The sequence below is a fragment of the Pollicipes pollicipes genome, unplaced genomic scaffold (assembly GCF_011947565.3).
Source record: "Pollicipes pollicipes isolate AB1234 unplaced genomic scaffold, Ppol_2.1 Scaffold_4002;HRSCAF=4701_pilon_pilon_pilon, whole genome shotgun sequence".
NCBI lineage: Eukaryota > Metazoa > Arthropoda > Thecostraca > Pollicipedomorpha > Pollicipedidae > Pollicipes > Pollicipes pollicipes.
In genome coordinates this window covers 18,570,467-18,642,555 of record NW_023596420.1, presented here as the reverse complement: position 1 = coordinate 18,642,555, position 72,089 = coordinate 18,570,467, and the positions used below count along the sequence as shown (strand labels likewise).

General features: G+C 51.7%; 1 protein-coding gene across 1 annotated transcript; it reads right to left on the bottom strand.

Annotated features, from left to right (window-relative positions):
• Positions 1-43,368: 43,368 nt before the first annotated feature.
• Positions 43,369-68,123, bottom strand: LOC119093722 (uncharacterized). The gene is made up of 6 exons (XM_037216726.1): positions 67,832-68,123; positions 55,693-55,922; positions 51,219-51,354; positions 50,782-50,915; positions 44,915-45,155; positions 43,369-44,046 (listed from the first exon to the last, which is right to left on the bottom strand). The coding sequence occupies exons 1-6, from the start codon at positions 67,875-67,877 to the stop codon at positions 43,973-43,975; spliced, it is 861 nt and encodes a 286-aa protein (XP_037072621.1). The 5' UTR covers positions 67,878-68,123; the 3' UTR covers positions 43,369-43,972.
• Between the last annotated feature and the right edge of the window lie 3,966 nt (positions 68,124-72,089).

The following is a 72,089-nucleotide window of genomic DNA, read 5'->3' as shown; positions in this document are numbered from 1 at the left end:
TGGGTGGCATTGGGTAAGCCAGTCGACAGTAAGTGTCTTGATCGTACACTCCAGTCACTCGTATCTTCGTGATGCCCTCCATCGTACACACTCGGCCGCTGGTCCGGCAATCGCGGTATCTTAAATCATATCTGTATTCGCAAGCCATACAATCTCTGCCAATACCGGACAACGTTTGGAGGTCATACAGCAGAACACGGGTGAACGCTTACCGCAGTGGAGCAGATGGCTACATTGCGTATGTGAAGCGGCAAATATCGCACAAATATAGTTTGACGCTTGGCTCCCAGCAGACCAAATTGCGTCTGCCGCGCCGTACTCACGTTCTCTCCACCCTAGTGACCGCCGTCAGCACGCACAGCTGTCGGCCACACTCTCGTCATCCGGTGGCTCCGTCAGCACGCACCGCTGTCGGCCATACCCTCGTCATCCGGTGGCTCCGTCAGCATGCACCACTGTCGGCCACACGTCCGTCATCCGGTGGCTCCGTCAACATGCGCCACTGTCGGTCACATGTCCGCCATCCACGGATGTCGAGAAGACGGCCGCCTATCTCGGCCTGTCGTCCATCCCATGAAGCCGCGCGCTGAGGCAACCGACGCACATCCTACGTCCCACTAACCGGCGGCGCACTCAAGTCTGATTGCCCGAGTTGAGAAAGGAAAGAACTCGGAGGCTTGTAAGCAGGCAACAGTTTGTTTTGGGGGTTTGACTTCGTAGTCAATCACTGGTTTTTAAAGGACTTGTTAAATCGTCAAATTCCATGGTTGCGTGCAAACGCCGAGAGAATTAAACTTGTAAACTATTTTAGATGGATTACTGCCAGTATGACTGAAATATGATGAGAAACGTGAGACTTAATTGAACTAAACGAAAAACGTAGACGACGATACGAGGCTTGGGGGAAATGGAGGCAGCGGCCCGGATGTGGGGCGTACTACCCCCACCGATTTCCCTGAAGTACTGGCGCGGCGTGCTCTTGGACAGGGCAGGCCGCCGTTAAGGCACATCTCGACGCCAGCGGAGAGAACAAGGCCGGCAAGATGCCGAGCGCCAGCGGGCGGGACAGAAACAGATAGTAAAGCAGACCTTCAACACCAGTTAGGAGGCACTTAATACGGCAAGGAGTCGATCTTAAACGACAGACGAAACGGTGCGTACATAAGGTCTACGTGAGTTGTTGAAAGATAAAATGCACGATATTTCGATCGCAACATAGCCGGCCCAGATTTTGACGACGCACGGGAAGCTAAATCTAAAAACAAACGAAAACGGACGAAATCGCAAAATTTGCGAAACTGCTTGCGCAATCACGCACTAGTCAGTAGCTTGGAGAACGCACGACCAAATATCTGCAATATGATGCGCTGCGCGCCCCATCGTGCACGTTCCGCGGGGCACGTGGTCGTCCACTATCAAGACGAGGCCCCGGGCTTCAGATCAGAGTCCTCACCTCTCCACTTCGATTGTGCGCTGACTGGGCAGATGGTCGGTCTCCAACGCTGTCAGAAGTCATCTTCGAGCCGCTGACCGTGGTGTCGTCGGGGTTTCCTCGGTGACAAGTCTGTCTCGGCGAACACGCCCGGCGGCAGGTCAGGACTGGCTCGTCTCAGGAGTACGTGGTTCGGTTCCAGATCGTCTGATTCACTGCTGGCGTGAGTCAGCGGTCTCTCTCTCTCTCTCTCTCTCTCTCTCTCTCTCTCTCTCTCTCTCTCTCTCTCTCTCTCTCCTCTCTTCTCTCTCTCTCTCTCTCTCTCCCTCCTCTCTCTCTCTTCTCTCTCTATCTTCCTCTCTCTCTCTCTCTCTCTCTCTCTCTCTCTCTCTCTCTCTCTCTCTCTCTCTCTCTCTCTCTCTCTCTCTCTCTCTCTCTCTCTCTCTCTCTCTCTCTCTCTCTCTCCTCTCTCTCTCTCTCTCTCTCTCTCTCTCTTCTCTCTCTCTCTCTCTCTCTCTCTCTCTCTCTCTCTCTCTCTCTCTCTCTCTCTCTCTCTCTCTCTCTCTCTCTCTCTCTCTCTCCTCTCTCTCTCTCTCTCTCTCTCTCTCTCTCCTCTCTCTCTCTCTTCCTCTCTCTCTCTCTCTCTCTCTCTCTCTCTCTCTCTCTCTCTCTCTCTCTCTCTCTCTCTCTCTCTCTCTCTCTCTCTCTCTCTCCTCTCCTCTCTTCTCTCTCTCTCTCTCTCTCTCTCTCTCTCTCTCTCTCTCTCTCTCTCTCTCTCTCTCTCTCTCTCTCTCTCTCTCTCTCTCTCTCTCTCTCTCTCTCTCTCTCTCTCTCTCTCTCTCTCTCTCTCTCTCTCTCTCTCTCTCCTCTCTCTCTCTCTCTCTCTCTCTCTCTCTCTCTCTCTCTCTCTCCTCTCTCTCTCTCTCTCTCTCTCTCTCTCTCTCTCTCTCTCTCTCTCTCTCTCTCTCTCTCTCTCCTCTCTCTCTCTCTCTCTCTCTCTCTCTCTCTCTCTCTCTCTCTCTCTCTCTCTCTCTCTCTCTCTCAGTTCTAAGTGCACTGCTTCTAAGTGCACTGCACGGCAGGTGAGGTACGTTGAAACGCAGCCGCAGCGCTTTCGCGTCGCCTCAGCCCTGTCACAGTCAGTTGGTCGGAACAGTCCGCTCCCACGTGAGTGAACGGCAAGCTAAGCGCCTCCACTTGGGCCTCGGGCAGAGCGGTCATGACAGGAGACCGCGGCACGGCACGGCGTTGTTTGCAGGGCATGTTCCGTGCCCGCGTGCGTCAGTCGGCGATGGCGGTCCATGACGAGGACTCGCGTGACGTGACGGGAGGGCAGGGTCTGGGCCTGCTGTCCGGCTACGTATGTCAGGGAGGGAGAATGGTTCGGTCGTCCTCCAGCTCTCATGACGCCGTTGTCATCGAGGAACTGTCGGAGCGAGATGAGCCGACTGCAGCGTGGCAGCTGTCGGTGCGCTTTCACTCTCGTCTACTCCGCAGAGAAGCCCTCGGTTTGGGCATGCCGGACGCATACTGTCTCTGCAGCGTGGAGGTCAGCAGCCGTGAGTGGCTCCATCTGGCGCTCCCTACTGGGGGCTTCGGCAGCTCTTGCGGAATCGCATGAGCCAGGCTTTGGTTCACAGGAGGATTAGCTATCTCCGTCTCGGACATTTTGGCGCAGTCCCGGGTCGGAGCGGTTTGGTAGTTGGTTGTTAGCTCCTGTCCAGATGTCGGCCGCTGACCACTCCACTCGCTGTCCGGTCGGCTCAGGAACTCCGGCCCACTGCGCCAGCTGGGGTCGTCCAGGAGTTCTGGGTTGCAGCAGCCACGTAAGCAAACGTTCGCAGGGCTCAGATCTCGCAGACACAGTGTTGCCAGTCTGTCAGTCTGTTGCCAGTCTGTGACGTCTGTTGCCAGTCTGTGACGTCTGTTGCCAGTCTGTCAGTCTGTTGCCAGTCTGTGACGTCTGTTGCCAGTCTGTCAGTCTGTTGCCAGTCTGTGACGTCTGACGTCTCTTGGGTCTCTGCGATGTGGTGGGCGACAAACGTTTGGTTTTGTCGGTTCTTGCCATGAATCCACTGGATGGCTGTCCTTGAGTTGGACCAGAGGTGGCGGGATTCGATACGGTATTGTGTTCGCGCCGGATGAGCTGCGCGACACGGACGGCCACCAGAGCGGCTTGCAGCTCAAGGTAAGGGATGCTGGGCTGCCGAAGCAGAGCGACCCAGTTTTGGCCATGATGAACGACGTATCGGTCTGGCTGCCTCCATACTCCAGTCGACGACGCCGAACGCCGGCTCAGATGCCTTGCCGAACACGTGCAGCTGGCAGCTCAGTGGTACTCTGCCATCGCTTCGATGGCATAGGCCGACCTTGAAGTCGTCCAATCTAGGCAGATCGCTGACCCACTGCCGCCAGGCGGTTGTCAGCTTGCGCTCAATGGATAGGAGTCCGAACAACGCGTTACTGAACTTTCCGGGGAGGAGCACCGTCGGCGACCTCCACAGCAGACCTGTCTCGTAGCGCCCGCGACTCGGTGCTTGCCCACCGCGCGGCCCGCTCGCGCTGCTTCGAACCAACGGTCTGGCAGATGCCCGCTGCTGTGCGGCTGGAAGTGACCGGGGAGTTTGATGAAGGGACCCTCATCGCCGAACCGAGGCGGGTTTTACTGCCCAGGGTGCGCCAGGCCCCAGTCGTATGCCAGAAGGCACAATTAGATGAACTGCACCGGCCCCGACCAGCAGGCCAGCTGCCCTGGAAGCAACCTCTGCCAGATCGAGGTCAACCAAGTGAGGCCACCTCCGCTCTTCTGTCGGCTTCTTCATTGCTAGCCCAGACACGTTGATGACTGGCGTTGTGCGGGCGCCACTGACCGGGAACATCCTATCCCGGTTCAGCGGCTGCACATGCAGCTCAACGCACTTGGAGGCGTCCGTTGGCCTGCCGTCAGTGGTGCCCAGGTGCTGCGGCTCGGTGGGGCCCTGTAAGCCCAGGCCCGACTTCAGTTCCTCGGTGGCCAAGGATACCTGGCTACCGAGGGCCAGCATGGCGTTAGTAGCACGCTGTCCTTTTGGACGGCACTATTTGCAGCAGGACGCTGGAACTGGTGGCTGCACACACGGCGCCGACGTGTACATAGTTACCCTCTGTTGTGGGGTCTGGCGCTCTGGCTGACCGAGGCGGGAACAGTCTGAAGGCTCCGTGGAGCATGGGATGATGTCACTCTTGGTACTGCGGGGTCGTCCTTGCACGGCCTTTTAAGCGGGCAGCGACGCGCCGCGTGTCCCTTGCTCAGGTAAACTCAGCATAGTTTGTGGTGCCTCGCCACATCGGCCCGCTCGCCGACACCGGCCTTCGCGAATGACAGATAACCAGGCACTGTGTAAGGCTGGGCGCACTCCGTATACTCCCGCACTGGCTGTTAGCACGGCTCGGCCTTTGCTATGGCTGTCACCGTAAACGCCCCGTGAGTGCGGTGGTCATGTAACCGTGGCCTTGGCTGGTCCTTGCCATTGTGGCTGTCGTCAGATCCAAAGAAGCCGACGGCATGTGTTGGGTTGGCGTATAAACGCAGTCAGGCGTCCAGGTCGGGGAGCGTCAGCCGCCCAAGGCAGCTGCTCACCACCTGTCCCCAGTGCCAAGCCACGGCGTGGGGAGGTTTGGCAAAGACGTGCTGAAGGCTGGCGGTCGCAGCCAGGTCGGTGTCATACCCCATCCAGCTCAGCATCTTCACGGCTTTGTGCAGAGCCGTGAACAGGGAACGCAGAGAGCTGACGTAGTCGTTCCTGACCGAAGGGGTGGCCAGCAGCCGGGCCAAATTGGTGCGCGCCACATGGCCGGGGTCGTGGAACTGACACTCGAGCGCTGTAAAGCTCTTTATCGCAGAGCAGACCCCAGACCGCGGCATGGATCTCTCCAGGCAGCAAGACTGCAGATGGGCAAGCTTTTCTCCGCCACTCATACCCCGATGCTCGTGTGGCAGGGCTCAGAACAGCCAGCTCCATCGAGGCCACCTCAGCGGCGACTCGTCGAAGTTCTCCAGCCTGAGCTTTGGCAGCGCTGTGCTGAGCCCACGAGCTGTGTGGATGGCTCGCGAAGCCACAGAAGCTGGAGAGCCGCTCGATTCAGCTCCGTGCTAGCTCTTGCACTTCTGCGACTGGCAGAGCCGATGCAGCCAGACGTAGCTGCGATGGCAGATGCCGTGGCGCGTCAGCAGGACGTGGCAGAGCGTCACAGATGTCCACCTGAAGAGGGGCTTCTCCTTTAAGTTGCTGGAGACCGTCCTCTTCCATCAGCCCCAGCTCGAGCTGGTTCCTCTCATGCTCGTCCGCGGCGAGCTGGACCAGCTCAGCTGTTCTCGCTCCGCTTGCTTCCGGGGGCGCTGGGTTTCTCGCTCTGTTTGCTCAAGGGTGAGCTGGGCTTCTCGCTCTGCTTGTTCCAGGGCGTGGGTCTCTGCTCTCTGGGCCTGCTCGATCTCGAGCTTCGAGAATTTGGCCTTCAAGCGCACCTTGCTTGTTCGGGAGGACGCTGAGCTGGCGATACTCCGTGTCCCGTGTTCACTTTCACTAGGCGCCTCACCGGCTCCCTCTATCACTGTGCCGGAGCTAGCCACTGTCCACTGTTCAGTTCACTGCTTAAGTTCACTGCTCATTGGATCATGCAGGTATTCACAGGTCCACTGCACGACCCGGCCAGGAGGACCATTTTGTTGCGTACCAAGAAAGATGATAAGAAACCTGAAACCAAAACGAACTAGACGAAAAGTATAGACGACGATACGAGGCGTGGAGGGAATGGGGACAGTGACCTGGATGTGTGGCAAACTGCTCCCGGCCGATTTCCCTGAAATATTGGCGCGGCGTGCCCTTCGCCAGGGATAGGCCGCCACCAGGCCGACGTATCTGGACGTCAGCCCGGTGCCGGGCCAGCGTCCACGAGGGAGACGCCGCTGATGGAACAACAGCGGCAAAGATACAGAGTTCCGGTGGGCGTAGCAAAAACAGGCGGTAAGTTAGGGGTCACTAAGTAAGGCGAGGTTCAGTCTTAAATGATAGGCGAAGCGATACATGCATTTGTTTGACGTGAGCTGTTGAAAAATAAAATGTACGACATCTGTCTCCAACAGCCATCAGGTAGCCAGGCTGCTAATGAACCGGGCATCTCTATCAACATCAATCCAACACCTTTTCCAGTTCAGTGTGTCTGGTCTCACTTCCAAATGATCCGATTGCTTTCGTTGAACATCTTGAATCAGTGAAGGCTTTGGTACAAATCAAACCTTTTCAAGGCATCCTTATGATGCAATTCTAATTTGATGTTACATCTGAAATGTGCGAAATCTAGGACAAACAGACGGAAAACCCACAGGATGTTTTACCGTCCATCAAAATGGCTCGTAATAGTTGCCCCGGGAGCGTTCGTGTTCCGTCATGTTTTTATTCGTCACATCACGTTGGTGGTACGTTATGATCTGGTTTAACGGGACCAAGTTCCCAACAGCAAAATTACAAATGGGTACGCATTCGATTATTTAGAAACACTTCAGTAGCAAAACTTGCTTATTGCTATAAAAGGCCTAATAACAAAGGGTGGGTTTTGCTCTTGTTTATCTGTATATTCGTGTGTTTCTTATTATCCGTTCTCACGCAAGCATCGCTACATGGGAACCTGATTTGGTACCAAATCTGAAATATCTGAAACAAAGTCGACTAGCCATGAGCAGGACCATGATTTGTTGCCAGCGTTATCGAAATAGGGTAGATTTTTACCTCGGTGGCAGTGTTGCTTTACTATCGTATACCTATTGGTCATTTGACCTCGGCGGTACTTCATGGTCGGGTCCTATGAGACTAGACACACAAATGTGAAGTGGCGAATTGGCATATGATGGTAAACAAACATGCCTCATAATGAGGCTTGCCCACTTCGTTGATATCCCTGGCCAAAAACTATGAGTATCACAGCCTTTGGTCCTATTTTTCGTGCATTTCAGTGTTAGGAACTTGTTGAATGCGGCGGGACCACATAACGTACCCGTCGAATAAACGCCAGTATGAAGCAGGCCATTTGGTTCCAAATGAGGTCTCTGTCAACTGCAATGAAAAGGAATAGAGAAATAAAAAGAAATAACGGCAATGCGACATCGTCGAAACCAGACATCAGCATAGCAACTGCTCCGCCTTACGCCGCAACAATGTTTAAAATAAGCCAACCTGGCAGCCCAAAAATTCATTTATGAAGCAGGCCACATAGCGGCGCGGCGCAATCGGGCAGCGCCGGCGAGAAGCTCCGTCGCCGCGGGCGTAAATCTGGACCGGGGTCGTGACCTGACGCTTGAGCGGTCGTCCGACACCGCGCTGGGCGTCTGAGTGACGCGCCGACGGCTGAGGGAACGGCCAACGTCGCCGCCGATGACCCGCCGCCGGATTTAGCGACCACGTACTCTTTATATCGCCGGCCGGAGGGCCGCTGGTGATGTGTTCGCTCCTGCTGGTGGCCGTGGGCGATGTGTTCGGTGCGGTGCAGGCAGCGCCGGCGGCATGCATCGCCGCGGACGGGACGCGGAGCCTTCATCCTCCATATGGCATTTGCATCATAGTAAACTTTTCAGAATTGAGACGGCTCGACGGCGTGTGACAACAAAAAAGTACTCTCGTAAGGTGTGACGATTGGCGATGGTCAAAAAAGTGACGTCATGTGATGGGAAACCAGCGTGACGTCATGTGCTAGGAAAGAAATTAGTGCATACGGCACAGCGCACCTTCACTTAAAGGGAACGTTCCACATATGTATGACGTTTTGAACTGAAATAGGCATCTTGAGGACATTTTGGTGCATTTCGCGGATATGCCATTTTTAAGACCCAAAACGCTCTGGTTCTTGAGTTACAAGCCCGCAAAGTAAGAAAAGGCTTATTTACAGCCAACTTCAAAATCACCTTCTGATTAATGACGCCATAGGAACTTCATTAGATCCCCGTGACATAACAGGCTGTTTTTTTTTGTTTGTGGTCAAAACAGCATGGCCGCTGATACATTCACAAAGACGATGACGCTTCACATGTGGTACAGTCCGCGGAAGATGACTGGCTGTCATTAAGATTTTACTGCTGAATGCGTGCCGGGAACACATGCGTGATCAATTTCAGGTTGTGCGACAATCGTCGTGAACGGGTCATTTTTCCTTATTTCTAGGCCATAGGTCAATGTTAAAAAAAGGACGCCGCTGTCTGCAAAAAAGTGCGGCGACCCAAAAATGGGCACTCCCCGAAGTTATAAAAAAGAAGACGCAACGGCAAATCTGTCTTTTTTCTCCTGCTGGCGTTTTATTTCTGCTTCTACTAACGTAGCTCTTACAGACAGCTCGGTTGGCGCCTTGTGTACCGGAACACAGAACCTTGCAGGGGTTTATGGTTTAGCAAGGCACTATGAAAATAGGAAACATTACAGCAATTTTAGATATATATTTATCTAAGTATTTCACACATATGGTACGACAAATTTACATCTTGAACAAAAAATTGTGTTTTACGGGGAGAAGCCCTTGAGCCGCATTACCACGAGCCCCCGTTGGGACTTTGTTTCAAAGGGAGGTCACGGTGGAGTCCGGTGTTGTGACCGAAGATCCGTGCGGAAATTGCGAGAAAACCTGCAATTTAATAGTCCCGCGAACTGTGCAAATGTGAGATCACACTTATTTGACAAAAGAGTGGGAATCGGGGGCTCGAAATGCGTGTGATCACTGGTGGTGTGTGTCAGTGGCTTGTATTGTATTGATGTGATGGGGAGTGTGTGTGCGAGGTTTGTTCTTCTGGGAGAGAGCATTGTTTTGGTATTCTTCAGTCTACTGACTTCCAGTAAAATGTGATATATTGATGCCTGATATACTGATGCCTATTGATATTGATGCCTACCTCTACCTATATGTTTGTGTTTGAACATGACAAAGGAATGCTGCCAAACTGAGAGAAACACTAGCACTTTTATGGCAGGGGTATACAAAGGCAAGTACTGGTACTGGTACTTCATTATGGTCTTGCCAACATTGTGAACCTATTGAGGTATTACAAGCATGCAATTAATCCATTGCATGTCATGTCAGCAATTCATTTTGGCAGTAGGGGCTGGTGTGTGCAGTTCATTAATGGACATGCTCAGCATAGGCTCACATTATATGACTGAAAAATTGTCTTTCCCCAAAGAATTTCGAAAATATAGCTTAATTGTTTCTGATGCACATTAAAATGTCTTCACAAATCTTGTATGCAGGCAAGCATTGCTCCTGAGTAATCAATGGCATAGTCACTGCAACTTGTGTGGGATGCTGGGTGCTGAGAAAGGTGGAAAAGTATTGCTGTTGGCGTTTTGGACAGCACTTAATAATATGTTTATCATGAGCCTGGTGTGCACTGGCAGCTTCATCACTTCCTTGTATTTTGTCCATTCAACCATAACTACACGCACTTGTCATACCTCCAGCCTTGTGCAAGATCAGCATGTTTGCAGTGTCATTTCACCGCATGTAAAATGTTCCTGTTATTGTTTAGGAAAGCAGCCTGATGGCTGCAGCGTGCTGCATGACCATGGAAGTGAAATGTGTGTTTGCATCTTTCTCACCTGCGTTTTCTGGATTCCCGAAGCAGGCTGAGCAAGTGATGCCACTTAATGGTTGGCTGCTTTGCTGAAAGTGATTTGTATATTGTATCATGCGTTTTTGATCAGTCATATGTCAGATGGGAAGTCAATACAAGAGTGCGTGCTTGACCCATCTTTTCATGCTGGAACTTATAATGAAAGCGGCATGGATTGCAGTCGAAAAACCATATTGCCGTTCATTATGTCGTGTCACAGAACAGCACCGAGATAGTGCCAAAATGAAGCTATTAGCCAGTGCCATTATACAATGTACCACATAGGTTGAGTATTCTGTCAAGCCTATGAGATAGCAGTTTATAATTTATGAATGACTGGTGAACATACATTTAACAATGCCAAAGGGCTGTCTTCGGCAAGAATGTTGTTGCACCACAATGGTTATATCAGGGTTAACTATTAATTGCATGTACAATCCTAAGCAAAAAAATTGATAGCCCAACCTTACCATCTTTACCATAACAAGAGCAGTGTTGTGACAATCATTGCATGGCAACGTTACAAATTTATTAATTGTCGGATGACACCACATTTTCAGCTACAAACAATAAAGACAATGTTACAAATTTATTAACTTTGGCACGAAACCCCATTTCCAGTTACAAAACATAAGGACAGTGACTGCTGTACACATCACATGATATCAGTGTCAGGACTACAGCACTGCGCGCAACGATGGGTCGACGATAAAGTATTGACAAAATCATCAACAGCAAAGCAGCAACAGCAGCAGCACAGCATATCGTGCTTTGACATTAATAATCTGTCATAAAAGCTGGCGAACACTACGTTGCGCATGTCAAACAGTGCCCGAAAACTTTTCTTACGGCCAGCACCAAGACAAAAAATCCCCAAATAATCCACCCACCAATCCGCCCCTCGACACAGCCCTCGCAACGACAATCGCCGGCTGGCGTCAGCTTTCGTGTGTTTCGAGGTATTCTTTAGGTCTGGCTGCCAGATACTGCCAGGTTTTGCTGTCATCACAAATCCATTTCACGACGCCATCAAACAATGACGTAATTGGCCCATTTTTATAGACTTTGAATTTTGCTTTTTAGCGTCGTTTTTCAACTTTGAAAGCTTATCAATAGTTACAACGAAGCATCTCCCATTATATCTGATGCCTAACTCAATATCTTTAAAGGTGGAACATTCTCTTTAAGTTTAATTAACAGACCCAACCAGGAACTCTTATTTCACCTTGCAGCATGCAAATGAAGGGACTTGCAACTATGCTTGTTTAGTATTCATCTTCCCATAAATCAGTTGGATTTTCTCAGAATATGTTCGCAGAAATCCAGCCACAAACGAGAGATATGACAATAAGCTTCGGACATACACGAGACACGCACAGTAGCGACTAGCCAGTTGCTCATTTTCGTTGAGACAAGACGCTGATTGGTCATAGTTGATCCGTCAGACGACCGTTGGTAACGAAGCTATGTGACTGACAAGCTCTAACGAAGAGCTCCATAGACGGACAAACGATTGCGCGCCAGTTTCAGTAATGTCGCGTGTTTTAGCCGAATGGGTGCTACAGCAACGCTTATTATGTTGGCGCAAAGAACCAGCAGTGCTTGGGTTTTGTCTTCGGGCATTTAGGAGGATCATTCTGTGCACATTTGGCTTCGTCTGATTATGTCACCGTGGCCAAACCATCAAATCCCGCCAAGTCCAAATGGTGAATAATGATGTGAAAAGAAAACGAAAATGCTTTAGCAGCAGTAGTTGCCGGCTTTTTGAATGTTCCAAACAAAATAGTAGGGGTTTTAACCTGCTTGCATTGATCTTTTTGGCATCCGCACTTAAGTACCAAAACAGGAACCTGTCGGATTAGGCTATTGTGCAAACAAAATATATTGAAAACTTAACTATTTTGCTTCGGGCCTATCATCAGCTGCTGGCTTTGCCTGTGTCGGTATGGCGCGGATTAATAATGTCACTCGGAGACAAAAGTTTCGTTAAAGCGAAAACAGATGAATATCTAATGAAATTGAAGTCGGTTATTGGTCAAATTTCGGCTGTTGTCTGCAAAACAAAGCTGGAGTATTTCAGATTACAATGCATTATAATTGGTTGCAATTATTTAAAATGGTGTGCAATGAGTGGATGTTTTTGGACTGCATCCAGCTGATCCTATGACTTAAGCACATGTTTTGATCACATGGTTCACATAACGCCAGGCATCCATAACGCCATAATAACGTCATTCAAATCCTGTCATTCCATTAGCCACGCGGCGGTCAGGGCTAAGAAAAATATAATTGCACCATAGTTCATGTCTGGCGCTCGTGTGTGATTTCCAAATACACCTGCCATTAATTGGCTATCAATCAATGTTGTGCAAGGTACGATGATACAATCAAACAATGGCGTATTGAGAAGGGTCTTTACTAAATACAGACATGGTGTTGTCTAGGTGCCACAGCGCGGCTTGGCGCGCTATGGCGAACTAAATTTCCGACCGGCGCGGCTACACCGCGCCGTTCGGAAATCATTTTTGAAAGACCTTCGGGTGGTCAAATTGATCCCACCCGAGCGCGTAAAGGATAAAATTCCTGTTTAATCACTGGATTCATTGGAAATGATCTATGTGACATCTAATTAAAAATAAGTATGTCTTACGAACAAAAGAAAACTGACGAAGATAATCAATGATTTTAATTATGCTGAAAGAGGGTATGACAAAGTACCTTCCAAAATGCTAAAAAACGGACACGTTGATTTTAAGCTATGTAACACTTTCATATTTTGCGTGTATCTCATGTGAAGTTTTTCCAAGCATATTTAAAATCTATATGAATAAAGGTGTGGTTAAGAGAGGCTACTCACAAACTCAGTACAATTATCGACCGATATGCAAAGTACCTTTCCTAAGATACCAGATAAGTTGATCCCAATTGACTCATACTCCATTGGAATGAAAACGAAATTATTCCTCAAAATTAATTTGGATTTCAACAGAATAACAATGCCGGCATGCTCATACCAAATTAGTAAAATGAAAGCACGAGCTTTTTAAAGTGGGGAATATGCGGCAGGTTTGTTTCTCGATTTAAGCAAAGCTCTCGACACGGTGCATATTGAGATTCTACTTAAAAAGCTTAAGAAGTATGGGGTGAGACACTAAACACACAAAATTATGTCCTCGTCCTCATCAGACAGAAAACAATGTTGTTAATGCGGAAATGCAGGGCCTAATTTATGGATGTTTCCATCGGTATTTCCCAAGCTTCAATGCTTCAACCATGTTTTGTTGTAATCTTTTTAAATGGCATCCGAATTTGGCTAAAAATGATTTGTTTATCTTATGCGGATGACGCTGGTATCACATGTCAGCAAAGACAGCCTGATAAACCAGATCGTTATCAAATAACTATTAAATTTGGTTACTAAATGGCCCATGAAAATATTCTGTCGCTCATTGTGCAAAAAAAAACAGGCACGTAATATTGCACTAAAACCTTATCTCACTTAAAAAAAAATATCGAAATTTGTAATCACACCGTTGAAGACAAGAATGAAATCAAGCATCTTAGTCTGACCATTGATAAACACCTTCAATCTACATCACATATCAACAGCATAACACCATCCCACCATCAGCAGGAATATTCGCATCATCGCAAGAAACGGGTACTTTTTTGACAAAATTATACACTCCTGTATTGCTGTTTATGTCTGCATTCCTTAATGATTGTTGTCTCATGTGGGGTGTTTATTTTCATTATAAATTAAACTAGTTAGTGATTTTGCGTAAAATGGCGGTAAGAACGATCAAATATATAGATCTTCCTGACACCTCAAAGCCAATCTTCAAACAACACAACATTTTGAAACCACGTCAACTCGCAAAATCTCAGATGATTGCGGTCATACATTTTTGATCAACCAACACCCCAACAGCTGTAATGACATGCATATAATTATACAAAGTGGTCCTCACGAAATGCAGCACCAACCACATTTAGAACAGCCATTTGCAAATAGAAACCGCGGGATATTTATGATTGTTTGTATCGGACCTAAGTTATGGAACAGTATGTTTGTGTCTATGTTCCCCGCTATTTATTAAATACCCAATTCCACGTTCATAATCAATAAGCTAGTACAACCTCATTTTCTAAGTAAATTCTAAAACCCTTTATTATGGGGCGCTTTTTCGTTTGCTCATGAGCACAATAAACACAGCCGTATAGCTCGTGACGTGACCATTCATTATTTGGCGCCGCGCCGCGGGTCCGACCAGCAACAAGCCTGGGCGTAGCTGCGTGGGCTTACAGGGAACGACCACCGACCAGCAACAGGCCTGGGCGTAGCTGCGTGGGCTTACAGGGAACGACCAGCGTGATCAACGCATACATTTTATCAGAGTTTGTCCATCCCTGCGTGTATGCAAAAAAAAAACACTAACTACTTATAACATATGTCACTACGAATAGAGCAGTGGCCAGTCGTGTGCTTCCTTCACGTATAACTGTTTTCTGCTCTATTTTAATGACTATTGCTTTATCTAACATGTGAATAGGCCAACTGCTATGCTCATGTTTTTACTCTCTTTCATTGTGCCTTAGCTGGAACGCAGTGAGTTGTTCCCTATCTATTTCTGTGGTGTTACCTTACGGTTATGTTGTTGCTGGGCTGCGGTTGCGGTTGCGGTTGTTGTGGACTGCGGTTGGGACACTCCTGGTTACCTGATCACGAGTGACGATTAGAGCAAGAAAAATGTTTACCTTACAATACCAATCGTTCGCATTTCCCTCGACGAAGAACCAGCAGAACATAAAGCCATTGAAAACTGGTACGGAAATGCCCCGGCTTATGCAATTTCGGCTTTTTACTGAAAGCACGGTTTACGAAGAATTTCTGCATGCCGCGTTTTTAAGGCTCCATGAAACACATAAAGCATTGCTAGCATGTATTTATAAAATCAAGGAAATATGGATGTCGGATGACTCGTGATAAATCAAAGCTTTGACCAGTTCGTTTTCTGTTCCCAATGTATGGTAATTTTCCTCACATCCTTTTAAGTTGGGTACTTAAGTTGGACGTGAGAAAGCCGTACCCATTTGTGACTTGAACATTGCTGTAGAAAGAGCAAGCAAATCGAACTGTCCGTTTTCGGGCTACACACAAAATAAATAGATTTGCACTATACATAAATGCGCTGAAAGTTTGTTTAATGTTACTATGAAGGTCCAGTACATACTAAGCACTATGACGGGGATATTATTGCATTCGCGACATTTTATTGACATTCTATAGTTAAGCCACGTGGGTCCAACTAAGAATAAGTTTGGTACATGAAACGAGACTCTAAATAAACTATTTTTCTTCAGTTCATGTCATTAACTCATGTAAATTATAGGCGAATACCAGGCCTGAAAATCGGTCATGTGGATTAGTCGAGGGCGTTGGATGCTGTCTGAGCAATTTTTGTTTAAGTTAGTGCTGTGTGGAGCAAGGTGGGCTTTGAGGATCATTTAGTTCAAGTATGATTTAATTAAGTGATAATTAAATTTTTTAAAAATATTTCATTCAAGGATTGGAATGCCCATTTCAAAGACAGTTTAATTCAAGGATCCTTTTATGCAAGGATCGTTTGGTTTAATGGCCATGTAATGCAAGGGTGATTTAACTCTAGGATCATTTAATTCAAGGGTAGTTCATCGTGAATCATGCGCAGGACAATATACATATATACATATATATATATATATATATATATATATATATATATATATATATATATATATATATATATATGTATAATTTCCCCTTTCTATTGAAATTTTTAAAACTTCTTAAAAACATGCAGTACCATATCTGAGGCAGAGCCACCGAAACAAATTCGAAGATCCCGGCCGCACCCGTACTCATAGGCATACACAGAGCTTATACATATACCTGTTATATATATATATATATATATATATATATATATATATATATATATATATATATATATATATATATATATATATATATATATAACATATATACATATAACATAGCATAGCATATGTATATATATAACATATATACATATAACTATATATATATATATATATATATCAGTTATATGTATAAGCTCTGTGTATGCCTATGAGTACGGGTGCGGCCGGGATCTTCGAATTTGTTTCGGTGCCTCTGCCTCAGATATGGTACTGCATGTTTTTAAGAAGCTTTAAAAATTTCAATGGAAAGGGAATATTTTGCCGGGCCATAAAATCATGATCTTGCCTATAGCCAGCCATCCCCAATTTCATCAATATATGCGTCGTTACAAACATGTTCCTAAGCTCTTCAAACCATTTGTATCTCAAAATCGCTGACAAAAACTGTGTGGTAACAAAGTTAACGCTGAAAACTTTTCTAGAATTTCATTTTTAAAGTTGCTAGCCAGATTGCTGCATGAAAATGGCTATCGTAACTTCCGTTTTTAAAGATGCATTGCTGTGCAGCTCATGAATTATTTGCATGGAGTTGTGAGATTTTAGTCAGGGATTGCAGGCTAAAGCATTTGTCGTTGTTCCTGTTCTCACGCGATCTAACACGATGGGACTAGCACAATAATTAAAGCGGCCTAAAACGAAAGCCTGGTTGTTAGGATGACGAACATGATTTGCTAATAACTGAAGCACTTATGCTGACGAATTTTATTAATTGGGTGTTATGACACTGTAGGGCAATTCGGGGAATATGCCCGAATGTGCTACAAGTACGTGTGATGGCACTGCAAAGTAATGTGTGATGACACTGCAGCGTAATTCACGACACACGACGGAATACTCTTTCATGGCCAGGAAATTTTCCGTGAGCTTGTGTGGAATCAGTGGGCCTCCACTAATTAGCGGTCTTGGTGAGTGTTCGTTTTCGAAGTCTGCTCTTATTTGTACCAAGCTTCATACGCAAATTTCATTTGTCTGTAGAACCCGGGCTCTTTGGCACTTGTAAGTGCTGTTTAATGACGTAGGGGACCTGATTTTCGCGTCGCAATACATCCTGATCAAACCATGTTAAATTCTTTCACCGACCTGGCCGCACAAAATCTTGTAATCTTGAAGTCAGCGTTGAGTGTTGTCACAACTTAGAGCGCAAAAAGCCGGTCATATACCGTCGGCGGTTTCGCGTTAAAAAGGGAACAAGTTATGACCTCGCTGTCGGTGATCGTTTCCCCAACCTCATAGCGACAGCTTTTTGAAAGTTCGCCATTAAGGCCCATGCTATTGTTTGCTGCGTGTCGAAGACAGCACTCCTATTCGGCTTCCATGTTGGCTGTCATTTTCTGTCCGTGATCATTCTGGGCGGCGCTTTGTCTCCTTTGTCCCGTCACTTCATCATTACCGCCTCAGCGTCAACTCCAGGCAACCAAGGTGGATTTAACGATCCGCAATGGCTTCCGTGCCGCTTCCAAACGAGCGAATCTAACGGGTTTGACTGAAACAGCACGGAAAAACTTGTCGCGTCCCCCAGCCTGGACGCCGCCAGCCCGTCGGCAGCTGCATGGCATAACCTGACTGCCGGCCAGGCTTCTGACCGAAAGACTGAAACCCATCGGCTCCGATTCAAATAAAGCAGATTTAATAGACTAACTTGGGACAGGAGCGGTTTTGTTGACCTTCTGTTACTTTTACGGACTTGTGCCGAGTTGTATTTACTCGAAGCTTTCGCCGTCGAAGTTGGCCGTCTTCCTCTCCTCGAGTTCGGGTCGAGAAAATAGAGAGGAGAAGGAGCAGAACGCATGCAAAATTCAGTGTTGATGGGCACCAGCCAATTCGCGGCTGGAAAGGCAGCTAATTTATATATGTGATGTGCATACGGTCACAAATCATACATTATTGGAATACTAAAAAGAGAGAGAGAGAGGATTTCACCGTCCCATCTGCGTGATTTAATCCTCACTTGCTAAAAGGAGCGATTTCGTAGGTTTTTGCAAGGAGTCTAATGATTGATTTCAACGACCCTTAAAACGCAGCGTTTCCAATCCCCTGTTTTTCCATCAGTTTTCACAACAAAAAACGCGGTCAGCGCATTGCTCAGTACAACTTATAATTCGGTCCATTGTCTCCGGATCATCGGAGGCCATAGAGCATGGACATCGGGCCAGATTACTCTATTGTATAGCTAATAGAGTTGCGAATTATTTTGTTTCAAACGAGGTACGCGTTATTGGTTCCTGTGATCAGACAAAGCAGCTCTGCCACCACATCTGAGAGAGGCCTTCAAACAATGACACGTTTTGATGCAATGATTTGCCATCACCAGACCAAAACAGGCAACAGTTATAGTGGAAACAGGCGGCTTGGCCATCGTTGTCCTCTGACAATATGCTTATTGACTTGTGCGCCAAGAAAGCTAAGATCAACAAAACAAAAACTGCACACTGTTTATCATCTTAACCATGCAGCGCGGTCTGTGTGCAGCGGTTTTATGGATGACTTAGACTGTGCGCCGCTGGCCGGCCTTTGCAGGCGAGGCCAGCCTTACCCCGGTCAGGGCAGGCGAACCTCACAGTCTTTCACACGCTCCCAAGAGCAATTTGCCGACGGTGCAGCGTTTCACCCGATTCTTTTTTGATCAACGCATCAACGCACGCCCGGGCGCCGGTAGAACGCCCGTCGCTCGGGAGGGGGTCAATCTGACCCCCTAAGATTTAAAAACTAAGGGAGGTAGAGACACCAAGTTCATATTGGGTTGGCCTGCATGTGAATTCACTTGTGTCAAGACTTGAGGTTAAAGGTCGTGACCTTCGGATCAAAGTCCAATTTCAGACTGATGTTCATGGTGTCCCCAGACCTCCCCATACGACCGCTTGAACCCAGATGCCTGTTCTGAGCAAAAGGTTGCTGGTGTTCAGTTAAGACCAGTAGCCTTTGAATAAACGCCAAGGAATACGCTTGAAGATAGTTTTCCCACCACCTAGCTGGTATTCAATGGCAGCTTGCGGGATAATCTGTCGCTTTTTCAGGTTTTGCCAGACAATCATATTCATATATACACATTCAGTCGCGCTTAAGAGAAACCTAAAAGAAAACATGTCATTCAGTACGCCTATCCATCTGAGGCAATGAAGGTAGGATAGATGCCTGGTTTTACATTTCGACCACATGTAACTAATGCAAACCGTTGACAAAGATTACATCCAACGCTCACAAAATTTCGATACGGTTCTCACTGCATTTCTTCTCAATATTATCATGTCACATGACAACTGTCACCGCGCACACCTCTTGAACGAGTGCATAGTTATTCAACTTTTCGGAATCGATTCAGTAGCGATGCTCACGGCATATACCAAACACTAAGGCAAGATAACGCACACGTGTAACGCACGTTGGCTGACCCGAAGCCCGCCATCGCGTCCCGTATTACACATAACCCAAGCCGACTGCTCTTCCTGGTCTAGTCCTGTCATTTCAAAATTTGATGCGCACTATCGGCAGCCCCGGTACAGTTGTAAAAAACGTGTCACTGGCTGTTCTAGAAATGAAAATAACCATATCAATCTTTTTTTCCAGTTTGTCTCATAATCTTACATTTCCTCCTCCTCCCACGCGATGCAATGACCTGCGTGCAAAACGTGCTTCGATAGGCCCGAATGCGTTATATCCGCGTTTCTTATCGCTCGCTGGCATTCACCCCTTCGGGCCTTTGAGCTTCTACCTGTCTCCCTGCATGAGATTTTCCGCATTCACATGTGTATAGGTGAATTATTCACGTCTATGGGTCCGTTTTAAGATTGGTTTGCGCTGAACTACATAACTTTCAAGGCCTGCACACGGTTTCATGGCTACATGACTGTTTGCTTCTAAAGGTTGCCTTATCCTCTCTGGCACGCCTTCCACATAAGGTAGAGGCACGAAAGGCCGATCGCCTGATGCGTTTTGTGCTCCTTCATAATTACTTTTCTGGAGGACTATTTTAACAAAACGTCTTAGGTAGTAATTAAATTTCAAAACTTCGTTAATGTACCGATGTCCTATTTTGGCCTATTTGTTGGGGTTCTTATGATGTCCTATTTTTGTTGGGTTTGGTCAAATATCTATGCTTTTTGTTGAAGCGATCTAACGAAATTTAGTTTAGAAAGTTTAGTAGGAAGTTAGATCCCCAAGCTGGTTGGAATATGTTCTTACGCCTTTACACGTCAAGGATTATGCCAGAAGGTGTGTTTCTGAGAGAAAAAATGCTGGCCCAGATCAGTTCAGACCAGTGACCTACTGCGCTCCCTGTTGTTAATACATCCGAAATGAGCGTCAGAAACTACCTCAAGTCGCAAGCTCTTGAGCAGCAGGGCACGTTGGATTAGGCCTCGGCCTGACCTTAAACGTTGAACCTAGGTTAATGGAATGTGTTGTAATTCTGAATTCAATTATGGCATCGCCTAAGCTACTATCTCAGAGGCGTATAACTTCGTCTGACACCCTGTTGTCGCGTCAGACTGAAGTACCCCCGAGAAATTGCCTTTCCTGACAGTTACGGCCTGACTTTTGCTTTCCACTGGTCAGCGACGTCACAAGGCGCATCCACTGTTTTATATCAAACGATCCTCTTCGTAAATAACTATTGCTATGCCAAGTTTGGCACAGCTTCGCTGCGCCATTCGGAAAACTTTGTCCACTTTTAACTTACGTAACACATTTGGAGACTCGAAAACACTCTGATTGCTATGCTAGATGAGCACCTTCAGCTGTGTTCTTCTGGCGCACAACCTTAGCGTCTCAACCCATCTACTCCACTCGGCAGACGACCACCAAGCTTCCTAAAATTGTTTCTCCGTTTCAAAATGGTTTCCACTGGCGAAGCGAAACTCAAGAGGTGGGTAGGCATTTAGGGTCAATGGGGAGGTATGTGCTTTCACGGTTTACATGTCGAAATGCCGTCAAGGCACAGGTCAGTCCTAATTTCGGGTTTGGACCCATGGCTAATAGGGCATTCAAATTGGTATGCGCTTGGATTTCACCGACTGATTTTCAGTACATAAGTTTTGTCGCAGTACTTTAATCAGCCGCAAATACGGCAGCTTTAAATGCCACCTACCAAGTGACAAAAGCCATAAAACCGACGTTTCTATGGTAAAAACCAAATCACAGATTAAAGGCCCTTCTTTCGGATATACTTTGACTGTGAGCCCTGCTCCCGCCGCCGTTGGGGATCACTGCTCTGGACCGGCTGTACCCCGCATGACAGACTGCTAGCTAATCGTATGACTGTCTTGTTGCATGTTTATGGATCAGCACCGCTGTTTATTGGTATGCAAAGCAGATGAGACGCCTGTCGCAGTACCACTTTAAAATGATCTTCCCTTATAGCACACCACAATAAAAAATACACTTTCGTACAACTGCCTGCCTTAGACAATGAATTGGTACACCGAGCATTCATTTGCCCCCCCCCCCTTCGACGTAGCCGGATTGATCTGTTGTTGTATGTAGGGCAAAATTACACACTTCCTAAACAAGCACCATACCTTTGTCTTTCGTAGGTGCTTGTCGTTATCAGGTCTCTTAGGAAGTAAGTTGGCACTTCATATGTTGCGGGCTTTTAGGCAACTTTCGTCAAATTACCGTTACTACGCTGTCTAACTAACATACGCCTATCAGGTTGCGGGCACCTTCTGTAATCGGCATTATGACGTCATTGGCCTACGCACACACACACACACACACACATATATATATATATATATATATATATATATATTATTCAATTTTTAGGCGTCTCCTGAAGCACCATTGATAAAAAGGACAAAAATCGAACATGGACTACTTTGGGATGCACCTCCATTTTTGATGTTCACGGTTCGCAGTTGTTGCAAGCTAACGATGCGGTGATCGATCATGGGCTATACGCTACCCTTTTTTGCCAGTGCTGGCACTCGTGCCCGAGTGGTTCAGATCCCCACTCCAGCGTGTGGTACGCACCTGGGGTTGGGTTCTTGAGACGGCTGAGCGTTTGACCTGGCAGATGTCAGCTGGTGGAAGGCGGCGGACTCCCGCGATCATACGGCGTGACTCTCTGAAAGCATTTGATGGCGCGTGAAAGGTTTCCCCGGACTGTTGCAAGGAATAATGTCTGATAAAACGCGCCAGATAGTAGTTTCAGAGAGCTATCCCCACGAGCCGTTTGGACTTAAATAAAAAGAAAGGACCAATATATTTTCGAGACAAAAATCTGACCCATATTTGTTGGCTCAAAGCAAGCACCACTCAGTAACAAAGGCAACAGCCTATTTCTTTAAAACTTGGCTAGTGAGAGACCTAGCTATTCGCCTTTCGCCATGTAAAAATCTCTGGATTTGGCTTTTAGCCCGGCATTGACCCGGGGAAGGCTCAAATCTAACCCCTGTTCAATTTTCGCCTTAATTCATAAAATGCCTGAAGAGATCGTCACGAAATTTTTAGAAGTTGTAAATGGACGAGTTCTACACCTTCTGCACAAAATACAACACAAAACCACGACAGGTCACGTGTGAGTAGCCTCAGAGTGACGTCATGTTTGCCGATTTTTGATGAGAGCACATAGCCGTACACATATTGTCATCGAATTCAAACGAAAGAACACATATGATATCTGTAGACGGGAAATGTGAGCCAATTACTCGAAAATGTGAGCATACGAACTCGAAAGTCTTGAAAAAGTCTTCACGCCCGATATCGCCGCCACCGGAGGCCACACGGCGTTGGCGCCGCGGTTAACGCTAGACGATGGTCAACTAGCGAACGGAAAGGATCGACATCGGAAAGAAGCATCCTTGCACGTTTACGAACATAGCTTTTCACGCAAAGAAGGTATTCCTAACGGATATTTCACCCATGCAATTTTAGATTGGTAACAGGAACGGATTAGCACCTACCGTGCCGTGAACTAGGACTGAAATGTGGCAGTGAAAATTGAAGAGTAAAGGCAGAATTGTTTTTCATGTGGCTGCAGTGGTAAATCTGTTCCAAGAACAACCGCACGATGATAAAGGTGTACTAAACGCCTCATTCTTATCTTTAGACGGTCCGAATCGATTTGAAAGGTTTTCGGAAGCATTATTTCAGGACGGTTGTTCTAGCCCGTCCGGTCACTGCCGCCTTGTGTTATCTGCAACGGCAAACGCCGCTCGCTTTTAGGGAAACTTCAACCTCAGCCATGTCAGTTAAATATCGCAGCTATATCTAAGAATGCTAGCGCGCAGGCGCAAGACGTTTTATGTTATTTGTTTCCCAGGCCGATTTTGCAAAAAGATGGACACTTTCAGCCAAACACGGCTGGCCTTTTCTTAATTTTGATCCGCTCTTTCATGAACAGTAATGAGAATCCTTACGTTTCTCCGGATACGGGGTCCAGAGGGTAGAACACTAGGGACACATTGTGGTTCCCGGTCAAGAGCTGAGGGGCCATTCCGTCCAAGCACGGGGTGCCTACCGGCTGACATTCTGGGGAAACGGTGGCGGATCCCCTGGTCAATTTGGAGGTCCTTAAAGAGACGTGGCATGCATTGGTCCCTTCCTAACGTGGGACATCCTATAACTCGGACAGCTGGCCAAAGATCAATGCGGGACACATTGCGTTCCTGTCCAGGAACGAGGTCAAGTCCTCATCCCCCCCCCCCCCGGGCTCAGACCGCCATGGAGCCAACTGTTTTGTGTTGGTACTCTTTGTGCGAAATAGACGACGCATTGTCCTCACTGATTCTCGATGGGTGCCCTATGACTGAAATTTGAGGTTACGGCCCTTCTGGCCAGGACCCTTAATATCACCTTAATCAAGCCCTTCCGGCCCTCCGAGCCCTTCAGCCTTCTAATCGGCCCCTTGATCGTCGGTCCCGGGGGCCCATAGGGTCCCCTTTCGAGCCCCCTCTGGCGATGCCCCTGACCTACTCGGGCCCCTTGCCAGCACAGGACCACTTATCAGGTATTGTGGTCCGTGGCCGACACAGGGGGCCCCTCATTGTCTCATGGGCACCGACCTATGAAAGAGCGCGGGTCCCAGTCTTGACCTGCATGGGAACATGGGTCCTCAGACCCAGACCGACACGTAGCTGACTGTTCGGTGCTGGTGGTTTCTTGACTGACATAGAGGCCCTCATCGACTCAGGGGGGCCTTGATCGGCGCAAAGCGTAAAAATGGTAGAGGGCCCCCTGACTGACACTTGAAGGACCGGGACCCCTAATACAATTCCAACTAGCCCTTGGGCCCTTCAGGCCCTCGAATCGCGGCCTGAATCGTCGACCCTGAGGTGAGGGCCCTTCGGCCCTTTGGGACCCAGATAACAAGGGTGCATCCCCCCTGTGCCCCCCCCCCCCCGCCCTTGCTTGCGTCACTGAATACAGGGTGCCGAATCAAGACGTCTAGACAAACGCACTGCACGCGCTGTTTAGCACTTACGATGCGTCGTGCTGCACAGCTTTGCCCCTGCCTGACAAGCATACCTGGTGAACTCATGTCCGTGACACCAGAACCGCTCAGACATGCATCTCGCAGGCCCATGGCTTTTTGATCACCGTTGTCAGCCACATTAAATGCTGGTGCATACTCGAACGCGACTCACCGTCCTGAAGGCTTTTCTGAATAAATCGTGCATTTAAAATGGCTGAGTACCACATGGCTGACGCATGAGAAGTTCTTGCGATCAGCTACATCATAAAAGGTAAAAGCACAATGAATAATTGGCGATTCAATCAAAGTATAAAGCAGCCACACGACCTGATCTATACTCGGTTTAATCAAGCCTGTGTTGAAACCCCAATGTTCCTTTGACGTATCATAAAAGTCTAAGAATGACGTCGCTGTCAGGAAAAAAGGGTAACAAAAACAACAAAAGGCAACTTTTCCGAAAGCTATATGAAACATCGGCAGCATGTAAAAGTCTGGATCTTGCCTGGCATACTGGACTACGCCAAACCCCTATGGCATATCGATCTTCAACTTCATGACCTTACGTCGAGAGGACTGTAAGAAGGCGGGCAGAAAAACCAAGCCTATATAAAGCAAAGCATATTTTCTTGGTATTAGAGGAACCTGTACTCGGCCTCTTGATCTATCCGTTCGCTGTACATGATAAGACAATATTTTGCCACTTACCAGTTGAGGCAGTTTTGTTAGGCGCAGTTAAAAAAGCCTGATGTACTAGGTTAATCTGCATGCACTTGAAGGTAGCACAAATTTCAGCTAAACGCTAATTAAATCCGAAAAAGTGCGCGTCAGTCAATATTGCTGTCTCCCCTTGTAAAGCGAAGTGGCTACTTTTGCTCGCTGGATGTGTCAGGTTTCGTTCCACAATTCCATCAATTTTCTGCATGTTTAAAATGCAAATATTGAACTTTTCGAATACTTCCCACGGACTCCAGTGTTGGCTGACGCCCGGCTGGGGCACGGTCTGCTCCTAATGAGGCCAGCATCGAGTGCAGGAATTCGGCATCTCAAATCGTAAAGCTCGGTCACCGCTGCACCCATGTGTTTCATGCATGACCGTCTACGTCCACGCACGTCCCATCTGCCTACTTAACGTTGGTGGCCGTCGCTAATGCGTGGATGACGTGGATAATGAAATTTATGAGAAACGAAGCCAGCAGAACCATATATGGTAAGACGCAATATCCAGCGCCTGTGATTGGCCGACGAGCTGGTGGTTGACGCTCGCCGACGGCCGTTCCCGGAATGTACGGCAGGCCTTGTCACCAAGCATGGTACGCGGGGATGTTATTATAAGTGGCGACAAGTTACTAAGTTATAGGTACAAGCAGTGACAAGTTACATGACACACGGGGACAAGTTATTAAGTTATTCGTACAAGGCAGCGACAAGTTCTTTTTAGGTAGGAAATAATAGTCATATCAAAGTTACGCTTAGAATAGAAACGCTTAGAAAAGTGTTGTCTTTAGACATTTGCCGCTGCAAGCATTGGCGAGATCCGCAACTTATTTTTATTTCAATGCGCACCAAAAATTTAATGACATCTTTGCGATCGTCATGCTTGAAAAAATTGCGTAATTATGCTCTTTTATTCCTTAAGCATTTGGCTGCAGCCATTAGATGTAGATGGGAACGTTTGACATTGCGACGAAAACGCGTTAATGCACTCACTAAGACTTATATATTTCAGTTATAACTTGATTGATGTTACTCTCGGCAAATTTTTCTCTTGCAGACGTGAAGACTTCCTTGGGGCGATACGGATCGGAACAAACCACTTTCGCTCGGTTTGGCCGGGGGTGGCGCTCTATCCAACGCAGAATGCAGTGCAGAGTGAAGTGCAGCCAAGCGTAGCGCACTTGGTTTTAGATTGGTGGAGACGCCAGATAAATATTGGCCTCTCAGACTCAGTTACATCTGGAAGCCGCGTACGAGCTCATTGCTGAGGGTTAGAAAAAGGGAGAAAACCGTTCTTTCTGATGATATGTTAGCCAATCCCAGACTACTGACCTTTTTCCTTCGGCCAGAGTTGACCGTTTAAGACCGGTACACCCCCAACCCCTACCCTACTCATAAAACAGAAGCAGACTGGCGGACCAATAACAGTTGTCTGGCTTCCATAGACAGGAGTGACCCGCAGATGTTATCACGGGACGCCAAATCGCGCAGCGACTATAGTATCATTGTCGGAGACCAAAGTACAGGAGTGGCCGCTGGGAACATCGAAGACCTTTATCATCATCTTTATCATTTATCAACATTGACGACTATTATCGTTGAACATCTCAGATATCACGGCTGGGTCGTCACCAAGACTGAAAGGCATCAGCCAAGATGCTCGCAGGCCGCAACCTTTTCCTCGCCCATTTTCATCTGCATGAGACAGCAGCTCTGGTGACCACAGCAGCTAGGTGCATCTTTGTGAAAGCTAACTGTAAGACGCCTGATGTGCTGTGGGACTGCCAGGATAGTAATATGTACGTTAGTTCGTGTAGGTCATGTAATTCAGCATATCAGTTGGTATGATGTGCAATGCGTACCAAAAGTTCTTCTCATCCTTTGCCTGCGCATTTGGCGCTGAAACATCGGACATTCTTCTGATATTATGGCAACGTAAGGGACCAAAATTCACCAAAATTAGCGGGTTTTTTTCAAACCGTCACGTGACACGTGTTAATCTGAAAAAATGACAACTTGGTTATAGCAGGCCGCAGCACTCAGATATAGCCGAAAAGCAAATATCGATGCTACTAAAGGCTCTCTACCGGGCAGATGCTTGTGCGAGGCACATGGGAAGGGGTGCGGGGACGAAGAGGAGGCAGGGAGGAAAGGGGGCTGAGATCGAGGCAGGGAGGAAAGGGACTGAGGTCGAGGCTTTCTGAAAATTGAGCATTGGTCTTATGAGCGTTGGCTAAAAAGAAAAACAAAGGTATTTTCCCGGCTGACCCGATATTGAAGAGCTTCCGTTGCCACCGGTCTCGGAACTGGCTCGTGCTGGTGTCAACCAAGGAGGTGTCGGCAAGGCGCCGGGGCTATCACGCCGTACAGTGAACACATGGGCGAGCAGACTTTCACAACGAGAAGCTCCTCGTGACAAGCAGTGCTCAGGCCAGCCTTTGCAGGTCAGCCGGGTGATGAAATTTGTCAGTGTCCATAGCAATCGAGCTGAACAGAGGTCTGGATGTTCGAAAACTCCCAGCCAAATTTAAAGGCATTGGCTACGAACAAGCATGATAGTTTACCATTCATACAGCGTTCCAAACGCCTCAGAACATGCAACAGGCTTCAGCAACCAACATTGAGTGAACATCAGCGCACGGCGAGGGCCGCGCTGTGCAAACAATTGAGAAATTGGAACATGGGTGACATTAAAACAATCTGTTGGAGCAACAAGTCTGTTTTCGAGCCCACACAACCATTAACTGCCCAAAACGATCTCATCTGTTCAAAAGCCAGGGTAAGTACCGCACCTTGTTACCTTGAGGAGAGACTTTAGAATATGATGGTCTGGAAGGTGGTGAGTGCTCTGGACCTGACAGAACTGCACGTGGTGGCGTTAAAACCAGGCTGTGAGCACAGACTACCATGTCGAAGAAGTTCTAGGAAAGTCTCTTTCTGAAACCATGAAACGAATGACGGGCACGTGCCGCGTAAATCAGAGGAAGCTGGTGTACGGCATGTCGGCCACCATTTTCATGCAGAGCGCTGCAACCGCACACACGATACAGAGAGCTTAAGAATGGTGTCAGGTATATCTTCGGAAATTCCGGGACAGAACGATATGGCTTAGAAACTTCCTAAACTGAATGTCGCCGAAAAAAACTGTGGTAGATCTTGAAGACGCGTTTCCAACGATTTGGACCCCTGGAAGAGCATCACGGATATAAAGGTAGCTCTGCACGTGGAACGTACAAGGGTTTTGTCCTCCGCGCTCTTCAAGTGCTGAATGGTATGCCGACAAGGGCGGTGAAGTGTTAAGATTGAAAATGAAACGAAGGAGTTAGTACGTTGGCATGTGCATAAAATCTCTGACATGAACACGATTTCTATCACAGATAGTGGAAACATGAGAAAGCACTCGGAAAACATACTTTAGGTGATGTCAAATGGCTAATGGCGTCATAAGCCTTTGGCAACTCATACCAATGGAAAAAACAACAAGGCGACCGAGCAACCCGAGCATGGCCTAGCGATTTCAGTCGCCGACATCAACGATTTTCCACTAATTCTCGGCTTTGCGCCATTGTGACCAAGGAACTACAACACAAACAAATATTTTAAGTGGGTATTGGTCACAATGAATACGACTACACGACTGTTTAACTGTCATGGTTCCAATTAACCTCGATTAAGTTCACAATGTCTGGTATCCCATATTGGTCTTGGACTGGGTGACAGTTGGGGGGGGGGGGGGGGGAGGAGGGAGTGACTGAGTAGCGATGGCCGCCTTATTAGTAATGTCCCGCCACTTCGCCCTCATCAGTCACATCGTTGTCACATAGTCGTTATAGCGCATCGCTAGTAACGTTAACATAACCGTTTCACCACCGGGTAATCATTTACGTCATTATCATATAGCCATCACCACATCACCACCCACATTGTTGCTACATCGCGGTCACAGCATCCCCAGTCACATAGCGTCATCATGGCACCTTCACCACCCCATCAGAAAACACGTCACCACATTGTTATTGCCGGCCAAACCTTGATAACATCACCACGAACGTAAGTCGCTTCCGAGCCGTCGTCACATCCGCACCAGCACTTTACCAGTCTAACCATCATTATGCACTCGTCACGACATCCGCACTTAGGCCGTCACATCAGGTCATCGCCAGCCGGCGGTCTGCCTGCGTCGTCGGCCGGAGCCGAGCTGGAGCCGCCTGTCGATCGCGACGTCCTGCCCAGCGGCGCTCATAACCTGTCCCGGCTGCTGCAATACCGCTCTCCCTAAGCGGGTGTCATCAGACGGCGTCACCGCACTCCGAGTCCGCGCCGCGCGCCGCGCCGCCGCCGGCCAGCTGGGCCGGCCAGGCAGCCGTCACCCCTCGGCAGACGAGGTCGTATGAGCCAGGCAGCTGTCACCCTCTCGGCAGACGAGGTCGTATGAGCCAGGCAGCTGTCACCCTCTCGGCAGACAAGGCCAGACGAGCCAGGCAGCTGTCACCCTCTCGGCAGACGAGGCCAGACGAGCCAGGCAGCTGTCACCCTCTCGACAGACGAGGCCAGATGAGCCAGGCAGCTGTCACCCTCTCGGCAGACGAGGCCAGATAAGCCAGGCAGCTGTCACCCTTTCGGCAGACGAGGTCGTATGAGCCAGGCAGCCGTCATCCTCTCGGCAGACGAGGTCGTATGAGCCAGGCAGCTGTCACCCTCTCGGCAGACGAGGCCAGACGAGCCAGGCAGCTGTCACCTTCTCGGCAGACGAGGCCAGACGAGCCAAGCAGCCGCCATCCCCTAGGCAGAAGAGGCCGGACGAGCCAGACAGCCATCACCCTCTCGGCAGACTTGGTCGGGCGAGCCAGGCAATTGTCACCCTCTCGGCAGACGAGCTCGTATGAGCCAGGCAGCCGTCACCCTCTCGGCAGACGAGGTCGTATGAGCCAGGCAGCTGTCACCCTCTCGGCAGACGAGGCCAGACGAGCCAGGCAGCTGTCACACTCTCGGCAGACGAGCTCGTATGAGCCAGGCAGCTGTCACCCTCTCGGCAGACGAGGCGACGAGCCAAGCAGCCGCCATCCCCTAGGCAGAAGAGGCCGGACGAGCCAGACAGCCATCACCCTCTCGGCAGACGAGGCTGGACGAGCCAGGCAGTCGTCACCCTTTCGGCAGACTTGGTCAGGCGAGCCAGGCAGGCGCCATCCTCTCGGCAGGCGAGGCCAGACGAGTTAGGCAGCCGTCACCCTCTCGGCAGATGGGGCTGGACGAGCAAGGCAGCTGTCAACCTTTCGGTAGACGAGGCCTAACGAGCCAGACAATCGCTACACTCTCGGCAGACGAGTTCGGACGATTCATGCAGCCGTAACTCTCCCGGCAGACGAGGCCCGACAAGCCAGACAGCGTCACCATCTCGGCGGGCGTGATCCCAGCTAAATCGCATGACAAAGCAAATTGGTCGTTTGTGGAAGATTTGCTTCTAAGAACTTGTTTGTTGCAATTTCTATTTATGTTGCCTTTTAACTTTGATGGCACCGAAGCTCTAGCCAGTGAAGGGCCCTTATAGACGGCAGGTGCACTATTGGTCGTAAATGTGGCAAACGACAAGTGAATGCTGGTAGGGTCGGGCTGGTAAGGCCGGCTGCCAGAAGCGTCGGTTGCTTTTCGGAAGGATTGAGACGAGGTATTAGTATCACGAATGTAATAATGCACACGGAGTTTCGGCCAGGTACCACTCCGGTCGTCGGTGGGTGCTGCGAAACGCTGAGAAGCACTGAAGAAGTTTTGATTTTCAGTTATGTGCTTGTCTCAACCTGCCTTTTCTCTTTGGTATTCCTGGGTTCGAAACCCAGAGCATTAACCGGCAATATCCCAGAGAGTTAACCGGCTGATACGTCGTGCACATGCTAACACACCAGATGAGGACGTTAGTCCGAGCAGTTATTAAATCAGTCAGCTTCTGGTAAAGATGTATGTCAGCGACGGTGGTTACTGAACAACAAAGTCTTCTTTTCCCTCCCATCCGTGACGTTCAAGCTAAGGTAGAATATTTAATTTCAATGGCGTAAATGTTGAAATCCGTTCTTTTCGGCTCACGAAAACGGAGCTGTTGGACCAATATTCCCGAAGAAAGATCCAAAAACCCTGCAAGCAATGACGTGGCTCCGGATTCGTTTATAAGAACTGTTTTTATCAGGTTGAAATGCGGTTTTGATATACAAGTGATCTTTATATGAAGTACGTGCGGGTCGCTCCCTCATACAGGCTTCAAAGAACATGCATGCCGTTTCTGTATTCAAAAACGGGATAAATGTGTGTGCATCATTTTCATCCTGCAGATTTGACTTTTGTGCTGCACTTTTGTTTACATAGTATCCATCTGTGTCTAATTATAAACTGCGTTCGTATAGTTTAATAGTTATGGCCACGGTAAGTTATGATATGGAGTGAGCTGAGTAACAATGATCACTGAGCCGTTATGAGACATTATATCAGTCGTCTGCACAACACGGACCTCTCGACTTCTTCCCGTCAGCGGCTGGCAAGTGAAAGGCAAGGGTGTAAGAAGACGATGTATTACCGTCTCTCCTCTCTCCGATAAAAAAACATTAGGAAATCGATGGGAAACACATTACACAGGATCTCTGATCAGTTTTACGATTGTTGCATCTCTGTCATAGTTTTTCGTAAGAGAAGATTGAATTACGCATGGTATGCTAATTTATACGCTAGAATCTATGCAACCTAGGGAGTACAATACAGCCTTGAAAACCCTTTTATTTTGATCATAATCAATACAGCTATGTTTGGTATACTAACGTATAGTTACTTGACCGTCATTTCAGTTTGATTGAAAAGGGAATTGTCTGGACTATCGTTGAATGAAACCCAGTCATGATTCCCCAAGCTGAAATATTCCTTAATAACCTGTCGCCTCATCAACCTTGCAGAAAAGTCGAGCCTCCCCCACGCCCTCCGTCCCAAACGTGCAACACATGAGAAGTGCACGTCTTCTGACCTGCACCAGTCTGGCCGGCCAACCGGCGAACGAACCCTCGCCGTGCCCATCCCACCGTGCCCTTCCCAGCGTGTTGCGGCCGCTCGCCAGTCAGAGGATGCTTGGTCCGCGGCCGACCGGTGGTCCAACCGGGCCCGGTCGCCGCGGTCGGTCGGGCTGGTCTGGCGGACCGTGCTCGACACGCGCTGGCCGCCGACCGTCCTGTTGTTGCCGGCTCGGCAAACAGCGCTGTTTGGTGTGCCGCAGACCGCTGTTCGGTCGAGACGCGAGGGCTGCCGTCCGTAATTGCCGTCCAAATAAAAAAGCCGCCCGGACGCCGGTTGGCTGCCAGTGAAAATGAGCGACTGCGGGGAGTCGGCATGCTTTGTGGTGTAGGAGCTATAATTCCCTGAAGCAGCATAACATGGTCGTGGGTGCGTTCTAGCAGGCGGGCATGGCTGTTGCGTCCTACCAACATGGAGATGGGTATGTTGGCCACGGAACACGCCGCGTGCAACCGCCCGCAGCACCAAGTGCGGGATTTGGTGGCCACGCACACAGTACAGGGGTGACGGTACTGCGAGGCGATCGCCGCTCCGAGTACTGAAGCAGAATGATCTGCTCGGGAGCCTTAATGATTGGCGTTCCGGATCACAGGATATTGGAAAAAGAACAAGACAGAGCCGTGAGGACTATGTAGCTAAACTTACGTTTTCCAAAACGGCACATGGAGAGGATACGGTTTGTGATGGTGTATGGGCTCAGAATCACCAAACTGTCATGCAGATGTGCTTGAGCGCGAGGCTTTTTTGTTTTGTACCACGTGCAAGATCTTTTGTCATCAATATCTGGAAGCGTCTGGCCTATACTCACTTGGAGCATTCTGAATGCCAACAAAGGTATGGTGCTGTGGTGTGCTGAACTTCCAGCTACAAATGAAGCCATCAAAAAGTCATGATTCTTCACAGAGACGCTGTTGCCGCAGCAAATTTCTTGCAGACCTGAATCCATGCACTATTTAACGGATACAATTCATGAGAGCCCATTCAAACGGAGCGTTCATGAGCGTCATTAGTCTGATAACGCGATCACGCACATTGACAGAGCGCTGTGGTTACCTCGTTTCCACGCAGGTCGCGCCGGCCGGCAGGCGCTCGAGGTGAACAAATGCACACGCATGGCTGTCCTGGCCGGTGGCGACATCCATTAGCTGAGCGATAAGCGCAGCTCGGCCCGCCAGTTTATCATTCTCACTGGCCATTACTCGGCCGCGCGCTCTTTGTTTGTGTTGGCGTCGCCGGTGGCGGGACAGTCGGGCGCGCTATCGCCGGTGACGCGTCGCTCGGTCAGGCGGCGTCTGGGGGTGGGGGGTATATCGGCCCCGCCCGCCGGCCAGGCGCGGTCAGCGTCACGCGTCGCCGGACAGACAGAATGGCGCGTTGTCTGCGCCGCTGACACTGCCCGATAGACGCCGCAGGCCGCCATCACACGAGCTCGGAGACGTCAGATGACGACGGAGCGGCTTTCGTCAGGCCGGCAAAGGCGCTCACGGCCGGCGACTTACCCGATGTGTGTTTGGGCCGCCTTGCGAGTGGTTCGGCGACTGGACCTTTTCGGTCTGCTTCCTCGCGCTCACAGTACGACTGCTGCAGGTCCGCTAGAATGGTACGAACCACATACCAGAACACGCTTCAAATCGGATGTTTCTGATTTATTCCGTCATTACGTTATAACATTCAGAATATCATCATTAAGTACCGACTGCGTGCATAGCTCTGTAAATGCATTGAAGTCACAATTCTCTTTAGTTATTCGGCTGCGCAGAATATTTATGTTCACGCAGTAATGTATGCCGCAAATGCGGCTACTGTCTTATCGCATAAAACGTCTTACCGGTAGTTTGTAAATTAGCTTAGTGGGTACCAGACTTGTGAAAGAAATCAAAATCAACTCATGATTCATGACAAATTTGGGTTTATCGGGTCATGGCTCGATTCATGAAAAAACTATTGCACCAGGCTGAGGAAACGGATCAGTTCGGGCCCTGTGATTCTGCTCTGAGCCAAATGAAGCGAAAATTCGGGTGTCCGAATAACTGTCCGTAATAACAAGCTGCAACATATCCAACACAATGGTCTTATCCACTCGCAAAAGCCACATTTAAAGTACGTTTCGCTTACGTACGGCAGAGAAGCAGCGAACTTTAAAAAAATCAGGACACACACAGCACCGTCCAGGCAACACCCAAAAGTACCATCTTGGCTGGTCCTCACGTCCACCGAATCAATTACCCAGGTATCCAACGCGAGCATATGCCGTGCTCAGGTAAGTATGTACATATTACACACGGGTAGCACACACCAGGCAGCACAACTGTCATAGTTCACAAACGGCAGCCAACAGCGGCTGACAACCAGCATCGAATGGATCGAATTACAATATAAATTTATGACATTATCTTATAACATAGATCCTACTACCAAAAGTTCTTTCATCTGAACTCGATGCAAATGAACACATTGAAACGCTTGCAAATTAGCATGAAAAGGAAGAGATATAGGAAGTGAAAAAGTAAATGTAGTGCATGTGTGCAGCTACTTGCGTACAGCTTTGACTGATTCGACTGGCCTGGTCTGGCCTGGCTTGGCCTGATCTGGCCTGGCCTGGCCTGTCTGGTTTGACTGGATCGTGGGGGGCCGGCGTGGTTTGACCTGGCTAGGCCGGACCGGTCTGGTTCGGCGCGGAATGGTCCGGGCCGCCTGCTCGGGTCACCTTGACCGGCGTCCGTGTCACCAGGCCAGCCACGTGATCCGTGTCTGGGTCGGGTCGCCGGGGCCTGAAGAGCGGGGAGCGGGATTGAACTAGAGCAGCCGGCGAAAGCGGGGCACCAGATGGCGTCGGTGTCATGGAGTCGATGAGCCAGAACTGGACCTTTGCCGTCAGTTTACAGTAAGGCATGTTTCGAATTGAAACTGTATATAAGACGACCACTTCAGATTATGCAGCACCAACCTAATCAGAAAACCGGATGACTGGAACAAGGAAAAACGGCATGGTCATAAAACACCACCAGAAATTCAGCAGCAACAGCCTGAGGACGTATCTTACATGTGAATACAATGGCCACGATCCCACTTGACCAATGATATCAATTCCGACGAGACAACACTGACGTTGACGTCAGGCGGGACAATATCGACGTCAGCTAATGACGAAGTCTGGAACGCATCCCATCATGGCAGTGCACCATGACTCTCAGCAGGCAGCTTTATTGTTTTGTTACCAAGAGCGTTAACCGTCTCCTTGCACATAAATTCAGCAATGCAAAAAGGCAAGGTAAGATTGATGCCTTGAGTACATTTACGTCACATGGAGAATACTACAGTAAAGCGCCATTTTCTCCAGTTGTGAAGTAAACCGGAAGAGTGAGGCAGTAGCTGTGGTCGCCGTAAGATATTTGGCCGTTGGCATGCAACTTCCAATTTAATAATACTATAGTGCTTTTTGTATTGCTGTCGTCTTAGCTTCAGTTCACACGAATCAAACCGACGCGATTATGTTGCCTGATGCTTATTGAATATATCGGCGCTATGACTTAGTTCAATGGAAAGGATGCTGGTACATAGATGCTACATTTCCCAAAATGGCGGCATATCTTTTATATACTTTGACAGGCATTTTGATACCGTGGCGGCAAAACGGACCTGGGGCGTCACTTTATACTTTTCGGGGCGGGGGGGGGGGGGGGACTGAGTCCCCTATTGCTGAGTTGAGCCTCCATCCCCCGCCCCTCCCCCCTACCCCCACCCCCGGTGCTCCTCTGAGCGCCCTCAATGCAGATGAAAAGAGGGGAATACTATGCCAAATAAATACAGAACGGTTATTTTAAATACTGGCATGTTAGGAAGTAGGTAACTAAACACATCATAATCCGCATCATGTGCATTTTGTTCTGAATTATTTCCGGTAGATACCTAATGATTTTGTCATGATAACTCCTTCGTATGTTAAGGCAGTCTGCAAATGTTTGACAAATGAATGATAGCGCCTGGATCTGGATAAAGAACAAGCAATTGCAATATGTGCCACCTTTTAGAAGTACAGAGTGGCCCTGATAAAAGTTAACAAATGTTTTCACCTAACAGGGACAAGTGTATTTGTCGCATGATCGTGGCTTTCGTGGTTCAACAACACGACCAGCGACAGCGGTAGTTGTCAATAATCCCTTACTAAGTTTTACAGAGATGTTTTCTGTGAATTATTTTTTTATTAATTTTATTATCATTATTTTTATTATTAAATTTCTTTGTCCGTCCCGGTGGCTCAGTTGGTTAGAGCGCCTGCCTTCCGATCCACCCACCCGTGGCGGGATGGGTTCGAGTCGCTTTAGGGTGCTCGCTATTTGCCCTTGACAGGTATGGCCTGCGGCCGGTGGCAGCGGTCGCGCTAAAGGTCAGTTGACGTCAGAGGGCAGGACGGACCGTGCCGAGCATTGCGGCACGTTAAGCTTTCGCCACAAAATTCTGCCGTCGACATGGAACTGCGCGATCGGATGGTAGGGGTCAGGGCTCACACAACAAGCACTGCTTAGCGTGAGCTCTGATCCCGGAAATCCATCCATTCAAAGGGTTCGGAACAAATCTTTTAAAAAAAAATAATAATAAAAATTAGATGCAATTCTAAGCTCTTCACAAAAGGCACCACTTATTAACTTGAAATGAGATGTCATTCCTCTGCACGAAAACAAATTTGCGGTCCACAATAAAGTACAAGGTTTTTTCATTTTAACACAGAGGGAGAAAATTGAAGTGGCGGAAATCTGAGGAGAAATCAGATTTTGCGGGCAAGCGAAGTCAACCTTTTCTGCTGGGCCACCCCAACCGATTTTAGAAATTGACAACCCTGCCGGTGACCACCCTGCCGGACCTTTACAGTCATAAAAATAGCGCTAATTCTTTCTAGATCACTAGACCAATTGTGGCCAAACCATGCCATAGAATCATGGATCCCACTGATTTTGTCAGCACCCCTCACACCTAGTTGCATCCCTCAGGCAGCCGTCCTCTACTCCTCGTTCCTTGCTTTGCAGGCTATATCCATTTCCCTCCAGCTGCGTTTTACTTCTCAGTACGTATTCCGAATCCCAGCACCGTTCCTTAAGATCACTTTTATCTGGATAATCTCACGCTAGTGGCTGCCCGCGCCCGGCAGGGCGACAGTTAACTCCACCTACGGTTTTTCAAGCTCAGCTAAAAAAACCAACGCTTACAGCAACACGAAATTTCCAGTATCTTTTCATCTATCAATTTGGAAGGTCAGGACCTAGGTCAGATCAAAGAGATCAACGTCTAAAAACCTTGACCGCGCTTAAGTTTTTTTGCGGGCTATTTGTCATTGTCCAAAACTTGCTATAGTAAACGAGCATGCTAGTGCCTACAGTTGGCTTAAATCATACTTTCGAAACAAGCGAGTTTAATGACTTGAGGTCAGGTCAGTTTTCGCTACTTTTCGTAAAAAATGCAAATTCGTAAGCATTTTGTGTAGTTTTGGTGTTTTTATGTGAAAAATGTGGTATTAAGTCACATGCACAACCATGGTATCACTACATGGTTGTACGTGTGATTTTATCATGGTTGAGCTCGAGCTCAACACATGAGTTCGAGCAAGGGCACAGCCTGCCTCGGAGGGTGCCTTTTGCAAAATGCATGCTAAGCTCAAAACAGGCAGTTGTAGAGATAAGTTTGGGCGCAGATCTCTCTAGAAACTCCGCTGAAAACGTGTTGTGATATCATTATTATGCAGAATTAGGCCACAGTAGGCCACGTGAGTACGTGCAAGGTCATCTGAGCTCATCCAAGGCCAATGACCTCTGTTGTCAGTAGAGGAGAGGCTAGATGAATGAGTGCGATGCGTGTAACCACCTTCATTAACCACCTCCTTAGACCAATTTTGAACGGTGACCTGATCTGACCTCGCCCTTGTGGGAGGAACAGAAGTGGGCCGAATTGGCTGCCCACAGTTTTAACGCTTATTTATGTGCCCTTAATATGCGTTTTGTTGTGTTAACATACGCTCCAACTTCATCTATAAGAACGATCGTTTTTGTCCTTTCGTGATCTCTGTTGATCTAAAACGTGATCAAAGGTCAAAAGTGTGTATGCACTCTTCATGATTTGACGAAACCTTCACAACAGTATCTTTTTTCTCGCACGGTGTCTGGAAGTTGGAGATCCCAGGAGAAGTCATCTTCATCCTCTGTCTCGTCATCCTCCGTCGTCTGGTCCTGACTACCGGTTGTGATGCCCTTCGGCTCAGGCGCGTCGCCGCCGCAGAGGAAGATCACGTTTGTCTCCATGTCCGGAGTTAGAGACGGGCCACGTTCGCTCCTCTTGATGGGAACTTTGTCATGATCGCAGCCTGCACTGGAAGCCCTGCGATTTCTGTTGCAGTCCTGGGGCCGCTGCATGCAGGAGCATTACGTCCCCCGGTACGAAAGGCAGGCAGTTCAGTGGTCTTCGATGACGCGAGGTCGTTACTATCAAACACCAGCTGGTCTGTCTGCCACGCTATGGGTATAATATCGTTGGCTGAATTATTTTATGAATACTTTCACCTGAATGTCATATTTTGGCCGAGTTTCTGATAAATTTTCTTCGAAATGCCCCATAAAAGTCTGTACAATCAAGTAGGAAATTTTGGAGAAGAAGTTAGTGGGACAAGGGTTATAACTCAGCAATTATATCTTTAAGATGTTGGTGTGCGACTGAGGGTCATCATTAAGATCAGAGCGCATGCAGAAGCGCAGCCACAATTTTCCTAAAGATGGAAGGGAGGGGACGGAGTGCAGTGAGAAGCGTGAATCGGCGCAGGTATTGAAGGAAGCGTGTGCTCTGCATGCGTCTATCAGCTGATGATGATGTCACTGACTAATCGCTCTGTTTTTTTTACATCCATTTTGTATAAATTTCATGGTGTCGCTTGGGTACCAAACCAGAATGATAATGATTGTTAGATACGTACCATTCTAATTTTATTTATTTCCAATTTCGTCAAATTATAGGCCGTTTTATTTCGGGTAACCACCATTAACTGAGGCCTGGTCTGGGTATCTCATGGCTCCTGCAGTCAGTTTCCGTCCTTTCCAGTATTCTATCCGTTACGACCTGGAAAATTCCAGTCCGGCCCAGTTCGGTAAGTTCGATGTGCTCAAGCCCATTCTCGTTCGGTCCAATTCAGTCTCGGGCCCCGCGCATTCGACACCTATTGACGGACACGGCCAAGTTGACGGGGCGCCCTTTATGTTTTCTTTTCCTTTGTCATTATATTTAGCCCCGGATAGAACTACAAATGTTGCGTGATGTACTTCACCGAGCTTTCATCCCGCACCCTTTTAGATGATCCTGGTTGCGCCCATGACCCGTCACATCGCGACGAGCCTGCCCAGTCGATACCTGTCGTATTTCCTCCAAATCACGCCACTCTCCTCGGCTGCTAGTGCATTTGGTTCCTAAGCGTCCCTGATATGGTCTTCTGCAGCCCATTCCGCGCTCGTCCAATGTGATCCAGTCCAGTCCAAGGCAGAGGCGCACGCATGACTTCACGATGAGGAGGAGCACAGCTAAAAAATACAAAATACCTGAAAACCGGCTTTTGGCACGGTACCAACGGGTAGAATTTCATGTCTGTCGTGAAATAGCATCACGTTTTGACGACCTTTGTTATTTTAATGTGTCCATCTGGAATTGTTGAGAGTTAACATTACGGGACGCACGTATTGATGCATACCATAAATTTGATAAGGCGTCGAATGCACTTGTTCCAGGGGCTGCTATGTACGTACACCCATGGTCTCAGGGTGCGACTGTCCTCGAGCTCTCCCTGTCCGGTCAGATCCGGCTCATTCCTACCCGCTCCCTTCAGCTTTTTTATTCCTTTCGGTTCCCCTTCGGTCCCATCCGTGGCGGCCCATTCTGTGCTGTGGTGCCCACTTGTTCTTGTCATAACTTCCCTTGCCATCGGTGCAGGAATAGGGTAAGGCAGGGGATCATGCGCCTCCCACTTTTCAAAGGGAATAGAAATGTAAACTACCCCCCCCCCCCCACACACACACACACTTTTCCAGATTAAATTTGTATTAAGGTTATTTTTGTACTACCTGAGACATGATGCGATTTACAAGTTCAACAGCATCAAACCTCACCGAATACAATTATTTTACGTCGTAAATGGTAGCATCTTGTCACATCATGTTCGGCGAACTAAGATGCTTTAGGACAAACCAGGGGTTTCTCCAGTACCAAAGGTTCTATTCGATCTTTGATATTGTCTTGGTTCTTCTGCATGGCTACCTAGAGTTTCCTCAGCGTATGTTCGTGGAGTGCAAGATGATATGATGCATCCCTCTAATGCCCTCCGGAAGAACCAGGGGACTCCGCGTCCCCAGAATGGTAGCCGGAATGCATCCCGCGCTGGGACAGAATGGCCTTTCAATCCGGGATCGGTAATGATAATGTGTCGCCTAGTGTTCTCTTCAGGTAAGAGGTCTCAGAAATGTTGAATGGAGTGGATCGTGCCCATTCATGTTCCCCTGAGAGCGTTCATTCTTTTAAAGAATTGACTAGCGACAGAAATAACATAAAATAATTTTAGACTCTGCACGTTTGCAATCTCAGGAGCAAGAACAGCGACGGCCGGGGTTGCAGTTTTCGTAAAAGTGAAAGGCGTTTGTCGCTGAAGGTAACACCAGGTGGTGGGCGCCGTGCGCGCGAATGCGACAGTTTTGAAATAATATTTCTAAAACTCTTCCAAAACAAATGCAAACCATGCGATGATGAGACCGGGTGTGTTTTTTTTTTTAAAGCTGGGGATGTGCGCTGGTTAAATAACAGCTACAGCAACACGAAACAACAGATTCTACCTCTAAATTTCATTTTCCTCCATAAGATTCCAGCACCACTTCGCGACGTTGTAAGGGCTAATCCGTCCTTATTGTCAATGTAAAAATCGCACTGGTTAAATATAAACCCGGGCTTCTTTGTTAGCGTATGCGTTGATGTAATAAAGCTTTCAAAGAAACTTTTTCAGTTGCGTCATCTTTTTCGTCTGCCCGTTGGCCACCGTTTAGTGTCAGCCGTGGGGCGGACGCCGCACGGCTTGTGGAGAATGCAGCGCCGGGTGTCGAAATTGTTGCTGCTAAGGTTTGCGAGCGCGCGTGTTCAAACCATGTTTCATCATTTTCTCAGCTATCGATTCAGTCTGAATGCTGATCATTTCGAGACGAGCACGGCTCCGCCATGTCGATATGAATTTTGAGCCCTATTCCGATCTACAATCTGCGTTCAGGAGGTGCTTAAAGGGAGCATTCCACATTTGAAGATATTGAAGCAAACGTCAGATATGATGAAATGTGTTCATTTATAACCACTAGTATGCTTTTAACTGTAACAGACTGCTCTAGACGACACAATTTCTCTGTTCACTTAATAGGTTCCTCATTATTTGATTACGTTATTGTACTTTGCCAACATTGATTGAGAGCTAATTGATTGCCGATGTGTCTGGAAATCGTGCTCACGAATGCCAGACTATAAGCGACTTGTCAATCATAGCTTTTGGCCTTGATCACCTCATGGCCAATGGTATTGCGATTTGAATGACATTATTATGGCGTCATGGATGCCTGGGTAACCTTGAAATGGTTTCCTTGAAATATTCTGCTCATTTTCGCGGGTGTGCAGCTCAGAAACTGGAGGAGTTTAGGTCTTAAGAAGGGCGAGGCCCTAAACTGCACCGAATAATCTTCAAGATGACTAGTTCACTTCAAAACATAAAACAACTGTGGAACACTCCTTTTAACATCTCTGAAGAACACAACAAAAAGTCAGGTAACGCTTCTGAGCTTTATCCATTAAGAAAGAGTCGACTAAACCGTTGTTAAATGAAGATTATCGGCACTGGGTTCCGTGCAGTTGTTCAGTGATTGAATCCTTACCGTTCAGCATTTTGCTGGCTTCAAAACACAGCCAGAGTTGATCTTGCGGTAGCTTCTGGTTTCTGTTTCTGTTCTGGTTAGAAGTTAAGTTATCAACAATATTAACTGCAGTAAAATTATATAACCTTAATCAAAAATACGAACACAGCAAATGGGGCCAAGTGGGCGTCGGAAGTGTCCACCGAGGCCCAAGTGTTCGGTTTATCCTGCCCGCTCTGTGACACGCGCACGGGCGGTGAAAAGAGCGTGATGAGATGATGAGCGTGTGACCAAGCGTCCCAACTGTACAATATTTGGCATAAGTATTTCAGCATGTTTTCAAAGCATATGACGAAGCATCCTGCCCAAATGTGCTCATGGTCATGGTATGAAATGACATTTAACTAACACAGCGATTGTAACTCGCACCTTCAGAAAGAAGCACAACAGGCTGCGGCCACATGGCGGCTGCCAGAAAACCCTGTCATGGCTCACTTGAGAGGGCGTTAATGGAGCTACTGTTCATAGTGACTGAACTAAGATGGGGTTGACTGTCAAGAGCGGAACCACGGGGTGCCCGCTTCCCTGAGGGATAGTTGTGCCCAGATTTTCCCTACTTGTTCTATTTTTACTTGTATCTAGGAATAATGCACATGCCAGCTGTCCCTGTACGCCAAACAACCCTGTACTTGTCCATTGACAAGGTGACATCGACAGTTTTGTTTTGCCTTCATTGTACGTTGTTATTGTGAGCAGTACTCCAAAGTACCGCTTACAAATGACTCTAGAAACCACTTCTTGTGGCCATTGAGATAGTCACATGTTGTTTGGCACAGTTAATCAACATGAGTTTATTGAAATGTAAGTTGTCCGCGTGTTGATTTGCGTCAAGGGGATTTGGTTTTTGATTTGTTCCCTTTTTTTCGTGAATTGAAGCTGAACTCAAATTAACAAGAACAGAAGTGCCTCAATAGTTGTTATATTTTAACCCTTTCCTCAGAAGTCACTTCAATTCGGCTCGTGATTTCGTTTCGAAAAGTTTTGCATCCGAATTTATTTAAATCGCGTAAATGAAAATTGAGGACAAGTGCGGCTGGTCCAATGTTACATGACATAGTGAGAGGTGTTTGTTCGCGCGTCAAACCCTGTGTATTTCTCTCAGTTACCTACTCATGTTTGTCGTTATAATATTCCGACACCACTAGCAACACTTTCAAACCGGGTTTGTGGTTGAATCGCGGTTCCACACACGGTGGGGCAGACGCTTGAAATTTATTTTGACATAACCGGCGCCTCGTAATCTAATCGAGAGACAGCGCATCATCAGGGTCACAACAGCAGCCATCCAGAGTGGGCCTCGCGCCGCCGCCACGCGCCACTCGTTCGGCGGCGCGTCAGGACGGGTACAGCACGCACGACTAGACACGGAAGCGGTGCGCTGGAGCCGGGTCCAGGGCTCTCTCCCACTGCTCAGCAGACTCCAGTGTGATCTGCTCGGCTGGTCAGCGTCCGGAGGCAGGTCACGCACAGCGCCCGGCAGCGAGGCCGGAAGAGACGTCACCCTGCCGCCGCCCGCGCGTCCCTCTCGCGCGGAGAGTCTCGGGGGACACCGCACGCGCTCAGATGACCGGGGTCAGCCGTCCGTCGCCACGTCAGGGACGTTCGCCGCCGGCCCGCCGGCCAGCGCGTCGGGTGCTGGGGCTGAGCTCGCGACATCGCGTCTCGGCCTGGTCGGAGATGGTGGCGATGACGTCACGCTGGGGTCACGTCACCGCGCTGTGGGGCGGCGTCCGGCGGCCGGCCCGCGTGTCCGACACACGATCCCACTCACTGGGAGACGCTCACGGCTGGTAGAAGTCTCACCTCGCGATCAGGCAGAGCCCGACGAGCGCTGACGTGACGCCCAGCGGCGATGACGTCACTGGTAGCGCACCTGAAGCAGGCGGGCGAGGCGGGCCGGTTGTCAGGCAGCGCATGGTTGCACAGCGCGGCAGTTAGTGCAGCTGCCGTAGAGATCGGCGGCCGAGCGATCCGATGGCCGGTGACGTTTCCATTAGACGTACCGACACAGCGTGTGTGACTATGCGTCCAATGTGGGAAACGGGCCGATCCACCGATTGAGCGAGAACTGCTCACGACAGACGCTCGTCGAACAAGAACAACGTCCGCGTTCTGAGAAGGCTTGCTCGCACGATAATCTGCGACAACTTGCCGAAAGGTGAGCGGAGGCGCACCAAAAATGAATGAATGCGTATGTGGCTAGTCTTGAGCTCACACCTCGGCGTTATAAGTTTTTATATTCTACCAATCCATGCTGCTCACGGATCGATCCAGTTGTCACCTGCTCCCCGCGATGCAAAGTCTCAGCAAGCTCCAAGACAGCAGATTGGGCCATGTCCGTTATCAAGCGTTGCAGTGTTACTTGGCACATCCGCTGGATTGCTGGCAAGCCTGTCCGATGACGGGCTACCTTTTTGCAGTGGACGTCATACTCAACCTCCTCTCTCGAAAGCACTTTTTGTGAATCGGGTACCCTCTCTCTCATCCCTGTCCCTACCGACCAACGGCCCTACTGAATACGCCCTTGTCCCTTACCCGCGCCGCTGTCAAGCATATCCCTGGTCATTTAGTGGTCCCTCCAGGAGTCTCTGCGTGTCAAGCATGTCTGAATCCCTGGTCATTTAGCGGTCCCTCCGGAAGTCTCTGCGCGTCAAGCGTGTCCGAATCCCTAGTCATTTAGTGGTCCCTCCGGAAGTCTCCGCAGGTCAAACATGTCCGCACTGGGTGTCCCTACCGCTCACCTGCAACGCCGTTTAGCAGGTCCCTGCTCTCTAGCAGCGACAGTTTCTGCGCCGCCTCCACGGGCACGGCAGCGATCCGGCTCTCCCAGTACGCGCTGGCCACGGCGGCCGTGCAGTTGACCTTGACCTGGCCGCCGTGCACGTGCTGGCTGGTGACGGGCGCGTCCAGGCCGAGCGTCACTGTCTCCAGGCCGTCACTGCCCCGCACCGGCGCGTGCTCGACCAGGTGTGCCGGCGGTACCTGGCGGCGTCGGCGGAACGCGGCGTCAGCGAGGCTGCCGCCGCCGCGCCACCGCCGGGTGTTATCGCAGCGGCCGGCTACAGCGAGTTGTCTCAATGGCGGAGTGGTGACGTGCGCGGGCAAGGTCACAGCTGTGTACATTAGGGTGTTGGTCAGGAGCTTGCTTACCATGGCACTGATGGCTGGACGTAAGATAACTCCTCAGTGGCACCCGACGTCGCGGCGCAGGTGAAGTGTTGCCCCGGCGGACGAAACACACCGGCCCGGCACCGCATGGGTTCAGGGCTTTTAAAGTGGGTCACATCTCCGAAACGTAGTGCAGTTCTTTGCTAAGGGCTGTCGCGCGGCGGAGCACAAGCGAAAGCTTCATCTAATGTACCAACGCCCTCGACATTATGTACAAGGTGTGGGCTCTCATCATGATACTTTCTTCGGTCATGCTTAGGCAAAGGGAAATCTCAAAGTTCTGGCACGCAAAAAGTTCAAAGTGATGCAACGGCAAACCTGTTCGGAGGCATGGCTTCTTCATCGATTAGCATTTATGCAAATCGGTGCATGCAAATTGTATAAATCATGGTATGCTTAGTTTCTTCAATCTCTGACCTGATTTAAATTTTCGAAGCGATTTATTGTTTCCCTGTCCGTGATCAATCATACTAGCAACCGCAAAACCATGGCCAATCCTCATAGTGCTGAAATTAAAGGATTCGGTCTAAATGTTTTCAAGCCAAACTATGCCATCGGGAAGGGATTCCACGGTTTCTATACGGGGTCCGCGGACCACATTTAGTTTATGATAATCCTCAGAAAAAAGTGCTGTCCTAAGGATTGGCATACCGAAAAGCATGGTCATGCGCTCATAGATAAATCGTTACCCGTCACCCATGGTGTCATTCAATGCCTAAATAAATTGAAAACCTAACCACTTGCCAGAAATAATTCGAAGTTCGACTCTCCCATCAGAGGCGGCAATGCCCACTTATGAGAAGTCCTCTGCGTTCGAGCCGCTGGCTTACCAAAGGTCGCTAAGGTCATCTGTGCGTTCCATAGTTCCATAGTTCCAAACCCCATAGCGTTCTTTCGATGTATCAGCAGCTATCGGTGCTCCGGTTGGCTGGGAGAAACTCTTCACATCAGTATATGATCACACAACGAACACCTCTTACGTTGTGTCCGAGTGTTGTAGACAGCGTTCGCTGCACATCTTCAGGCGGAATCCTTCCAGAGCCTGATCCCACTCGTGCACTCGTGGCCTTTATTGCAGCTTGCAACACTAGATGGTCAGTTTGACGTCACAGACGATCTTTTGTAGTGGCATCAGGCCCCGCCGAATAAAGCGGTGATCGGTCGTTTGGACCCGAGCACCTCTCGTCCAACAATGCCTTCTCGCGACAGTCTGGGCGTGAGCCTGCTCTCGCCACTCCAAGGCGATGGAAATCCGCCGCAGCACCGCTCCAGCCCGGGCACCACCGCACCTGCTGACAGGGGCGGCGCCCGCCGCAGCACCGCTCCAGCCCGGGCACCACCGCACCTGCTGACAGGGGCGGCGCCCGCCGCAGCACCGCTCCAGCCCGGGCACCATCGCACCTGCTGACAGGGGCGGCGCCCGCCGCAGCACCGCTCCAGCCCGGGCACCATCGCACCTGCTGACAGGGGCGGCGCGACCCCTCTCCACAGCGCCGGCTGCCTGAGAACCACGGCGAGCCCTGCAAGCTGAGCTCACCGCAGAGCGACGTCACGCCAAGGGGTCACAGCGGTCACCTCTGCGACGCCGCGCCGAGAGGTCACAAGGGTCACCTTTGCGGCACCACGCCGAGGGGTTACCTCTGCGACGCCGCGCCGAAGGGCCACCTCTGCGACACCACGCCGAGGGGTCACCTCTGCGACACCACGCCGAGGGGTTACCTCTGCGACGCCACGCCGAGGGGTCACCTCTGCGGCACCACGCCGAGGGGTCACCTCTGCGACGCCACGCCGAGGGGTCACCTCTGCGACGCCACGCCGAGGGGTCACCTCTGCGGCACCACGCCGAGGGGTCACCTCTGCGGCATCACGTCGAGGGGTTACCTCTGTGGCACCACGCCGGGGGGTCACCTCTGCGACGCTCTGCGGCACCACGCCAAGGGGTCACCTCTGCGACGCCACGCCGAGGGGTCGCCTCTGCGACACCACGCCGAGGGGTCACCTCTGCGGCGCCACGCCAAGGGGTCACCTCTGCGACGCCACGCCGAGGGGTCGCCTCTGCGACACCACGCCGAGGGGTCGCCTCTGCGGCATCACGCCGAGGGGTCACCTCTGCGGCGCTACGCCGAGGGGTCACCTCTGCGGCGCCACGTTGAGAGGCCAACTCTGCGACGCACCGCGCCGTGCGGTGCTTGCGGATCATTTTGCCTTTATCAATTAGGACGCACCGTACGGCTGCTTACAGTTTTACCGCAAGCGTATGTATCTTGTTTGTTTACAATTTCGCCGCATGCGTATATACCTAGATAACGTGTATCCAATTCAACCTAGGGAGTTGCCCGTTGTATCGAATTTTTTGACGCCATGACGCTAAGCAAGATGAGAACCGTTGGTGACGTTTATGCTACATCTACTTTACACCTTCAGAACCATCTACCGAAAAGATCTGGTGCGCGCGGAGGCAAAAATTTCTCGCGGAGGATTTTTTTGCGCATTCTTGAGCTGAAAGGTTTTGAAAATGAAGCCGCAGGTTAGTAACTTTAAACAGTGTACAGCTAAAGTGTACAGGCCAACAGTGAATTGCAGATTTTGAAAACAACCTTACTCACATTACATTAAAAGGAGTGCTCCCCAAATTTGCATGAGACTTTGACTTGACAGTCATCTTGAAGATCATTCGGTGCAGTTTACAGGCCTGCTCTTCTTAAGACCTAAACCGTCTAGTTTTTGAGCCACATGCCTGCAAAAATGTGCAGACTTTTTCTGGCAGGCACGATTTTCACCTATAACAGCCGTCAAGCTGCTCTCATTCAATGTTGCGCAGGGTAAGATAACGTAATAAAACAATGATGCATTGAGGAGCATGTTTGCTAAGCAAATAAGCCGTGTTGTATTCGGCGGTCTTTTCCGCTTAAGAGTACACCAACAGCCATAAGAAATCTCATGTCATGTCATGACCAACACACGTGTTGGTTAAACACAGTCTGGGATGTTTCATCATCTGCAGCCGCCTAAGGGGCTAAAAGCATATCCCTTTTCCTGCGGTGGCATTCCCGGAACTATTCGTTGGAAAACATGATAAGTTAAGATTCGCATTGTATTATACGTGCTGAATTGCCTGGAAGATATTTTGAAATCCCAAGTGGTTCCGCTACCACTGTAAAGACAAAAATTAAACAGTGATAGAGCATTGCAATCGCATTTTTATCGAAGTCGCAGCAGTGGGAACAATAAGTTAGCCGTAATATGAATTAAGTTGCAAGTTGTGGGACAAAATCGAGGCTGTCAACCAAAGCGAATGCGAATAATTCCACCAGAGAATCCACGAGCACTACAACACAATGTGTCATGGATGTGACAAATTCGCGGTTAGTTGGGTGCATTTTGATGATCAGTCAAATGGCGTACGAGTGCGGCCAAATTATAACTCTCCTCCGCAGATATTTATACATTTCCTGACTCATGTCATGGCTGGGTCAGCTACATTGGCACGTGTTTTTCGTGGGATCATTTCTGTAGCTGTTAAAATGTTTTTCATCACTGTTTCCACGTCAGTTTGTCAAAGCACACTATCGCTGTTCTGCGCAGTGAAGCATATGACGGACAACAGCATTTAACTGTCTACTTTGGCATGCAACGTCATGGTTGTTTAACTAAAGAAGTCAGAACCAATTAAATTGACCCTATCAATCAAATTTATGGCATGCATAACTGCGCCCGGCAAGTATTGATCACCGACATATAATGTACCGATCCCTCCTCGTAATCCTCATAGCTTTCGTTTAGCGATACAGACAAAGCGACGACTATTATTGTCTAAAAAGACCTTTGAATTGGGTGCAAGCCGTTGATTCTGTGACCACTGCAGTTCAACAACTTGTCGAGATAAGTGACAAATATCGTTCCAGTTAACAGGCGTCAGCCTTGGGCCGCCAGCCATAGGTCAAAAGGACAGCACGGAACCCATGGCATGTAGACTATAGAGAAATTATCAGTAAGCACCGTCCACGAGCGCTGATGACGCGCCGGGGCTGGTCATCAAGCGCTGACAGCGGGCGGGGGCTGGTCATTGAGCGTTGACAACTGGCGGGGGCTTGTCATCGAGCGCTGATGGCGGGCGAGGGCTGGTCATCGAGCGCTGACGAGTGGCGGGGGCTGGTCATCAAGCTCTGACAGCGGGCGGGGGCTGGTCATAGGGCGCTGAGAACGGGCAGGTGTCAATCATCGAGCGCTGACGGCGGGAGACCTGATCATCGAGTGCTGCTGGCGGATCGGCGCTGGTGATCCAGCGCTGACAGCGGGCGGGGGATGGTCGTCGAGCGCTGACAGCGGCGGGGGATGGTCATCGAGCGCTGACAGCGGGCGGAGGATGGTCATCGAACGCTGACAGCGGGCGGGGGATGGTCATCGAGCGCTGACAGCGGGCGGGGGATGGTCATCGAGCGCTGACAGCGGGTGGGGGATGGTCATCGAGCGCTGACAGCGGGCGGGGGATGGTCATCGAGCGCTGACAGCGGGCGGGGGATGGTCAATATGTCGGTCAACGTCTGAAGGTCATGCCCCAGGCATTTATGGCCCACCCTGCCCGTTCGCGCGATCCTCGAATGGAGTCATTCGACAGCGGAGCTAATGAGAGCTACTGTCGGGGAGAACGTTATCACAAGGATCCAGCGGGCATCGGATGAGGGTGACCAGAGAGCAGACTGTTCAGAACGTTCACCAGCCGACCACAGGGAACAGCATGGCGGAGTTCTATGTTCCTCAAACTGTTGCTTCATTGTTTCCACGTATCACACGCGTACCGCTCATTGCTCGCGCTTGTTTGGCAACATATTTGGTATTGTGTGTCCATTGTTCTATTCGCCTGATTAGGATAGGTCCATGCGACATGGTACTCGAAGTCATTTACTGCGTTTTGGTTTAATAGGAGGAAAACATGATGATACGTGGTAGTTAACCCGGTCAAGCCCGCAGCAGCCTCGAGCTCACATCATCATTTCCAGTCGTTCTGCTTCAGGCCACTTACAGCAGGTGACATTTCCTGCCGGGACAGCTTCTAAATGATTTTAATAGAGCCTGACGGCCGTAACGCCCCGGCAAGATAGGCCAAGACGGGAGAGGATACTAGGCGCGACGGGGCCCGCGGTTAGATATGCGTGCTTTGATGTCGAAAACCTCAAACAAAACAAGCATCTGAAAAGACATGGTACCCGGTAATGTACATTTTGAGAACAACTACGAAGTACGTGCTCTCCCTTGCAGATGTCTGTGCGGTATTGGAAAGAGCCGTATTGCACATGCGTGCGCTTTCCTCACTGGCACCCAGGCGATGTGGGTCACGTACGCATCTTCTCCTAGCTGATATTCCAGTTGAGAACGTCCACAAGCACAATCATCATCGTTGACGCCCGCATGCACCGGTTGGGGAAGTGCAGGCACGTACCTTCTCGTCGTTGATGTACCAGTTGAGCGCTGCGGCTGGTTTGGAGCCGGCCAGGGTGCAGTTGAGCCGCAGGCGCTCCCCCACCTGGTAGCTGGGCCGCAGGCCGTGGAGCTGCGGCCCCAGCCGTGGCCGCACTGGCGGCGGAACACGGTCGGCGTCACCAGACGCCGGCTCAACGACATCGGTCAGGCCGGCGAGACAATGGCATCGGTCAGGCCGGTGAGACATTGACATGCCAAGTGAAGGGGCGGAGGGAGCGGAAGGCGGCGCTGTGTAATCCTGATAAAGCCTGCGTTGTCATGAAAACCGGGAGGGGAGGAGAGAGTGACACATCACGACAGGAAGACCACAAGTTAGACAAACATGTCGAGGCAGAACGAACAGTACGTTTGAGGCCCCGCGTAGAGTTCCTTTCCGCAGTATATCGCGCTACTTACCGACCACGATCATATCTCCGTAGTCGTAGTAGGTGTCGAAGGACGGCGCCTCCAGCGAGACCTCACAGCGAAACTGGCCTGAGGTCGCCAGATATACGGAGCGAAGCCGTACCGTGTGAGCATCCGAGGCTGCTACCTGACGGCGCCAACAGACGTGTCACTACCGGTCTGTAGTTTTCACCGAAAACGAACTGGATTAGTTCTGAATCAAGGGACCTTCACGCTGCACTTCACATGTCAAGCATTTGTTAAAGCTAATTTCCAGTAGGCGGATACTTGAGCTAATACTGGCAGCGTTGCCCAAGGTGGGGCTGACACCCTCAGAGACGTCGCGACATTTCTCCAGGTTCCCCTCCAACGCAGCAGCCCGCAACTCAAATGCGGTGCACGCATTTCAGTATAATCATTCGCCAGGACCAATGGTGCCCCAGGTCCACTCGTCAGCAGTGAATGTAAAGCGAGAACTTCGGCTTTGACACTTTCACGAACTGTGTGGCGAACGCCGACAGACCAACTCAGAAAGTTCTCTGGTACCAGGCTCTATTCAGTCCAAGTAAACACAGGTCTCTGGGCCTTTAAAGCCCTCGTCCAGGCCATGCGGTGGTGGCCATTCATCCACATGTCAGAACTTACGGCGAGATTTGGCCTCCATATGTCTATCGGGATCCCCAAATGTTGCAGGTGCTCCTACTGAAATGGACGGAAGGGAGCTGCCGTTGGCCCGCGATTTGTGGGAACTCGCGCCCGCCTCGAAGGGAACACTTGTGTACCAACGGTGAAGGGTCATTACTTCGGAACAAGCTGGGCAAATCGCTCCGTGGCATTCTCCAGGCCAGCCCCTGGAGGCTCCTCGCGCCTGAAGAGCGAGTAGCAATTCGTCGTGGAAGGCGAAGGACAGGAGTACGGAGCGCCTGCTTGGAGTAGGCATTCAAGGCAGTTTCCACTTTGCTCGGCTTATTCGACTTTATTTCGAGCGCCGCTGCAACTGCGCGCCAGCAACCGGCCGCAGGGGGGGGGGGGGGGGAGGGGGCACCATTACCGAGCAGATGGCCGCTGCCACAGCAGCAATACACGGTGTGCAAGCAGGACCGTGGCGTGTCACATGTCACCGGCGCCCGACGGACGCCGGACCGTGACGTGTCACATGTCACCGGCGCCCGACGGACGCCGGACCGTGACGTGTCACATGTCACCGGCGCCCGACGGACGCCGGACCGTGACGTGTCACATGTCACCGGCACCCGACGGACGCCGGACCGTGACGTGTCACATGTCACCGGCACCCGACGGACGCCGGACCGTGACGTGTCACATGTCACCGGCGCCCGACGGACGCCGGACCGTGACGTGTCACATGTCACCGGCGCCCGACGGACGCCGGACCGTGACGTGTCACATGTCACCGGCACCCAACGGACGCCGGACCGTGACGTGTCACATGTCACCGGCGCCCGACGGACGCCGGACCGTGACGTGTCACATGTCACCGGCGCCCGACGGACGCCGGGCCGTGACGTGTCACATGTCACCGGCACCCGACGGACACACACGGCTTCGATCGAGAGCCGACGCTTCTCACAGATGTCGGATTTGGTAGGCGTTCAGCACGCGGCCGGTACTCGGCTTGAAGACGATGCTGGAAGAGTTCTGCTGGGTTGACGCCGACGCTTAGGCATGCTTTCTCCACAGCATTTGGCAGAACGTGGTATATGTGAACATGATTGGGCGTGATCAGACCGATGGTGCTGCGGCTTCAGCCCTGCGCGCCCTGTACGGGCCGCTCAGGCGTGCTAGACACCTTGCAGTATTGAGCAGTGCAGTGAAAAGTACCGGAGCCCCAGTTTAAAACGAAAGGAGCGATGCTACGTTCGGGCCAAAAGTACTAATATTTGCGATTTTGTTTGGAGACGTGATAAGATAAACTTGGGAACGTTTGTGATAACGCCACTCTCGCCTAAAGTTTGCTGAATCTGAGCCAATACGAGCTAGTTTTGTGTTCCAAGCTGCGAATCGCTATAATTTGACAATTTGATGTTTACTCCACCATTTCGCTCGATTCTTTTATGATCTGCATCCAAAACCATTCACGTGCTCTGATTCAACACGACTGCACACTTTATTAATAGCATCTCATCAATAACGCAGCGCCGCGCCATTTTTGTTTAATCATCGATGAATTGCTGGCTGCATGTAGCCGACGGCGTCCGGAAAAAACCCGACTGACAGTCCTGGCACACGACGGAAGTTTAGAACCAGCCGTGGAGCTGTTAGTCTCTCCGCCGGCCAGCTCTAAATCTGCAGGCTGCCGAGCGTTCCGGGAGGCGATGATTTACGCTTGCACTTGACGGACGCTGGAGAATAAACCAGCAGGAGTCGGGCTTCACAAACATGCTCTTCTAGCCGTTGCCCGCACAGCCATGGTGGCGGGTTCTGGTTTTGTTTACTCGTGTGATTGGTGCAGCACATTAAGCCACATTTGAAATAGCTTGGGCCCGGCTCACAGTAGCGGACTGCAGAGCCCCTAACTGCGCTGGTAAGCTGAATAGCCGACGCTGGCGGCCGGTAAAACACTGTTAACACATCAGTCTGGCTGTTAAGTGTTTCAGTTGGTGATAAAAACGTCGTACCCACCGCATATCACATCAATTGCAGCGCTCTCTAATCAATGTCGTGACGACAAGAATACATCATAGGGGAGATAGGGCAATCTGGGCACCTTTCCATGCATTTAAAGCAGCAAATTACGGACGTGAAAAATCCGACTATTTGCGTCATATGCTTAGGTATGCGGACAATCGACGCACATCATAGAACACAAAATAAAGTCAGTTCTCGATCAGCCTTCCCCGCAGTGGTGTAGCTTTCCTTCAGCCGTCGCGCCCCTCCCGGTCTGCCCCACCTGCACGGCGGGGCGCGACGAGAGTTAAAACGGGGCAATGTGAGGAGCGGGCGGCGAAGGGTGGTGTGAGTGAGGCAGCGGAGGGGCAACAAATGAAAATAATATCCTTAAACAGGGCAAGTTTCGCTTCCTCCTCACAGCAGATTGCCTCTTTTCGAGATGGGGCCTCTTGCCGCCAGCAGCCGACCGCCACTGGTGTCAAGGGCCGGATGCGTCAGGACTATGGTTCGATAGAAGCCGTCCCTTTCCGCGGCGCACTCTGCGACGCAGCGCGTGACCGGGGGACGTCGAGGCTAACATGTAAGCGCAACCGAGCTCAGGAATGTATCGTGCACCCGCCAACGGCGTCAACGAGGCGACGATTGAAAATTAGTGGCAGAATGACATCTGTTTAGAACATCCCGTACTGGCCGTCCTTTGGTACTTCATTTCATCCCACAAGAATCGGTCCTGGAAAGCAGCCGATCCTTGTGTTTGAATTAATGCAGCCATATCTGTTCGCCTCGCCTCACCGACAGAAATTCAGTCAGTCGTCGTCGTAAAACAGCATGGCAAGAACTCATTGCGCATGGGGGACGGAACTACTGTGGGTGAGTGCCTAATGTTAACGCCGGATCTATGTGCCAAAATGATATCAATAGCAAATTATGCGTTATCCAATCACGGAAACAGCAAAAATGTGGACGGCACATCACCGACCGGCGGCGATTTGCCAATTTTTTATTGAGAAACAGCTGTTTAAAATGCAGATAGAAATCAAAGTCAACCCTTTCGAGACATCACTAAAAAAAAGCAGATGTCGATATTTCTGTCTCGCCTCCTATTCCAAGTGTGCCACTCTACCCTGCGTATTTTGTATGAATGTAATATAAGAGATTCAGATATAAACCAATTTGGAGCCCGCCACCGTCATTCTGCAAGTTTTTACAAGCCACTGACCTGTGGCTTAGAGACCAAGGGCCATCCACGCCACACAGCTGAGGAGATTTGTTGCGGCAAAATCCATGGCCACTCTCACCCGTGTCCGTATTGAGAGGAGCCCACTGTCTCGCCAAAGCAGTGTCGCGCGCTCCCCGTCTACAACTGCGTTCGAAGTAATGAATTTCTCGCAGCTTATTATTTGTCCATCTGGGGCAGACTGCGTGCATGATCGATTGATGGGCCGACGGCCTCCTGGCATTTGGCAGTCACTCTGGCATCCTGGCACTTTTGGCCACCCTCGGTCACCTGCGCCCCGAAGAGGGTCCCATGTGCGTCGGGGCCTCACTTTATGTATTTTCAGGAGGGCTGAGCCTCCCCTCCTCCAAGGCTGACTTGAGGCCCCTTAAGAGTCCTCTGAGTACCTCCAATGCATATGAGTAAAAAGAAAATGCTGGGCCAAAGACATGCAGGGCACTTATCTGAACTGGCCATTGATGCCCGACAGAACAATTGTCCCCAGTAGACCAAACAAAACCAAAGATTTCGTTACTTTACGCGCAAGACCCCAGCGCTAATGCTACGCGTTGGTTACGCCCGGGGGGGGGGGGGAGCATCTGAATCAGCCACCCTCGGCCCCTTCGTAAGTTCACTCACATCCACGTCCATGCCGGCGACGACGAACGTCTGCTTGCGCTGCTTAGTGCCGGGCATGTAGCGGTAGAACTCCTCGCCCTCCTTGTACCACTGGACCGAGTAGAGCTGGGCAGACGGCGGCAGGCGGTACTCGCACGTCACGTTCACTGCCTCGCCCTGCTGCACCAGCGGCGGCAGGCGCAGGCGTACCCGTAGGCTGTCCGTCTCCCACAGGCTGACGGCGGCAGGCGCTGTCGACAGATGGATGGCCGAGACGTCAGCGGCTGGCCATGCGACAGGGGATGCGGTCCACGAGATGCAGGTCTGCTTCAGCTAAGCACTCAGCTTCAATGTCGTTTGGATAGCATGCATCAAATATCGTAGCTGGGAAGTGGTACCGGTGTGTGTGTGGGGGGGGGGGGGGGATGGCAGGTGGCATACAGAAATCCACAAAGACGGAAGGAGCTGAGAGTTTGAGATATTTCGCGTCGAATCTTCGGAGCTTGGCTTCAAATGATGCCAAAAATTGCCTTCGAGAGCAGCCGAGCTTCCGGATCTGTTAACCTTTCCAGCCATGACCGTGGATTTGACATACAAAAACCTCCAAGCACATCTATTCGAGGCCCGTCAGCTGACGATACGACCTAAGGCGGTGGCGCACCGAGCCGTGACCGGTCAGGCTGGGCCGTGACCGGCCAGGCCGGGTCGTGACCGGTCAGGCCGTGACCGGTCAGGCCGGGTCGTGACCGGTCAGGCCGGACAGTGACCATCTGGCCGCGCCGTGACCCGAGTCCGCCGCCATCGATCAGTCGGCGCTTCCATCGCAGCGCGCTCCATCCGCCACGTCGCGCCAAGTCTGCCACGCCGCGCCACATTCGCTGCGCCTTGTCCATTGCGCCGCGTCGCGTTACGTCGGCTTCGCTGCGGCGCGCTCGCCGCACTGCGTCGCGTCCGGCGCCCGTCAGCGTTGCTATGCTCCAGAGCGACAGGCGGTCGGATAGGATCGGCCGGGGCCGGCGCACAGAGCGCCGCGGGCGGAAATCAAGGTTTGCCCCGGGGGCCGGGCCGTGGGTCGAACGTATAGCGAGGACACAGCGTTGGTGGTGCAGCAGCGTCGCCGTGTGAAGATGGCCACGGGTGAGACGCCGCGCCACGTTGCAGGCCGCCATCGCTCACCGCTCTCGGCAGCGAACTTGGGTTCCAGGGTAGTGAGGAAGTCCAGCGGTGTGTAATGAAACAGAGCACTGCTCCGTGGGTACAGCGAATGCCATGGAGAGCTTATTCCTTGACCAGATGTTTCTCCTGACCTGGGTCGTGATCATGTGGCTCCTTCTGCAGCCATACGTGCTCGGTGGTGTTGGGTGACTCAGCGAGGCGCCCCACATTCGACCATTTATCATTACCACACTTATTCTTTTAAATCGGTCCGATGGGCTTTATAATGGAATGATAAAAGGCCAAATATTGCTAAGTCCATTCAGATTGGATTCAAATTCCTAGAATATCGCCTGCTTAAGTCAAATGATTGCCGGTGCCAGAGGATCTCCAAAAATATACGGCCGTCCCATTGGCACCCGCTCTCCCCCTCCTCTCTGTCCTGCCCTGACAGCTGACGTCCGGCGGCGAGTCGTCCAAAGGGCACGACTGCCGTCTGTCTCATAACGTCCCAAGCGGGCGCAGAGGCCGATCGGGGCCGGACCGAACTTTGCCGACGAGGCGGTGCGATTCCATGCGCTCGAAGCGCTAACGGACAGCGGAGCCACAATCCGCCTTACGAGGCGGTGCGATTCCATGCGCTCGAAGCGCTAACGGACAGCAGAGCCACAATCCGCCTTACGAGGCGATGCGGTTCCATGCGCTCGAAGCGCTAACGGACAGCAGAGCCACAATCCGCCTTACAAGGCGATGCGATTCCATGCGCTCGAAGCGCTAACGGACAGCAGAGCCACAATCCGCCTTACGAGGCGGTGCGATTCCGTGCGCTCGAAGCGCTAACGGACAGCAGAGCCACAATCCGCCTTACGAGGCGGTGCGATTCCATGCGCTCGAAGCGCTAACGGACGCAGAGCACATCCGCACTACTAGGCGATGCACCGGGTTCCATGCGCTCGAAGCGCTAACGGACAGCAGAGCCACAATCCGCCTTACGAGGCGGTGCGATTCCGTGCGATCGAAGCGCTAACGGACAGCAGAGCCACAATCCGCCTTACGAGGCGGTGCGATTCCGTGCGTTCGAAGCGCTAACGGACAGCAGATCTGCAATCGGCCTTCCGAGGGATGCCCTCCAGGCGACTTTCACAGTTCCAGGTGCATCACACTGCAGGGTGCGATGCCTCAGCGAGGAACTTGTTGTGCGTTGGTGAGATTTGAGTAGCACGCTGAAGATATGTGTCTAATTATTACCGACAAATTTCTTGGTCTCATAAATACACGGTGCTGCCTGGGCTCCTACCTAAAAGCACGCCGCTCTTGTGGATAGTCTGTGGATGTGTCCCCTTCGCTTTTCGCCTTGTCGCCGTTCTTTTACCAATAATGAAAAAAATATAGGCAAGTTTCATTTCCGGATAAACAGCAATTAGCAACCACAGCGCAAACTTCTGCACCCAACGTGAATAATTCATGTCTGATGCCTGGCGAGCGGTCCCACTTAATGACGCTCCTATTAACTAACTTCGCTCAGAAGCTTCACTTCCTGCAATACCGAAACGTGCCATATACGTCCGAGGTACGTAAGATGAATCATACGGGACAACCATCAGTGAAGTATTGATATAAGCAATCAATCACGGACTAGCAACGCATCAAGAAAAATAACGTTGTTTGCTCCACGCGATGTGTGTGGCAGCCTTGACTGTGTGGTTGGCTGCACATGGACAATCAATACAGGCACAGGCACGGTACATATTTCGTTTCCACAGCAATAACTAGCTTTATGCGCCCGGCAATGTCCCGCATGAGTTGTGCGACAGTGACGGACGATGCCATGAGCACGGAGAACAAGTACGAATGTTACTGGGACCGCGGGGATCAGGCTGGCACCCTTATGAAAGATAACAATGGCGGCCTCCGCGAGTGTTGCCTGCGCTAACCGCACATGTGCTTGGCCATTTGGCTTGTGTGTGAAAATCGTCTCGCGCATATGTACCGTTCAGATTTCGTACGTCACGGCATTCATGCGTGTCGTAAACCTTGCGCGTGCAGTGCGTTGCGAGGATCACGACAATGGGTGGCCTACTGGCGAAGAATAACATGTATTATGAGGGCCGGCTAAAATATCCGGGCTGTGCAGGGCAGTCTGAAGCGAACTGAGGATAATATAAAGTACCACGTAAACGCCAGCATATAGCCACGGTCAAAATTTGTCTCAGTTCAGTTTTGAGTAAAATTGCTGACCACATGTCCTCGCATCCGAAGTCATTCGCTGTTTGTAATTGAGCCCACACCCATCGGCAGTGGCCTTCAGCGATAACAACCCAGTTGCTGTGTTCCCAGCAATCCGGCCTCACAGCCCATGCCTGGCTTCAGGGTTTTCCACACCCATAACCAGCCTCCGGTCGCCTTCACGCCAACAACGCCCCAGGCTTCCCACTTACCGCCAGGAGCGTCTTCAAGTTCAAACAAAGTCCTCCCGCGGTGTCTTTTCGCGTCTCATATGCCATCGGCGATACCTGAAGGTCGCCAGTCTTAAAGTTCAAACAAAGTCCTCCCGCGGTGTCTTCTCGCGTCTCTGAGATGCCATCGGCGATACCTGAAGGTCGCCAGCCCCTTCAGCGGAGCTCCAATCTCCCGGCGTCCCACGTCCCATCGCAGGGCGCCTTCAAGCAAGCCACGTCTCTCGGCAGCACCTCTTAGTGTCGTCCCCGCCCGTGTGGGCCCAGGCCGGCCCCGACCACCCCGACAGTGCATGCCGCCGCAATCGCTGTCGTAAAAACGAACGGCAAATTGCACGGCGCCTCGTCCCCGACCGGCTGACCGACCGGCCGCTACAGGCGGCTCAGCACGCGGCATCGACTGACCGACCGGCCGCCACAGGCGGGTCAGGACGCGGTACCGACTGACCGACCGGCCGCCACAGGCGGGTCAGGACGCGGTACCGACTGATCAACCGGCCGCCACAGGCGGGTCAGCACGCGGAACCGACCGACTGACCGACCGGCCGCCACAGGCGGGTCAGCACGCGGAACCGACCGACTGACCGGCCGGCCGCCACAGGCGGCTCAGCACGCGGCATCGACTGACCGACCGGCCGCTACAGGCGGCTCAGCACGCGGCATCGACTGACCGACCGGCCGCCACAGGCGGGTCAGGACGCGGTACCGACTGACCAACCGGCCGCCACAGGCGGGTCAGCACGCGGCACCGACAACCACGCGGCACCGGCAGGCGGGTCAGCACGCGGCACCGACGGGCAGGGCAGCACGTGGCACCGACCGCTGACAAAGGGTTTATTTGCAGCGAGCACGCCACTTAGAGAAAGAGGCAGAAACGTACAATCGGTAATCATGACTGTCAGGGCGTCATGACAAGGTGCACCCCGTAGCGATATATATGTATGTGTGTATATATATATATATATATATATATATATATATATATATATATATATATATATACCGCTTGAAACCAACCACTTGAAGCCTGATGTCACCTGAGCATAAAAAGCCCCACGTTATCTACCATTACAAGTGAGCCATTTAATTGTGCTGCAGGCTGTGGGAAGCCGCCTTCGGAGAGAGCCCAGCCGGTGCAGGAGATTCACCAGGAAGGTCAGCCCAGCCCGCCGCGCCATCCGTCTCGCTTCGCCGCCGTGCCGTGGCTGTGCTTAAACATTTAGGAGCGCCACACGTGGCCGAAGGAGAGCCGCCCACCGGTGCTCTGGACGGGCGCGGCGCCCCGTGGCAGCACGGCCACACGCGGCGTCCTCCCTGGGCTGCCCCGGCCCACACGACGTGCCACCAGCAGTTTCCACCAACATGACGTCGGTGATCTAACGGACAACCAAAGGGGTCACGGTCGCCCCCAAGGCGGTGGAACTGCATAATTTTGCTTTTTTTTTGCTTGTTTTTTCTTATTGGCGCCAAATTTAGAGCCAACTCCAAAGTACTTGGCCTTTCCTTAAACGCGACGCTGGATATGCCTTGCACAGCGTCCCATGGCTCCGGTCAAAGCTTGGCTCACAGCAGCATCCCGCCGTTAGTCCCCACCTCACACGGCATCCCGCCGTTAGTCCCCACCTCACACGGCATCCCGCCGTCAGTTCTCACCTCACATAGCGTCCCGCCGTCAGTTCTCACCTTGCACAGCGTCCCGCTGTAGCTCTCACCTCACATAGCGTCCCGCTGTAGCTCTCACCTCACATAGTGTCCCGCCGTCAGCTCTCACCTCACATAGCGTCCCACCGTAGTTCTCACCTCACATAGTGTCCCGTCGTCAGTTCTCACCTTACACAACGTTTGGCCGTTAGTTCTCACCTCACATCAACGGCGACATATAGTCCCAGCTACACACCCGGCTTCACATTGATGCGGGGTCCCACGCAGTCGAACCCCACGGCATGCCCCTGGGGCACGTCGATGTACCGCCCCCCCCCCCCCCGGCCCAAGGGGTGATCGCGACTCTACGTCCGGCTAAAAGCGGACATGAGTCACATGGGTCCAGCGGCCAGCCTTGATTCACGTGCCGGAATCGCTATTAGGAATGCCGTTTGCTGAGGTCTGACGGCTCTAATAGAATATGGGTCACAGGGAGTTTCGTCCAGCCTTGTGGGACATTACCCGCTATAGAAGTAATAGCCGGGGCTGACGCACTACTGGAGCGACAAAACACGTTGGTGTTACAGCAGGCGTGGCACGTTGCCACTCGCCTCGAGCTGACTTTCCATGCGTAACTTCCACTCGTCCATCTTGAGGCAATTTGTCGAGTTGCAGCCTCGAAGCAAACTCCACCCGCCATCCCCCCCCCCCCCCACCCGTCTCCCGGCCGCTGACGCCGCCCGTGGTAACGCCCCTGCCGTGCGACCGCACGTGAGCGGGGCGGGGCTCGCTCGTAACGTATGCCGGCGGGGCACGCACGGCGGTCGCGCGGCCCCGGCCGCCGCCCGCTGAGTAAGCGGCCGGCCCGACCGACGTCTGTGACCGGGCAAGGCAAGCGCTGCGGCCGCACCGCGTGTCCGACAGCGGCCACCGGGTGCAGCTCCGAGCGCCGGCCCAACTGACGCGTGCGGCCAGACCGGGTGAGCGGCGCCGGCCACACCGTGTGCCCGACAGCGGCAACGGGGTGCAGTTCCGAGCGCCGGCCTAACTGACGCGTGCGGCCAGACCGGGTGAGCGGCGCCGGCCGCACCGCGTGTCCGACAGCGGCCACCGGGTGCAGCTCCGAGCGCCGGCCTAACTCACGCTGCGGCCATACCGTGTAGCGCGCCGGCCACAACCGCGTGTCCGACAGCGGCCACCGGGTGCAGCTCCGAGCGCCGGCCTAACTGACGCCTGCGGCCAGACCAGGTGAGCGGCGCCGGCCACACCACGTGCCCGACAGCGGCCACGGGGTGCAGCTCCGAGCGCCGGCTTAACTGACGTCTGTGGCCAGACCGGGTAAGCGGCGCCGGCCACACCACGTGCCCGACAGCGGCCACGAGGTGCAGCTCCGAGCGCCGGCCTAACTGACGTCTGTGGCCAGACCGGGTAAGCGGCGCCGGCCACACCACGTGCCCGACAGCGGCCACGGGTGCAGCTCCGAGCGCCGGCCTAACTGACGTCTGTGGCCAGACCGGGTAAGCGGCGCCGGCCACACCACGTGCCCGACAGCGGCTACCGGGCGCAGTCCCGAGCGCCGGCCTGACTGACGCCTGTGGCCAGACCAGGTAAGCGGCGCCGGCCACGCCGCGTGCCCGACAGCGGCTACCGTACACAGTTCCGAGCGCGCACCCATTTGTCAAGATTTTCGGCGCACGCAAGTAGTAATTGCTTCGGAAATAGAAGCACGCAACCTGAACGACTGAAGGGCAGTTTGTATTGCCTTCTGATTATTTTTGCACTGAGGTTAATCCCAAATTTGACCACTGAAGTTCGTCCTGGAGCTGTTGAATCGGGTTCTACGTATCATTGTCTGCGTGCCAGGTCTTTGTCCATTGTGCTGGCAAAGTTCGCAGAGAGGAAGCAACGCTAGTGACATCGACGTGTTTCTTCGCCCTTCGTCACCCCCACCACTCTAGAAGGATTGGAACGGAAGCCCTGCCGGTAACCGGGAAAAAATAGCATGGCGAAGGGCGGTGATCTTAAGATTGTATGACAATGTTTGGCATGGGACGATCACAAAAGTAAAAGATCGTATGGAGGAGTACATGGATTGAGGTTGCGAGGTGAAAAATCATGGAAATGAGAATAGTGCAGGATAAAAATCGTAACGGATACTGACCGTGCGTGGACAAAACATTGTGCCAAAAGATCGTGAGGGACAAGAATCGTGCACGATTAAGTAGTCGCAAACGTTCGTACGGCATAACGGTCCCTTGGGCGGCTACGTTTCTCAGGCACAACGTCGAAAACGACAGCACAACTTGTAGCTATCGTTGGACCTGCAAACGACGACAGGTCCGGCGGCGCAACTGCGGAGGCGTTGCCATACGGACGTCGAGCTGAATGTCAGTGCCAGCCTGAAGTGCACCTGGAGCCAAACATTGGACTTCATACCAAATGCTTCTGCTACGGAGAAGCCTTCCCAGTGGCGGAATCCGGTTTTCTGGACATGGACTGGTAGCCTCGGACAGTGGACTATCATGGCGCTAGGTACTGGATTTGTTGGATAACCCCCACGAGTCGGGCTCGACGGCGGTCCATGACACACACAACATACAACATACAGTATCAGTCAGTGTCAATGGCGCCTCTCAGATTTCGGTCGCTGTTTGCAAGGTTGAATGAGGAAGGGGAAGGGGACTAAGGTCTCGAACTTCCGCAACCAGTTTGTAATAACTTCCACTGCTGCCGCTGTCCGCTACAATCTCAAGCAGGCATACTGGTTCCGCTCAGTGCAGGTACGCTTATTACCCCTGTCCTTTTAAACCCTTTCCCATATTTGCGATGGTAGATTTTCACCACATGATTACAACATTTGTCAATGATGATTTGCGCGCTGTACTATCTTTATTTAGCTTACGTGTTTTACCTTTCATCTTGTTTACCATTTCCTCTCTATTATTTTCAATGCGACATTTATACCGAAGATTTGCATCCCACAGGGTAGCTTGCCTAACATATTCAGCGCTTGAGTCTTTCCTACGATCGTTTGCAATGTGAAAGCTGTCGATGAACCTTTCCTGATCACCCTTAACCCGCACTGTGTTACGCTTATGATATTTTGCATACGATCATTTGTGTGCGATATTCCGCAATCTCATTTGCCCCAGATAATATTTGGTCTCACTATCTTTTGCGCGCAACCTTGTTCAAATTGTTATTCTGTATGCGATCTTTTACCCTGCATTCATATCTACTATCTCCACGTCAGGTCAAAGAACTGAAAAGGCAGCCGGGAGGCGCGTCGCATCACTCACATTTTAAGCTTCCCCTCTTGTACTCATGTGCGCATGCTTTTACATTGACATGTGTGCTATTACATTTATGTGCCCATTTCTGTACTTACACGTGATAAAGCTAGTGGTGCAAATATGGGCTCGTCACCATACACATGCGAGAGAAATATCACTCGCACGTCACAGGTTCACAGGAACATGATCTTGGATGACTGAAACGCTTGCTACATAACAAGTCATCACTAGGTCATCACGTCAGTCATCTCTATGTGAGTTCCTCGGCACCCGCAAAGTTGTAGTGGGCGTCGACATTATGTCATGCGCTCACGTTTCGGTACCCACAATCTGGAACATTGACCTTCTGGTCTGCGAGAACAGGGAGAGAGGGAGAGAGAGAGAGAGAGAGAGAGAGAGAGAGAGAGATAGAGAGAGAGAGAGAGAGAGAGAGAGAGAGAGAGAGAGAGAGAGAGAGAGAGAGAGAGAGAGAGAGAGAGAGAGAGAGAGAGAGAGAGAGAGAGAGAGAGAGAGAGAGAGAGAGAGGAGAGAGAGAGAGAGAGAGAGAGAGAGAGAGAGAGAGAGAGAGAGAGAGAGAGAGAGAGAGAGAGAGAGATTTATATATATATATATATATATATATATATATATATATATATTCCTTTCCGCTTACCCCACTGGCCGAAAGGGGGACGGGCCAAGACCAGCGAGATTTAAAAAATAATGCACGTTATTTGTACCGTCACGCAGATAATGCCAACACCAAGTTCAAGGGCCACATGGCCTTGAGAACCCGAAGTCTATGGCTGACCTGTATCGATCTGGTGAGCTGCGTGTCTTGGATCGATATCGGTCATGCCGGGCTGGACGTTTTGGATCGATATCGGTCATGTTGAGCTGGACGTCTTGGATCGATATAGGTGACGGTGAGACGGACGTTTTGGATCGAAATCGGTCACAGTGAGACGGGCGACGCGTCTGTATGCTCCGCATGGCACGACCTCTCCCGGTTTAGACCACAACCACAGTGTACCACATTCGTGACCGCCTTCAACAAAGGCAGCATCAACTGCTTACCGGTCGGCTACTGGCGGACCTATGCATCGCAAAGGCATCATTCCGCTCAATGACTTGCAGACAGCGCGTCCGCTGCCATTGTGCAGCTGGTTTCACGTGTTTTTGTGCCCTGTGCGCCGGGACCTGAAGCCCTTGATCGCACCCCGAAAACGGACGAGTCCGTGGTTCGCGCTCGGGCGCGCGCGGTGGATCGCTCAGATTGATCCAAACTTTCGCAGTTACATTATCTGTTATGCCGTCCATTAAACAGGCTTCGCCTTGTATCCCTGTGATTCCGGAAGGACCAGATCTTGGTCTGATCTCAGCCTTTTTTATTGATGTGGCTCTGCTAGTGTTGTTACGGTGGTCGTGCTAATCAAACGGAGAAAGCTATATTTTGTTCACTCTGGGCAAGTTCTGGGTCCAAATGAAACAGTTTGTATGTAAGCAGCATAAGACACAGCTTTTTATGGGCTGCGCTTATTGTTGCTGAAGGCTACATGAGAACGCGATAAATGTTTAGAAAGATAGGCGCTGGCACGTAGGGTCTAGCCGAACCACTCAAGCTGAAAATGCTATGATCCTTGTTCAAGGAAAGCTCGCTCGGCCAGTGACTTCGTTTATGATACATGTCGGCCTTCAAAACGTCGAGCGGGAAGTGATCGACCATTCATGCACTACTTCCCCATCATGGGGGAGAGGGGAGGGGATGCAGCCTTATCTGGTTGTTAGTCACACTGTTGGCTGCGAAGTTGGGATTTTATTTGCTAATTTCCAACACGTTTAACGTTAAACAAAACATGGCTAATTGTGTGGTGCAAAAACAGGTCGTTTAGGACAATTTGTAAAAACACAGGAATCTTCCTTTGACTCAGTAATCTCTAATATGACACAACAGACATCCGGTTTAAGGTTCCAATCCAGACGCCTTCTTTTAAAATTCGTTGTGGTGAAGCTGCGAGATTGCCTGTCCGTGTCTGTGGCAAATATTTAAAAACTTGTTTATTATGTTTTGGTGCATAACAAGAGCCCTCTGTAAACCCGAATTGAGCGATGAACATCGGAGCTCACAAAATAGGTCACTCGTATTATCTATAACTTTCTTGTCTAGTTCACAATCTGGCCAATCAGCTTCGCGATTTGGCCGAATTTCCTGATCTTCTTGATACTTATGTGTAATTGGTAATCTCTCTGACGATATTTTGACGCCGTAACTCAATGATCTCAGTTCCTTCGGACAAAAAGTGCAGAGCAGCTGAGCAGCTCTCTCCTCGTTGGCAGTTATTGTGAGTAGTTATCGCAACTTTTTATCACAACTGTGTGGCGTTGGTGTGGCTCATTGGTATAACTCTACACAGTAGTATCCTAGTTCCACGTTCATTTAAGCACATCTTTGCTACGCGCAATAGGAATCGTCCATGAGAAGCTTTACGGACTTTTCAGGCATACCAAATTCGTTGATTGTGTTGTATTTGTACGTAGCTTAACTGAGGAGAGCCACAATTCCGAGACATTGACTGATTTCTAACGGGTTGATGCAAGCACATTCAGCACATTCAGCATGTGTGTAGTATATACGGTGCACATTCACCTGTATATGCGGGCGTTTTACTGGCATGCGTCTTTTGTTAAAGCCTTTCCATAACAACAGTAGTCAATGACAGCCGTTCGTGACCAACGCAATTTGTTTTCTCAGTGGCGTGCTTGTTGTAAGCCTTATACGGCGCATGGATTACCGCCGGATGGTATTACCGCAATACCGCAGGCCCTCCGTGACAAACAACACTGGGAGCGCACGCTGGTGATTGGGGAAGAAAAAATGCAATCAACCTGCTGTAACCAGCATGGCGTTGGAGAACGGACTATCTCGTCCTCTAGAGAAGGCTCCTTTACTTTGTATTGCACCCGAACTGGGATGCGTGCGTTCGGTTTTTCCTTTCGTCTCGAAGCATACTTGGCTTACGGATGCCCCAGAAAGGGAAATAACTTTAAGATTTAACACAAAAATTGCAAAAACATCCACCCTCATTTTTGTAGGTGAACTGCGTGACCAATATCTTCGGAGGATCTCGTCATGGATTGTGCCCTGGATTCGTCCCAAAAGGTGTCAGTGCCGATTATCACCGTACTTCAGAAGTTCACCGTCAGTTCTAACCACAATATTGCGCTGCATAAAATATCATAATAAATGTACAGATATGTCGGAAAGAAGCCTGGGTCAATTGTTATTGAGCATGCAACGAGACTAATATGATCAAGCGCTTTACGTTACTTTTCCGGACGCCGGGCTCACAAACATTGTAACCTCCCGTGTGCTTTTCAAATGAACATCGCACGTAAAACGGTCAGAGTCAAGACCGGAACGCCACGCCTGACGCGGAATGTGCCGGATGGGCCTGTTCCAGCCCGGTGTAACCTCGATAGTCGCGAAGCTCATTGTTTTAAAACGGCAGCTGAGTGAGGTGATGACTTCTTTAACAGTCCGTTCGCCGAAACGACCACATAACGGACCGTGCACGCCCACCGATGCCTTCCACGCCACTCTGAATGTGCAGTGAGGCCATATCAGGCCGCACTTACCCAGAAACAGGCACGTGCAGAATACCAGCACACCGATGGCGTGCATTGTCGCGTGCCGCTCCGTTGTGCGACGTCAGCCGGCGAGCTCTTCAGCGCGGGCGCCGCTCGGGTGAGCCCGCCAGCACCGCCAACCTCGAGCCGACACCAGAGCGGTGGCCGGCCGGCCCCGTCCGGCGCAGCAGTCCACCCGGTGCGTTCGCCTGCGTCTCCCACGCCGGGCTCGGCCCCGCCCCGCGGCGCACCATCCGAGCGTCGCCGGACCTGCAGGCAGCGTCGGCCTCGGCGACCGACGGGCGCCGCGGCGGCACGAGGACTGAGCGCGCGGACAGCGGCGAGCTGCCATCGATCCCCACCTGCCGTCTCTCAGGGCGGCGTTCGACAGGCCAAGGTGGACGCGGCTGGAGGTGACGCCGCTGCGGTTTGGACCGGGCCGGAGCGTGGCCGTGAAACCGCACCTGTTCTCCACCCGAGCCTCGATCGTCGCCGGACCTGTTCTCCACCCGAGCCTCGATCGTCGCCGGACCTGTTCTCCAATCCTACTTCAGGCGCTGCGTAGAAGGTTCGTGTTGCGTAGAATGCGTTTTCTTCGGCATTACTGTACGAACTGAGTTGTACAACAGAAAGGCAGAGCACCCTTTCAAGATATATGGCATAGATTTCATGATTATTCCCACCTCTTGCCCCTCAATGAACATTGTATCGACAGCAAATCCCTTGTCCGTTATCACGTGTTGATATGTCTTCGAGGGACCACCTCATACTGGGCGCCTCCCCTCGCCGGTACATACGAGAGTAGTGGGGTCTCCCAGCCCGGATACAGTCCTCTGATCCGTGACCTGATCCGCTATGGACGGCATATGACTGCTGGAAAGAGCCTGACGTCATGTCAGCGGGTCACCGCCGAGACCAGACTCCCGCCCACTGCCGGACAACGCAGGCCACCGCCGAGACCAGACTCCCGCCCACCGCCGGACGACACAGGCCACCGCTGAGACCAAACGCCCGCCCTCTGGCGAACGACGCAGGCCACCACTGAGACCAGACTCGCGCCCTCTGGCGAACGACGCAGGTCACCGCCGAGACCAGACTCCCGCCCACCGCCGGACGACGCAGGCCACCGCCGAGACCAGACTCCCGCTCACCGCCGGACGACGCAGGCCACCACCGAGACCAGACTCGCGCCCTCTGGCGAACGACGCAGGCCACCGTCGAGACCAGACTCCCCCTACTGCCGGACGACGCAGGTCACCGTCCGAGACCAGACTCCCGCCCACGCCGGACGACGCAGGCCGCCGTCGAGACCAGACTCCCGCCCACCGCCGGACGACGCAGGTCACCGTCGAGACCAGACTCCCGCCCACCGCCGGACGACGCAGGCCGCCGTCGAGACCAGACTCCCGCCTACTGCCGGACGACGCAGGCCGCCGTCGAGACCAGACTCCCGCCCACCGCCGGACGACGCAGGCCACCGCCGAGACCAGACTCCCGCCTACACTGCCGGACGACGCAGGTCACCGCCGAGACCAGACTCCCGCCCACCGCCGGACGACGCAGGTCACCGTCGAGACCAGACTCCCGCCCACCGCCGGACGACGCAGGCCGCGTCGAGACCAGACTCCCGCCCACCGCGGACGACGCAGGTCACCGCCGAGACCAGACTCCCGCCCACCGCCGGACGACGCAGGCCACCGTCGAGACCAGACTCCCGCCCACCGCCGGACGACGCAGGCCACCGCCGAGACCAGACTCCCGCCCACCGCCGGACGACGCAGGTCACCGCCGAGACCAGACTCCCGCCCACCGCCGGACGACGCAGGCCACCGTCGAGACCAGACTCCCGCCCTCTGGCGAACGACGCAGGTCACCGCCGAGACCAGACTCCCGCCCACCGCCGGACGACGCAGGTCACCGTCGAGACCAGACTCCCGCCCACCGCCGGACGACGCAGGCCACCGCCGAGACCAGACTCCCGCCCACCGCCGGACGACGCAGGCCACCGCCGAGACCAGACTCCCGCCCACCGCCGGACGACGCAGGTCACCGCCGAGACCAGACTCCCGCCCACCGCCGGACGACGCAGGCGCCGTCGAGACCAGACTCCCCCCCTCTGGCGAACGACGCGGTCACCGTCGAGACCAGACTCCCACCCACCGCCGGACGACGCAGGCCGCCGTCGAGACCAGACTCCCGCCCACCGCCGGACACGCAGGCCGCCGTCGAGACCAGACTCCGCCTACTGCCGGACGACGCAGGCCACGCCGAGACCAGACTCCCGCCCACCGCCGGACGACGCAGGTCACCGCCGAGACCAGACTCCCGCCCACTGCCGGACGACGCAGGCCACCGCCGAGACCAGACTCCCGCCCACTGCCGGACGACGCAGGCCACCGCCGAGACCAGACTCCCGCCCACCGCCGGACGACGCAGGCCACCGCCGAGACCAGACTCCCGCCCACCGCCGGACGACGCAGGTCACCGCCGAGACCAGACTCCCGCGCTACCGCCGGACGACGCAGGTCACCGCCGAGACCAGACTCCCGCCTACCGCCGGACGACGCAGGTCACCGCCGAGACCAGACTCCCGCCCACTGCCGGACGACGCAGGTCACCGTCGAGACCAGACTCCGCCCACCGCCGGACGACGCAGGTCACCGCCGAGACCAGACTCCCGCCCACCGCCGGACGACGCAGGCCACCGCCGAGACCAGACTCCCGCCCACCGCCGGACGACGCAGGTCACCGCCGAGACCAGACTCCCGCCTACTGCCGGACGACGCAGGTCACCGCCGAGACCAGACTCCCGCCCGCCGCCGGACGACGCAGGCCACCGCCGAGACCAGACTCCCGCCCACCGCCGGACGACGCAGGTCACCGCGAGACCAGACTCCCGCCCACCGCCGAGACCAGACTCCCGCGCACCGTCGAGACCAGACTCCCGCCCACCGTCGAGACCAGACTCCCGCCCACCGCCGGACGACGCAGGTCACCGCCGAGACCAGACCCGCCCACCGCCGGACGACGCAGGTCACCGCCGAGACCAGACTCCCGCCCACCGTCGAGACCAGACTCCCGCCCACCGTCGAGACCAGACTCCCGCCCACCGTCGAGACCAGACTCCCGCCCACCGTCGAGACCAGACTCCCGCCCACCGCCGGACGACGCAGGTCACCGCCGAGACCAGACTCCCGCCCACCGCCGGACGACGCAGGCCACCGTCGAGACCAGACTCCCGCCCACCGTCGAGACCAGACTCCCGCCCACCGCCGAGACCAGACTCCCGCCCACCGTCGAGACCAACTCCCGCCACCGTCGAACCAGACTCCCGCCCACCGTCGAGACCAACTCCCGCCCACCGTCGAGACCAGACTCCCGCCCACCGTCGAGACCAGACTCCCGCCCACCGTCGAGACCAGACTCCCGCCCACTGCCGGACGCCTCGACGGGACTTCCGCTGCAGCCACGGCAGAGCGGGATGAGCAGCCATCGGGCAGAGCGGGATGAGCAGCCTCGGCAGAGCGGGATGAGCAGCCTCGGCAGAGCGGGATGAGCAGCCCTCGGCAGTCACCCGTCGCGGGAGCTGCGGGGGTGGGCTGGGCAGCGCCGGAATGTTCTGTTAGCTCGCGGTGACGGGCGCGCGACGTCCGGCGGATATCGTTGACCTCCAGAAATAGTCAGCATACTAAGCCGGTGGCGGCTGTACGCGATATTCTCGGCCGGCAGCATCGCAAACATCGACTACGATCGCGCGAGGCGAATCAGCAGGGAGGTCTGAGCCTTCGTCACTGCTACGGGCCCTGTATGCACCACTGTGCTGGCGTTCTCGTCTATCTACTCACAAAGTGCACAGATTAACAAGCATATGGTCTTTACCGAGTTGCATGTTGGTAAACGAGAACTACGGGCATGAATACATTTCCCTGGGTATGAAGACAACAGTATAGAGAACGATTACGATTGGGCTCCACGTCCATCAGTGTAGAGTCAAGGTATTGCTAACGGGCTTTTAACTCTCTCACCATGCCCAAAGGGATTGGTTTGATTCTGATCTAAATAATGATGCATGCATGTACAAACGACCGTAGGAGCTCAAATGTTTGTCCTCACGGCAGCCGCTGCATCCGTCACGTTTGCACTTTTCAGAACCATTGCGTCCAAATGATCGCCACCACGAAAAGGCTTACCGGCCCAGTCAGACCCGAGCCGATTGACTTGAAGTGTGATTGTTGTTTTTGAACCTCAAACCCCAGCATGCCACCAA

Bases quoted from the DNA above. Each gene is read 5' to 3' on its own strand.
- LOC119093722 (XM_037216726.1), bottom strand. From the start codon at position 67,877: ATGCACGCCATCGGTGTGCTGGTATTCTGCACGTGCCTGTTTCTGG. The intron at 51,355-55,692 runs GTGAGTGAACTT...TGGCGCCGTCAG, and splicing joins TCGCCGGCATGGACGTGGAT to GTAGCAGCCTCGGATGCTCA. The intron at 50,916-51,218 runs GTAAGTAGCGCG...TTCCGCCGCCAG, and splicing joins CGGAGATATGATCGTGGTCG to TGCGGCCACGGCTGGGGCCG.